The following is a 72,089-nucleotide window of genomic DNA, read 5'->3' on the forward strand; positions in this document are numbered from 1 at the left end:
TTGGGTGTTCTCAGGAGTGAAAAGTGAATTGAGTGAGGATTTATTATTGACAGGGCCTCCTCCTTATTGGAAAGTCCAGATAGATATTTTATGGGAACTCCAGTCACTGTAACCCAGTGAATTAGCATCATTTAAAATATTCCTATCTGGGTGACAGATACACATTAGTTACAGGAGAGCAATATCAATACAGCTCAAAAAACAGATCTGGAGTGCCTAAGGAAGCAGAGTATTCATTAATTAATGGCTCCTGCTATGGTTAGAAAAGTATGGGGAATAAATAGCCGGCATCCTATATTGGTGTGACAGTCCACTGGAAAAGAACAGGTGAAGAAATCTTTATAGGCTTACTAGACATTACCAGTCAAACTAATACCACCACCACCAAAATTCCCATGTATAAAAAGGTATTGCTGATAAACATCTGCTTAAGATCATATTTTCCAGGAGGCAAACTCTGTGTGGAGATTAGTGTCTAGGAAAATTACTAGGAAGAAAGCAGATTTTGAAAAAGGGAAATCTTATGCTGTGGCAAGGTCACAATAATGATTTACTTGGCTGGCCTCGGTGGCTCATGCCTGTAATCCCAGCACTTTGGGAGGCCGAGGCAGGTAGATCACCTGATGTCAGGAGTTCAAGACCAGCCTGGGTAACATGGTGAAACCCTGTCTCACGTGGTGAAACCCTGTCTCTACTAAAAATACAAACATTAGCCAGGCATGGTGGCGGGTGCCTGTAGTTCCAGCTACTTGGGAGGCTGAGGCAGGAGAATTGCTTGAACCTGGAAGGCGGAGGTTGCAGTGAGCTGAGATTGCGCCACTGCACTCCAGCCTGGGTGACAGAGCTAGGCTCTGTCAAGAGAGAAAGAAAGAGAGAAAGAGAGAAAAAGAGAGAGAGAGAGGGAGGGAGGGAGGGAGGAAGGAAGGAAGGAAGGAAAGAAGGAAGGGAGGGAGGGAGGGAGGAAGGAAGGAAGGGAGGGAGGGAAGGAAAGGATGATTTACTTGATCATATATAGGTAGCTGTGAAGGGCATAGCCCTTCACAGTTGTCCTAAATTACAGAGAGACAGATGGGGCTTCATAGCTTTGCAGTGGCCTGTGACTGGGTGTGAGGTACCCTATGAAAAGGATATGTTATTGACTAGTAACTCTTTTGAGCTGAGGCAGTTCCCTTCAGTTCTCAGTGGATGTCTGAACAACATAGCGCAACATTCACGCAATGTCATAGTTTTGGACGGGCCATAACACAGTAGTGCAAGTCAAGGCCCAAATATAAGTATAGGTAAATAGTTATAGAAATTGCAATGGACCTGGCAGAATGCTCTATCAAAAGCTGATTCATCTGTGGAGCCACACTCTGGAGCTTGGGGCTTTGGATAGAAATAGAACAAATCTCCCGACATGTTAAATGCAAATACCCACCAAAGGGGCAGTTCTCCACCTGCCTTTTGGAATTGCAAAGCAGATATTATTACAGAGATGTCTGAAATTACAACCTGGCCTCACATCTAATAGGCTCAGAATGGCTGGGTGCTATCTTATTGTGGACTAGAAAACACTTTGTGCCACTAACCAAGAATAAAGCAATCACAGCAGCAGCCCTCCAAGCCAGCAAGAAACCTTCATGATTATAGCATCATAAAACTGCTCCCAAGGGCACAAAGGAAGCCCAGGTTTAAAAAGTGGACTACACGGCATCTTTACCATCAAGGCCAGGTGAAAATATGCCTTGACCTGACTGCACTGGATTCTTTCTCTGGATAGAGAAAGCTCGTGCCTGCATCAACTGTAATTATTATCCTCACCAATCTAACTGTACACCCATAAGCATAAACCCAAATGATCACCAGTGAAAAAATAGTAATTTTACAGCCAAAGCTATACAGTATTAGGCAAAAATGGGCCATGTGCATTGGACCTCCCAGTTACCTAATAACCACTAAATTTTGAAATAGACTGATAGTAATTCATGTGAAAATTACCATGCCAATGTTTATCTATCTAGCTAAAAAAATCAACACAGCCACACAATGTGGTTCTGTCTAAAAGGAAAAAAAAATATTTATTTAATGTTCCTTCAATAATGGAAGAAGTAAGCATGGTGTTAATTTTACACAAACTCCCTGAGGTACAAGCAGAAGATTCACATATTATATCAGTATTCACCACAGTGAATGTCAGTATTCACCACAGTGCAAGTAACAGAAGTTGTCTCACTCTGCAGATGACCTTGATTCATGCTAATACTATAATTTAAATATCCATGATTTCCTTTAAAAAGAGATATTACTGATTGGGAGACTTATTCATTTATACAATATTTTTTGTTGTTGTTGCAGCAGCGATACCAGTAGTGGGGCTTATTGTATCTCCCATCCTTCCACAATGACTTATCACAGTAGTTCACTCACCACTGGGGGCCAGAATTCCTCAGAATTGGGATCTGCATAATGTAAGGTACTAGGCCCCATAGGCCCCACAGATGTTATATACAAGCTTTCTGGAAATAAGGGAATGGAAATTGAAAAGTATGATTGCTAATATTTTCACCACTATAAAAATTATTGGTAATATTGTTACAAGAATTCAGGCGGCTCTTCTAAAGGAAGTGGATAGAATTTATGAAGTTGTAATACTAAATCACTTGGCCCTCAACTTCTTTCTGGCAGTTTGGAGGATTTACACACTATGTTAGATATATCAGGTCCTGGTCTATAAAAATATCTGTATAAATCAGTCAGGGATTTGGGGGAAAAAATTAAAATACAATGGTTTATCAGCCACTGTACCGTAAAACAGGACAACAGGAATTGAAGGTGGTTCCAAAACCGTTCCAATTAGTGTCTGAGGGTGAGTGCAATGAACTGTTCACTTACTAAAAATAGGATAATGTGCCTTGTAGCAATTAAGTTAGCAATAACATGTTTTCTTACTAGGTAGAAAGAATTACTGCTGGTATTATGTTGTTCTTGATTATTAAGTTTCATCAGAGAACAGGAGATTGCCACTGAGTTAGATTACAATTTCATTGTTTCATTGTATTTATGCATGCGTGATACCCGATCATCATCATAAAACATAAAAACAGTAGAGCAAAATGACCTTGATAGGTCAAAGGAAAATATTTTGACCAAAACCTAGATATGAGTTGTGCTAAAGGTACATGCACTGTGATATGAACAGGGCATAAGAGATGCTGTAACACCCCATGGCTACAGTCCCACGGCTGCAGACTATCCATGCCATCCACCTGATGCTCCCCTCAGAGAATATGGAGAGACTCAGAGTAATCTTGTCACTAAATAACCCTGGTCAAGTGCATTCTGGATTCATTTGCTAATAATATATCTTTTCAGCTACCAAAGTAAAATTTTACTTTTATAAGATTTATGTGTCAATGTGCTCATTTTCACCAAACCTGGCAGAGCAAGATTTGTGTGCCTACATTGAGAAGCTAAAAATCTTGTCCACATTTCTATAGTGGACTTCACAGTATTCTAATGCACATATGACTTTCTGCAAACCCTGTGCTTTTAATCATTATACTTTATTGCCACAGGCAACTTAAATTATACGTATCACAATTACATTATATGACTTGCCACAAAAAAATGTCTCTTCCAGGCCTGGCATGGTGGCTCATGCCTGTAGTTCTAGCACTTTGGGAGGCCGAGGCAGGTGGATCACCTGAGGTCGGGAGTTCGAGACCAGCCTGACCAACATGGAGAAACCCCTTCTCTACTAAAAATACAAAATTAGCCAGGTGTGGTGGTGCATGCCTGTAATCTCAGCTACTTGGGAGGCTGAGGCAGGAGAATCACTTGAACCAGGGTGGAGGAGGTTGGGATGAGCCAAGATCGTGCCATTGTACTCAGCATGGGCAACAAGAGTGAAACTCGTTCTCAAAAAAAAAAAAGTCTCTTTCAATACATGTCTTATAATTTTAAGGGGTGCCACTTTTTACCAAAGCCAATATTAATCTAAATGCATTTCAGGATTGATTGTGGCCTCCTTCTCCCCACCACATTCAATTGACGATTACATCCATCGATTACACCTCCTATATAATTACTGAATCTTTCTTCTCAGACTCGAGCTTTACTACTGATTCAATTACTTCCCACTTTGACTCGTGTGGAAATCATATATAAATAATTATCCTGTCTCTAGAATTGGTCCCTAGAAAATTAGTCCATCACACTATGACCATAGAGACTTTCTAGATCTTCTAGAAACATAGGAACTTTCATTACTATGATCATGTTACTCACCTTTATAGTGGTTTCCCATGGCTTAATTAATCATTGACAAACCCTTTTAATTAATACCTAAAACCCTTTATGAATTATAATCTACTTTTAAAATCATTTCTAATGTATGTTCTTTTCACCCTGCTTCTGAAAATTTACATTTCCTAAAATTAGCCACATTATTTTGTTCATCCATAGCTCTGTCATTATCCTCAACTTGAATAGTTTTCCTGCTTGGTAAGATATACTCTCCTTTCAAAACATTTTATACTTTATGCCTTGCCTTCGTTGACTTCCAATGATCATTCTTTCTTGTTTAGGCATTTAGACCTCAGTCACAAGTATAATGCCAGGGATTTAGTAGTCATTAAATTAATATTTAGTGAGTAAGTAAACAAACAAAAGATGAATGATGAAATTTAATCATCCATATTTTCAACAGGCACCATATGTAGCTCTATGTGGTAGGAAGACCCTAAGATGGCTCTAATGATCCCAACTCTTGATATTTATGAATACAATATGGCAGAAATGATCACATCACTTCCAAGATTATATTATAAAATAATTGTGATTACTGCCTTGTGGGCTGTCTTTCATTTTCTCTTGTTTTATTTGCCCTGAGGGAAAACAGTTGCCTGATACAGGCCTATGGAGAGGCAGTTCAGAAGAAGCTGAGTCTTTAGCTAAGACAATAGGTTCAGCTGATGGGAAGATAAAGCTTCATCAAAGAATTTGAACCAAAGACACCCAGCTTAGCCACAGCTGGATTTCTGACCTACAGAGAGTAAGAGATAATAAATGTATGCGGTTTTAAGATGCTAAATATGAGGTAACTCATCATGAAGTCATAGTTATCTAAATTATATTATAAATGCATGGCTAAATGTACTCTAGATGTTTAAACAAATGCACCAACAAACATTTAAGAATATTGTAACAATGCTTGTGGTTTTTTTTAAACTTATTCATGAGGTGAAATCATGTACAAGTTTGTGGCGTGCACTAGTTTAAATATTAGAAAATAGTGGAGAACTAGCATAGATGAACAGCATAAATATGTGTAAGGTAGAATTGTGAAAAAAAAAACCAGATGATCCATGTAAGATAATGCTAGTATATATTTTTCTTACACGTTTTCCTATAATTATATGGCACTTGGTTCTGAATATGCTACTTTTTAACAGACCGAACTATTTGTGTTGCCATATTTCTTTGATGCTAGGATGGACATTTTGTCACATTAAAGCATTTCTTAAACTGGGTAGATCTTAAAATTGATGGCATTGTTCAAATGCTGGTGAGCAGCAGCCATTTGTCATGGCTGTCACTGCCTGTGAAACCTGATTGTTGGAAATCCAGGTAGCATGACTGGACAACTGTAACTCCTCAAAGTTTCAGTTGACAAAACTATTTAAAGAAATACGACATCCAGCTATTATGTGCATATCAGCTTAGACTTTCTGGAAAGATCAAGAATGCAATGGCATCAAAATTTGCCATTGGAGGCGATGGGTTGAATGAAAATCTCAGAGGCAAGAACAGAGTGCCATTTTAGAAACTACTCCATTACCAATATTCTTAATATACAGATGGTGGTATTGTTCAAAAAACGGTGAATGTGGGCAACTCCCAGCTGAGAAAAGATTAAGAAAACCTCAGTGGGAAGACAGGAATCCTTATCTAATATTATTTATTAATATTTTCTCTTTCTATATTGATAATATATTTAACAAAAATATGTTTAAATCTCTTATAGTAGCTTTTAAATAAGAATAAAGTATTCTAAATCATTTAAAGTATTTCATCACAGTTCAATTAGCAGCACATTTTTTCCTTAGTGTCGTGTAAATTAATGGTGTGCTTCATAGAGAGGAAGCCTCTGACATAATAAAGTCTAATATATTCCTGGGAACTTCACAGATTGATATCTATCTTACCTGGTTCTTGAAGGAATTTGAGTTGGCCTAAAACATATATATATATATTAACAGACGGTACAGCAGATCATCTAAGTTACATATATGCATTTACAAATTACATCGCAAAATTATAAATACAACTTTTACAATGCTGTAGAACAAAAATAAATATTTTTAAAAATCCTTAAAATTTATGAATCTTTTTATGACACCTGTTGTAGACCAGCAGTCTCTAATGGAGAGGAGAAGTATTGGAATTTAAATATTATGTTCCTCCAGGTTTTAGGGTCATGTAAAGAACTGATTTAGGGCTGTTTAATGCAGGTAATCTGGAAAGCTCTCTTTGACCAGCAAAGAAAACACCATTTGGAGTATTCCTGTAAATTTAGCTAATAGAAAATAATCTAGTCCATGTTTACTCCGGAATAAAACATTGTTAAAAGCCTTGGGAACAGTGAGGTTAAACTAGGATATAAATAAATGCTTGTTAAATAAAATGAAATTTTAAAAAGTGAAGTCAGGTAGCTGTAATGAGGCTGGTGAATGGACGAAATGGAATACCAGTGTTTGGTGTTTGGGTTGAATAGGCAAGAAGCTGTGCTTGTATTTCAGGGCTGTAGTCTTTGCTAAACATCTGACTTACACGATTCCCAGAAGACACGTGACGTTAGTTCATAACAAGGAAGCACAAAAAAGTTAGAACTTGATATTTTGATAGATTAATTTTCTGAGATTTCCCACATTGGGAAAGATAAAATGTTATTTTAAATGTTTCTTCTTACACTCCCCAGTGCCTCTGTTTTACTGTAAAAAGCCTACATTCTGCTGGAAACTATTGAAAAGTGTAAAATATAGTTTTGGAATCTGCTTGGGAAAAATATAAGACCCAGAACAAATGAACATATAAATTATTACCATGTCTTTCTTCAGGACAACAGTAATTTTCATTCATTGTTGTTTTGCTACTGTTTTTGACCTTTAAGTGTTCAAGATCCAAATATTAACTGGCAGTGAATTCTGTCAGTTCTGGAATGAACTTTGGAAAAAGAAATAGGCTCACATTTCTTGGGAACTTCAAAGGAGAGGGGATAATTTACTGCCTTCTTTTGAGGCTTAGCTACTAACTCCAGAAATTAGACGATGCTGCAGGCTGCCATGAATGACTCGGCAGGAAAAAAATAATCAAAACAGTATCGTTTAAACCAGTGTAGCTGATTATGATATAAGTATGACAATGAAATGGTCACCTGCTGTTGATTGAAATTTAAAAATATAATAATATTGATTGATTTTTAAATATTGTTATATTTAGCAGAGTAATATATGAATTCAGTCTCAAATCAAAAGCACAAACAGCTTACGTCGAATAGCCACTGTCTCCTGTTCTCTCCTTTTCCATCCATGGTTCCTCTCTTAGATGTCACTTCTTAAAATGTTTTTATTTTGATTTTTTGATGTTTATTTTTCTTACTCTCAATATTTTATTTACAGTTACATTCTTTGATTAACAAACGTGGAATATTTTTTCTCCCCCTTTATAAAATGTATGGATTTCAATGGATTCTGCCACCTCTCCTTTTCCCAGTGCTTGATATTTATGTTACTTTTAGGTCTTTTCTTGATTGGTTTTTCTAACTTGACTGAATATATGTAAACTTCAGTTAGGCTTTCCATCTCCTTTAGTCTTCAATATGTAAGGTGAAGATTTTAGCTTCATTATGTATTTTTTAAAATCTTCCTCTCGCTTTCCATGCCTTACCTCCTTTCAGCTCTGCTTTCGATTTACACTGTAACCACATTTAGCCACAACGTTATTCATAGTTGTATTCCACAGTCACAACAAAATCTTCTGTACTGTGTTAATAGGTTTACTTTAAAAGCCAAAAAATAATAATAAACTAGCTCCAGGTTATCATTACTACATAAATATATATTTTTGTAATACTGAGCTAAGATGTTGTGTCTTAATTTCCTTCTCTAGAAGTCTAACGTAGGATCTCTTGGTTCATGCTACACATTGCCATTAATTAATTCTCTTGTAGTCATTCGCTCACTTTCAATATTGACTTATTTTTATTCACTCATAGCTTAATCATGTTTTCGTCCTTTTTGTTTTAGTTGTTTTCTTTTTTTTTTTCATCGTATTCCAGTTTCATTTGCTGTGTTACATCCTGCGTCTTCCTTGTCTCACACTTGCATCCATGCTTTCCTCTGTCTCAAGCCTCTTTTCTTCCTGGAAAAATTATTCCGATTTTCTCTGTCAACCTTGGATTTCCATTCATTTCTCTCCCGGATTAGGTAATGGCTTTCCTGATATCTGAGTTTCTCTTCCTCCCCCTTTTCCTGGGTTATATCTTTTCCTTCTTTTAAAAAGCCTATAGAAGTGAAACATTTTGAAACACACCTGTCTACATGGTCTTTATTCTGCACACACAGTAACATTTGGTGCAATTTATTGTGCTCTGACATTTTTCCTCAGAACATCCCAGTAATTGTTCAACTGTTTTTTGCATCTATTATTACTGATATCAAGCCCAGTATCAGTATAATGCTATTCTGTTGCTTTTTCATCTCTTGGTATCACTCAGGTAGTTATAACTATATATGGGTAATTTTCATCCATTCTTTTCACTGAACCCTTTTAATCTGAAGGCTCAATTTTTTCCAATTGTAGAAAATTATTGACCATTGTTTCTTTTTACTATTTTCTCCTTTGTATTTTTTTGCTCATGAACTTGTATTAGATGAATGATAGGCCTCTTCAATTATTCTTTTGCATATATTTTCTCTCATATTGTCTCTCTTTATTCTCGTGTTCCATAATCACGGAGGTTTCTTAATTTTTATTTTATTTAGTTCTTTTTGACCACATCATTATTAACATATTTTAACATATTTAATGCTTTGCCTTGAAGAATTCCATTTTGTTCTATAATTATTCCAGTAGCATTTGTAACAATTGTTTAATATTAAAAGTTACTTCAGAAATTGTTCTAGATACAGTAATCATAGAGAATTAGTTTTACCTTTTTTTCCAGTAATTTTATGTTATTACAATTAGCTTGATATTTTTTCTGTTTTTATTTTTAAATTCATTTTGCTTATTTTTTTCCATTTATTTTGCTTGATAATCCTCGGTTCACTGTATTTAGGACAGGTCATGTCTGTAGCTTGGATAGCTTTGCCTGCTAATAGGTAAGACTGTTTTATTAATGGGAATCTTGACTACAGTCTCTGGGGGCAAGACAGGGGTGTGGCAGTGAGGCCCCACTCTCTATTTTAATCTGTGGTGCAATCATCCAGAAGAAAATTAGTTCTCTCCAAATAGTATGTTTACATTCTTTATCTTGGCAGTAAAAAACCAACAGCTAACAGCTTTTCTGGCAGAGAGGGACTAGAAGGGACCACCCAAGGCTCTTATTCTGATTTTATTTTTCACGTTGTTTCATTTTTAACAGCTTTATTGGGTATAATTGACATACCATACACAGCACATATTTAAAGTTAATGTACAGTTTTGGTGAGATTTTACACATGCATATACCTGTGAAATCATCATCACAATCAAGATAATGAACATATTTATCACTCCCAAAATTTCCCCACAGAAGTTCCCCATGGCTCTGTGTAACCCCTTCCTCTCCTCCCTACCTAAGCAACCACTGATTTGTTTTCTATCACTATAAATTAGTTGGACATGTCTAAAATTTTACATACATGAAATTACATATTATGTACTCTCTCTTATCTGGCTTAATTTCACTTTGTATAATTGTTATGAGAGTTCTTTGCATATTCTGGATAAGATACAAGTCCTTTACCAGATAGGTGATTTGAAAAAATATTCTCCTAGTCAGTGGCTTAAGAATGTCTTTGATGATTTTTAGTTATATCTATGTTTTACATTTATGATTATAAATGTAAAAATTATTTTTGCTAACCAATGCTTTTCATCAACACTTGTTTTTGCACTTCAGTTTTTACTCTCGCCCTTGGCGATACCTGCTGTTACTGAGTCCAGGGAATCTTTAATCTCAACCCAAGAGATCAGTTTCTATCTTTTGTGCAACTTTTTCTAAATATGTCAGGATTGTGGTTTGTCCATAATTAAGCTACTTTGAATCTTTTCAAATTCCTGAAATTTCTTTAAATGTTCTGTTTATTAGTACAAGCTCCCATTTTCCCCTGCCTCAACCCTTACATTTGCTTTTATGAAGGTATTTTGTTTTGTTCTACTATAACTTATATTTCCTTTGCATTTTAAGTTAGTTTTAAACTCCTATACCAATAATATCTCAGAGGAATAAAAACAATACATATATGATTACTATGATGTTTTTGTAATTGAAAATACTCATCTGTCCAAATTTGGCATAAATCTCTTCTCCTGGCCTTGACTAATTAATCCCCAGTGAACCATCCACAATAAGAGTTATTTTAGGATATTTCCATTTGCATATCATCAGAGTCTAGCAAAATTAGCAGTCTTGATAAATATTTGGTGAAATGATATCATTTGTTGAAAACAGATATCTATAATAAACATTATTTCCAACCCATCTAAAACTGAAAAACAGAGAGTATGTAAACAGATGGATAATTAAATGAATAAATGAATAACCCTATACACAGCATACAACAAGCCCTTGTCCTTATTTAATTAATATTTTATTGTTCCTTAATTCTTTGCAACTAATTTTGGATATGACTTTTTTTATTTCTATAACAATAGCTTCACAGGAATTCAACACATATTCAAGAAAAGCTCAGATGGCAGAAACTAACCTATACCCAACGGTACAGCAAAGGATGTGTGAATCGTTGCTCTTATGAATTTTACACTCTAGTTACATGGAAAAGAAAACGAAACTTTAAAATAGATAATGGGGGTAATTTAAAATATTTTAAAAGCAAAACAAAAATAGAGAGTGAAGGATTCTGAGTTTGTCAGACTTTACAAAGGGGCTAAGGCAAAAACTACAGAGTAGGAATGAGTTTGAAAAAGTAAAATAAGGCTAGGGAAAGTGTATCACAAAGGGAATGATGAGAGGAGTTGGTGTAAGATGATGTTGGAAATAGCAGGAGCCAGGTTATGTAAAGCCTAGCAAACTTCCTAGGAATTTAGATTATAAATGGAAAGCAGCCGCTGGATATCAAGCAGCAAGTAATGTGACACATGATTCACATTAAAAAATAGATGATAGATAGATAGATAGATAGGCCTGGCGCAGTGGCGCACAACTGTAGTCCCAGCACTTTGGGAGGGTGAGGCAGGTAGATCTCTTGGGCTCAGGAGTTCAAAACCCTGTTTCTACAAAACACACAAAAATTAGCCAGGCATGGTGGCGTGCGGCTGCAGTCCTGTCTACCTGGGAGGCTGAAGTGGGAGGAAGGCTTGAGTCTTGGAAGTCTAGACTACAGTGAGCTGAGATCACACCACTGCACTCCAGCCTGGGTGACAGAGTGAGACTCTGTCTTAAAAAAAAAATCCATATAACTGTATATCTATCTATCTATCTATCTATATAGATAGATAGATAGTTATAGTTAACAGTTATATACATATATGTATATATATAGTTATGGTTATATATGTATATATAGTTTATGTGTGTATAGATTGTGTGTGTGTGTGTGTTTGCTTTCTGATAAATTTATTTTACGGGGCAAAAAAGAAGCTGGGAATCCAATTAGTAGGCTATTGATAGTTCAGAAGAAAAATAACTGAAAATAAGGTGGTAGAGTTGGGGATGGAGAGAAATGGGTGGGAATTAGAATTGAGATGATCTGATGATAGGTTGAATGTGGGGGTAAAGAAAGGAATAAAAGATGATTCTTAGTCTTTCAGCTGGGCAAACTTGAAAAATATGATTTTCTTATGTATAAAAGAATAGAAATGGAGAGCAAGTTTTGGGACTTGGTGGTGGGAAGTGAAGAGTTCTGTTTCTCACATGTGAGTGATGAAAGCTGCAGCTCAGGAGAGGGTTGGGGCATCTTTAGTTGTTGGCTTTTAGTTTGGATGTCAAAATTAGAGGTGGTATTAAATTATTATTAACTTCTTAGTTTCATTTTTTTACTACACAGATGTGGACTCACACAGAGACACAGATATAGGCACACAAGCACATCAACACACAGCCTCCTGGGTCTGTCACTCACAGTCACATGGCTCTATGAGAAAAAGAAAATTAGGCAACCATATTTCTAACTTTAATAGGAGTTAGTTTGATTTGTTATTGCCTAATTTAAATTTAGAAAGGCATATAAAGAATTTTCTTTTCTATATTTCCAGTGGTCTTCAGATGCCTGGGTGGTATTTTCTAAGCGTTTGGCTTATTTCATCCTATTGAAGACCATACTGTAGTTTTCCTTGCTTGTAAATTGACCCAAGCATAAAATATTTTTCTTCCTTTCCAAATAATTGTTTCTATTTCTGTATTTCTCGCCTGACTCCAAGTATTTTTCTCATGAATTTACCAATTCTAAAATGTTGAGGCAGCTTGTCACTTTTCTCTGCTAAAGTAATGGAATCTAGTTCTCATCTCTCATGCACGTTATTTTATATGGTCATTTAGAATTGCAAGTAAATGTTTTTATTGATTTATTTTATTATTTTTAATCTTATTTTTAATGAAATTAGCCATGGAAATACATTCTTCAGAAGAGATAATAGGGGATTCAGGAAGAGTTTTCAAACAGTGAAAAAATATTATCACATTATAAATCATAGTGATTTAAGTCAAGTGAGTTTCTAAAACACTAATATTTTAATATACAAGTTATATTTAATCTTTTGTTCAGATTTTACACATAGGCATAATAGATATGTGTATATATGTGAAATCATATGTGTAAATAGTGCATCATCATAATTGTCATTATTCATGAGTTCTGTATTTGTAAATTTGTCTGCTCGGTAAAATTTATTTGCAACTCCAACCTTGATATTTCTGGTGTTTTCTTGGACATTCATGGACATGAATATGTGCAGAACAGTGAAAAGTGTCTCTTCTTCCATTCCAGCTAAGATGTGTGAAGGCATGGCTTGGCCTTTTTGTTTCAGCTTTCACACCGTAAACAAGTGTTTTTGCAGTTTATTTGGCACCTCATTTTTCACATTCTGAAAAATGTAATTTACTATTTAAAATTACACCAAAACATAAAGCTAAAGTCTCCTTAAGTGTCCCTAACTGCAAGAATTCTGTGATGTGTCTTACAGAGAAAATTTGGGTTGAATAGGCTTCGTTCAGGCACGAGTTATAGTGCTGTTGGCTGAGTTCAATGTTAATGAATTCACAATATATATTAAATAAGATACTTTTACGTAGAAATACACATAAAACAGGTTATATATTTATCAGTTGACCTAAATGTGTGACCAGAGAAATAGAAATCTCTATTTCTTCTAAAAGCAGTGACTTAGCACTCTCTAATTCAGAATTCACAGTGACTTTATAAAACATAAGTATGTAAATAATGTGAATACACACACACACACACACACACACACACACAAACATATACACAGGAGCCTTGTAGGATTGTTGGGTGTGGTATTCAGAATAAGAATAATGCCTCCCCTACAAGATGGCTATGACCTCATGTCTGAAACAAGTGAATGTTAATTTACACAATAAAAGGAACTTTGCCAGTGTGATTAAATTAAGTACTTTGAGATGAGGAGGGTATCCTAGATTAGCAGGATGGGTATAATGTAATCTCATTGATTACACTTCCTGAAAAATCCTCAAACATGCATCTTTTGTTCCTCTTTTATGACCTCTAGAGTTATTACAGCCATTGCCATTTCTAACTTGGACAATTGCCAGTGCCTCCTAGTTTCTCTTTAGTAGACTTCAAATCATCTTCAAATGTGTTGCCAGAATAGGTTGCCTAAAATTCAACTTCACAATTACATTACCTTGTTTCAAACTCTTCAGTATCACCAAACTACCCATTCAATAAAACTCAAGCTGATTAATAGGACATTGAAAGCTTTCTGTGTATGACCTGATCCCAGGCTACCTCTGTCTCTTCTATACTTACTCTTTAATTCATACTTTATGTGCCTCAACACTAAACTGCTTCTGTGTCTACATATGCACTGTGAGTTCCCTCACCTGGTTACTTTTGCTTCTTGGATCCCTTGGCTTGGAATGTCATTTTACTGTTATGGAACATGCCAGTCTATTTTAACTATGTTTTTGTAGTGCATTTAAGATTTCTTCTTTGTAAAATTTTTTAATTCCTTCTCACTTCCCACTAGATTCACCTAGGAGCTTCTCAACTGAGCTGTCATGACCTGTAAAAAATCAGTATTGTCACAGCTTCCATACCATCACATAATTTACTGTTATGTGTCTGTCTCATCAATTAATACAGCTTTATGAAAATGAGGACCTTAAAATATTCATCCCAGCACAACAAGTATTCAATGTCTAAAGGAATGAATGCGTGATCATCTTTTAGGGACCTATTCCCTGTCTATTTGAATCAATATGTTTTATACACACTGCATGTTTTAGGATAGGGATCTCACAAGTCTTTTCTGGCCGCCACTGGCCCCACCTCTTAACAATGAAACCAACCAAAAAACTTCAGAATGCATGTAAATAAACAATACATTCCTTTACTGGACATTCATAAAATGACTTTTACTTGCTGCAAATTTAGAAAGAAGCACTTCCTGTACACGATGAAATAGAATTACACATGGCGTAATATGATAGAACTTTCTTTCCTGAATCCCCATTTTTAAACTCATGTAACGTTGAGTTATTTGTGATGCGACCTTACCACTGACTTATGTCTCAGGAACCTGACTATAAAATATATGGGCCAAAAGTCTCAGGAAAGTAGGTCACTATAACTGTAAACACATGTTTTAGTTTAAAAAGAAAAGCAAAAACAAAACCAATATAGTAAAACTAATTGGATTAACAGAAATATGTTATAAAAATTTTCAAGAATACGAGAAATAACTCATGTTTGAAATAAAGACAAGCCCTATTACCAAATCTGGGCATTCCAGTTCATCCTACACTGACAAAATAATTTGGCTTATAACATATAAGGGTAGCCTACACCCCCCTTTAAAAAGTAAATATATGATGATAACCTTCTCAATTTGCTGATTAAAAATTCTCACAAGATTTACTTGGTTTCTGTACAATATTTATGTTGTCATTACTAAATCTAGAATATAAGTTGATGTTTTCTTCTCATAGGAAAAATCAGATCTTTCTAATTTATTATTTTTATAAAGTATCTCTCAATTTTTTGTGTGCTATTTTTGGTCACTTTATTTTTCAGAAATAGCTTTAAGCCTCCCAGTCCATGAAAATTTCTGAAAACCAGAAATTTGATTGTTGACATTGTAGATACATACTTTCACATAACAATAAAACCATTTCTGACAGCCTGCATCAATTTATATTTATGTTGTTTAATGATCATAATTTTAATTACCATTTATTTAGTATAGTGAATTTTTCTAATTTGTTAAATAATTTTTATTATTATAAATGATATTTCTATTATTATCAGCCCTTACATCTAGTACATTATATTTATATATTAAACATATTGAAGGGAAACTTTCTGGTAAATAATTTCTAAGACAAATTATAATGCTTTTTTTGTTTTTTGTTCTGTTTTTGAGATGGTGTCTTGCTCTGTCACCAGGCTGGAGTACAGTGGCACGATCTCTGCTCACTGCAACCTCTGCCTCCCGGGTTCAAGTGATTCTCCTGCCTCAGCTTCCTGAGTAGCTGGGATTACAGGCACGAACCACCACACCCAGCTAATTTTTTGTATTTTTAGTAGAGACAGGGTTTCATCATGTTGGCCAGTATGGTTTTGATCTCTTGACCTTGTGATCCATCCGCCTCGGCCTCCCAAAGTGCTGGGATTACAGGTGTGAGCCACTGTACCTGACCAAAATGCATTTTTAAATCAAGTATTGGTATGTATTTTTAAAATGAGTTAATACACCAGTATTCTAATGTGGTATATGTTTTAGAGTCAATAGTTATGTGTTAACATTTGTTTCACTCTATCTTTACTTACCTTGTGAGCTTAAACATTCAGAGTAACTTTAGATCTACATGCTCTACAGACATTATCATATTTTAGTTAAGCCTGTTTCAGTAGTTTTTTAAAACCCAGTTAAAATATGTTATTTAATATAATAAAAATGCCACTAAATTTAGACTAATGAGAAGATTCAAGTAGTAATTTTTTAAAAGATGTTTTTCAGTATGTGAAAATTCTGTTAAGAAAATTTATACAGTACAATAAGTGAACTTTAATTATCTTTGCAAGAATGGAAAGTTGTGCATGACAACAGCATACGAAATCTAATTAGGTGAGTATTACAGAAGTTGTTTAAACAAGTCCAAATTTTGTAAATGTATAGCACTAGGAAGATGATGGTAGCCGAAACCGAAGTAGAGGGAGGAAAAAAAAAAAACTAATATTAGGTGATGGGTTTGGTTTTATATAAATTAAGTTTGATGTACCAATAAAAGTATTAATCTAGAGATGTTTACCTGACATTTACAAACTATTAAATAGACAGCATGAGCTCCATTTTAGTGATCCAGAAAAAGTCCCGCATGTTTAGGTCATTTTTCTCAAAGTTATTTATGTATTAATTATAAATTATTTCTCTGCAGAGTTCAGAGAAAAAAGATAAAAACAACAACAAAATAACAAAAATTAAATATAAGATCGTGGAATTCAAACTGAGTGTCTTAGTATGTTTTCTGTTGCTTTAACGAAATATCAGAGAGTGGGTAATTTATGAAGAAAAGAATTATTTCTTACAGTCTTGGAGGCTGGCTGCATCTGCTCTGCTTTTAAGGACCTTTTGCTGCATACATAACAAGGAGAAGGGCGTCACATGGTGAGAGGTAAAGAGCACAGCAAGTCAGGTTTCTCATTCTCTTATTATAAAGTCACTAGGCTCACCATGGGAGACCCCGTCTGATAGCCTTATCTAACCCTAATTACCTCCCAAAGGCCCCACCTCCAAATATCATCAACATATTAATTTGGAGATTAAGTTTCCAACACATGAAATTTGGGCTGCTTATTAAAATCATAGCACCAGGTCCGTCTGATTCTAAAGGCTGTGTTTTTGTCCACTCTGCACAGGACCAAACAAGGTCAAAATTAAAGATAAATTTGTATAAGAGAGAAGAAGGATCAGAGAACTTGTATATACTCACCCAAAGTGTGAAAATTGAGAAAGAGAAATCAGTGAGGCTCATGGTAAAGAGGTCCAGGAATGTGAAAAGAAATCAAAAAGGAAAAATGCAGCAGAAACAAAAATAAGAGAGAATTGCCAGAATTAGAGGATGGTCAGTAGTACGAAATGCAGCAATTCTGAATAAAAATAAACCTATGGAAAAAATTAGGTTTGGGAACTGATTATTATTATTAATGTTAGAGAAGGTGATTATAATAAACTGCTACAATGAAGGTAGAACTGTGAGAGGAACAAGAGGATAGGTGGTGAGGATGTATGGTAGATAATTGGAGCCCCCCCCACCCCATCTGCACCCTTGATTCTCCATACGAACCACTTTCTTAAATTTTGCTTTATTAAAAGAAATTTTTTTCTCTTACCTAACTCATTTTTTTAAATCTTTTTCTGAGACGGATTTTCACTCTTGTTGCCCAGGCTGGAGTGCAATGGCATGATTGCGGCTCACTGCACCTTCTGCCTCCCGGGTTCAAGCGATTCTCTGGCCTCAGGCTCCTGAGTAGCTGGGATTACAGGCGTGCACCACCATACCTAGCTAATTTTTGTATTATTAGTAGAGACGGGGTTTCACCATCTTAGCCAGGCTGATCTTGAACTCCTGACCTCAGGTGATCCACCTGCTTTGGCCTCCCAAAGTGCTGAGATCACAGGCGTGAGCCAACATGTCCCACCTCATTTTACACATAGCCTGTACTTACATGCATTTTGGGGGGATTATTTTCTTTCAATAACCAAATATCAACTAAAATCGATTTTTTTTAAATTTCCTTTTTCTTTCAGATGATTGCCACCATTCAAATATTTGACGCCCATTTTATGGTCATTAGTTACGTATAAAATAAAGAAGAAAAGGAATTTCTTCTTAGTATATTTGTGTTTAAAACTCTAGGGCCAAACTCTGCCCTAGAAAATAGAATGTGGAGAAGGCATTATAATAGCGAATGTTCTTAGCCTTTCCAAAAGAGAAATTAAAAAAAAAAATTCTATCAATGATATTGGTCTAAAATTCTCTTTTTTGGTTGTGTCTCTGCCAGGCTTTGGTATCAGGATGATGCTGGCCTCACAAAATGAGTTAGGGAGGATTCCCTCTTTTTCTATTGATTGGAATAGTTTCAGAAGGAATGGTACCAGTTCCTCCTTGTACCTCTGGTAGAATTCGGCTGTGAATCCATCTGGTCCTGGACTCTTTTTGGTTAGTAAGCTATTGATTATTGCCACAATTTCAGAGCCTGTTATTGGTCTATTCAGAGATTCAACTTCTTCCTGGTTTAGTCTTGGGAAGATGTATGTGTCGAGGAATTTATCCATTTCGTCTAGATTTTGTAGTTTATTTGCATAGAGGTGTTTGTAGTATTCTCTGATGGTAGTTTGTATTTCTGTGGGATCGGTGGTGATATCCCCTTTATCATTTTTTATTGCGTCTATTTGATTCTTCTCTCTTTTCTTCTTTATTAGTCTTGCTAGCAGTCTATCAATTTTGTTGATCCTTTCAAAAAACCAGCTCCTGGATTCATTAATTTTTTGAAGGGTTTTTTGTGTCTCTATTTCCTTCAGTTCTGCTCTGATTTTAGTTATTTATTGCCTTCTGCTAGCTTTTGAATGTGTTTGCTCTTGCTTTTCTAGTTCTTTTAATTGTGATGTTAGGGTGTCAATTTTGGATCTTTCCTGCTTTCTCTTGTGGGCATTTAGTGCTATAAATTTCCCTCTACACACTGCTTTGAATGTGTCCCAGAGATTCTGGTATGTTGTGTCTTTGTTCTCCTTGGTTTCAAAGAACATCTTTATTTCTGCCTTCATTTCGTTATGTACCCAGTAGTCATTCAGGAGCAGGTTGTTCAGTTTCCATGTAGTTGAGCGGTTTTGAGTGAGTTTCTTAATCCTGAGTTCAGTTAGATTGCACTGTGGTCTGAGAGACAGTTCGTTATAATTTCTGATCTTTTACATTTGCTGAGGAGAGCTTTACTTCCAACTATGTGGTCAATTTTGGAATAGGTGTGGTGTGGTGCTGAAAAAAAATGTATATTCTGTTGATTTGGGGTGGAGAGTTCTGTAGATGTCTATTAGGTCTGCTTGGTGCAGAGCTGAGTTCAATTCCTGGGTATCCTTGTTAACTTTCTGTCTCGTTGATCTGTCTAATGTTGACAGTGGGGTGTTAAAGTCTCCCATTATTATTGTGTGGGAGTCTAAGTCTCTTTGTAGGTCACTCAGGACTTGCTTTATGAATCTGGGTGCTCCTGTATTTGGTGCATATATATTTAGGATAGTTAGCTCTTCTTGTTGAATTGATCCCTTTACCATTATGTAATGGCCTTCTTTGTCTCTTTCGATCTTTGTTGGTTTAAAGTCTGTTTTATCATAGACTAGGATTGCAACCCCTGCCTTTTTTTGTTTTCCATTTGCTTGGTAGATCTTCCTCCATCCTTTTATTTTGAGCCTATATGTGTCTCTGCACGTGAGATGGGTTTCCGGAATACAGCAAACTGATAGTGTTGGAAGTTCTGGCCAGGGCAATTAGGCAGCAGAAGGAAATAAAGGATATTCAATTAGGAAAAGAGGAAGTCAAATAGTCCCTGTTTGCAGATGACATGATTGTATATCTGGAAAACCCCATTGTCTCAGCCCAAAATCTCCTTAAGCTGATAAGCAACTTCAGCAAAGTCTCAGGATACAAAATCAATGTACAAAAATCACAAGCATTCTTATCCACCAATAACAGACAAACAGAGAGCCAAATCATGAGTGAACTCCCATTCACAATTGCTTCAAAGAGAATAAAATACCTAGGAATCCAACTTACAAGGGATGTGAAGGACCTCTTCAAGGAGAACTACAAACCACTGCTCAATGAAATAAAAGAGGATACAAATAAATGGAAGAACATTCCATGCTCATGGGTAGGAAGAATCAATATCGTGAAAATGGCCATACTGCCCAAGGTAATTTATAGATTCAACGCCATCCCCATCAAGCTACCAATGACTTTCTTCACAGAATTGGAAAAAACTACTTTAAACTTCATATGGAACCAAAAAAGAGCCCGCATTGCCAAGGCAATCCTAAGCCAAAAGAACAAAGCTGGAGGCATCACGCTACCTGACTTCAAACTATACTACAAGGCTACAGTAACCAAAACAGCATGGTACTGGTACCAAAACAGAGATATAGATCAATGGAACCGAACAGAGCCCTCAGAAATAACGCCACATATCTACAACTATCTGATCTTTGACAAACCTGAGAAAAACAAGCAATGGGGAAAGGATTCCCTATTTAATAAATGGTGCTGGGAAAACTGGCTAGCCATATGTAGAAAGCTGAAACTGGATCCCTTCCTTACACCTTATACAAAAATTAATTTAAGATGGATTAAAGACTTAAATGTTAGACCTAAAACCATAAAAACCATAGAAGAAAACCTAGGCATTACCATTCAGGACATAGGCATGGGCAAGGACTTCACGTCTAAAACACCAAATGCAATGGCAACAAAAGCCAAAATTGACAAATGGGATCTAATTAAACTAAAGAGCTTCTGCACAGCAAAAGAAACTACCATCAGAGTGAACAGGCAACCTACAAAATGGGAGAAAATTTTCACAACCTACTCATCTGACAAAGGGCTAATATCCAGAATCTACAATGAACTCCAACAAATTTACAAGAAAAAAACAAACAACCCCATCAAAAAGTGGGTGAAGAACATGAACAGACACTTCTTAAAAGAAGACATTTATGCAGTGAAAAAACACATGAAAAAATTCTCATCATCACTGGCTATCAGAGAAATGCAAATCAAAACCACAATGAGATATCATCTCATACCAGTTAGAATGGCAATCATTAAAAAGTCAGCAAAAAACAGGTGCTGGAGAGGATGTGGAGAAATAGGAACACTTTTACACTGTTGGTGGGACTGTAAACTAGTTCAACCATTGTGGAAGTCAGTGTGGCGATTCCTCAGGGATCTAGAACTAGAAATACCATTTGACCCAGCCATCCCATTACTGGGTATATACCTAAAGGACTATAAATCATGCTGCTATAAAGACACATGCACACATATGTTTATTGCGGCACTATTCACAATAGCAAAGACTTGGAACCAACCCAAATGTCCAACAATGATAGACTGGATTAAGAAAATGTGGCACATATACACCATGGAATACTATGCAGCCATAAGAAATGATGAGTTCATGTCCTTTGTAGGGACATGGATGAAATTGGAAATCATCATTCTCAGAAAACTATCGCAAGAACAAAAAACCAAACACCGCATATTCTCACTCATAGGTGGGAATTGAACAATGAGAACACGTGGACACAGGAAGGGGAACATCACACTCAGAGGACTGTTGTGGGGTGGGGGGAAGGGGGAGGGATAGCTTTAGGAGATATACCTAATGCTAAATGACGAGTTAATGGGTGCAGCACGCCAGCATGGCACATGTATACATATGTAACTAACCTGCTCATTGCGCACATGTACCCTAAAACTTAAAGTATAATAATAATAAAATAAAATTTAAAAATTCCAAGACTGAAGAACAAGAGTGGCAAAGAGAGGGAGAGAAAGAGAGAGAGAAAGAGAGAGAGAGAGATAGAAAAGATCTTTTAAAATTCAAATAAAATAGTAGTTGGCTAGGGAACCATCTGAAGGCAGATGCATGTAGTTGTTTGTGTTTTCTAACTCATGGGTATATGGGAAAAGTGACTTCAGAAAGCTCAGGAGCTGAAATAGAGATCCTGCTTGGACAGGTTTAAGATACGAGATTGTGTTTATGACAGAATGGAAATTCTGAAGTGCATAGTGGAAAGGTTTGGAGGGAGAAGAACTGAGTGAGACTCAAAGTGCTGAAAGGACTGAGGAAGAAAAGAGCATGCTTGGAATCAGTGATCGAGGGTACAGATTTGAGAAGGAGGATGGATGAAATTCATCCCAAGATTCCAGGAGAATTAGCCTAATGGACAAAGGGTGGATGTAAGGACACTGGCTCTATATGGTACAGATAGGTTACAAGTCTCTAGAAAACGATAAGAAAAAAAAAAAAAATGGCTACATGGAAGGATTCAGAGAATGTTCCACCTTGAGAATGAATGTCCCAGGAAGAAACTCAGGAAGTTTGTACAAGAAATGCACCCCACAGGAGGACATAGCAGAGTGGTAAGTTCCTCAGTGAGCTTTGGAAAATTGCACTCATTAACTAACTTTGGAACAATTTAGGGTACAAGGAGCCCAAGGATGTGGGTAAAGCAAGGGAGGCAATCACTTCCTCTTGATCTCTGAGATGATGCCAGTTTTCATGGCTTCAGAAAACTGATAGTTGTTGAGCTATTGTACTACATACACCTAAGTTCTCAAAAACATAAGAAAAAGGGAATACCACTGATTATATTTCACTGCAAAGTCATTGTCAAGCCCCTAATATGCGAAATGTCGGTAACAGCTGTGTCTATTTTCTTTGATAAGGATCTGGAATTTATAGAAAACAGTGAAAATTTTTCTGATCAAATTTTATTGGGCAATTAGTAAATTTCTAAATTTTGTTTTCTATATTAGCATTTAAGGCATTCCTGCACAGAAAATACTTTGCATTTTGTTAAGATAACCTCAGACAAATAAACTTATTTTATTTTACTGAATTGAAGATAATCTAAGAGCTGTTTCTGAATTTTACTGAGATATTTAGTTTTCAGACATGCATCACAATCATAAAATTAACACCCTAGATGGATAATGCCTACATAGTGCCGTATTTTTTTGTAGTGTGCCTATTGTCCTGCTCTTGAATCTCCCCTTCAGCGTACAGATATTTTATTTTCTTCCTGAAAGAAGGGAATCATGAAACCATATATAGATTAATCAGAGAATTAAAATGTACTCCAGGCAAATAGTTATTTACTTTGTTTGGAGGTTAGTAATCCAAATGTACATTTTAAATTACGTAAATGCTTTCTGTGGTTCTACTTTGGCCTTTTGTAAAAGTAGCATTAACATTGGGCCTAGTCCAAATTTTAAGTTTATAGATTTAAAGTAAGGGAATTAAAGAATGCAAGAGAAAAATTATTTGTTTATCTATGGAGATTTAAATATGACACACCAAACTAATCAGGATATGGCAAAAAGGATAAGTTTGAATCCGTCTAATGTTTAGCTCTCTGATATGAGTCCAATTCTAGCAATCAGAACTTCATTTCAGCAGCAAAAGGAATTATTGAATGTTGGTGGTTGCATTTTTGTTTTCCTTTTTTTGCTTGTTTTTGGTTTTTGTTTGTTTGTTTCATAGCCTGTCATGTTTGGTGTTAGAGTTTGATTTTCTTATGTTGTTTTACTTACCTCTCTTTGCATACCATCTGGTGGATCAGATACTCAAAGTACTTTTCCCTCAATGGATTTTAACCCTGAGCAGTGATCAAAGGGAAAAAACAATTTAAAAATACATATTTATTCACTTTCATGACAAGAAATCAATGAGACTCTTGGGAATTCATCTCTAAAAAGAAATCCTGGAATTATGTGGTTTCTATTATTTCTGAACAAATTTTCCCTTTTTCCCCACGGATCCTCTGAGCTCCAATAAATTCTCTTTTTCTTTAAGTTTGCTGAAGGGAGGCTCAGGCTTTCAATCAAAGAACATAACTTATGAAATAATTGGTTTCAGAAGTTGTTTACAAGTAATAGATCCTAAAGAAACTTAATAAGAAATTTAGTATATTTGGAATTAATATCTAGGAAAGATGAAACAGAAGGCAGGGCAATTCATTGCTCAATTGCTGGAACTGGAACCTAGAAACCTTGTTACATATTGATGAAAGAACTAATTAAGGTATTGCTTATGGCCATCTGGAACAAAGTGCTCCTAGAGGTCATGGTTCTGCGGAGCCAGGCAGTGGCTGTCATTTAAAATCAGACAGTAAGGAAGAATGGTTTATTGGGAAGACATTACATAATATAAAACATTACAAGGCAAAATATAGGCTAATTGCCTGAATTCTCACCTTAAAATCGAAATTGAAAATCCAGATATTTTTATAACTTTGATGAAGTAATCTCCCTCTATTAGCTGAGGGACCAATATTTCCAAAAATTAATTCTAGTGTGATTTTGTAGGCTGTTGAATTAAAATTCAATGAAATTCTTTGGTCTTATCTGAAAGTTTATATAATTGAAGGAGATACAGCTAGCCCCTGACAATGAAATGTCACTCCACGCAGAATTCAGAAGTCTAAGAACACTAAAGCATTTAGATTTTTTTTTTCACTTCCAGTATTTGCTTGGGGAAGTATCACCTCTTTTGCCCAAAGAAGTTCGTCATCTCTAGCCTGACGCAGCTGTCCACCCTTGAAATATCCAATATGTGATTTCCTTCATGCTGAATTACTTGTGCATGTAATTTTCTGCACCTTTCACTGGTTTCACTGTCCTTCTTTGGCTTGCAAACTTAGAATAGTCTATTGAAATAGTCAAATGGCAAAGAACACTTGTGAAAATGGATTTTCAGCATGTTCAACCAAGGAAACATAATTGTACTGCCTTCTGAATTATTTGATGTGGTTACATTTTTTCTTCACTCAGGACCACATGTGCCGCATCTTGTTGACATCTCTACTTGGATGTATAATAGAAATCTTAAATTTATTATGTCCAAACCTGGTTTCCTGAATGTGGCAGACTTTATTTCCCAGGGATTGTTTCATGGTATTATCTACATATACAAAGTAACCATTAATAATACCATCATTTATTAAGAGGCAGGGCATTATGTTCTCTCCCCTTCAATCTGAGTAAAGCTTTGCGACTGTCAAGGTAGATAAAATAGAAGAAGTGACAATGTTTGGCTCCTAAGGCTAGATTATAAAAGTGACATGTCTTCTGCCTAGCTATCTCTGTTGATGCTCCAAACTTCAGAACCCAGCCACCAGGTTGAGAGGCAAGCACAGGCCAAGTGTAGGTACACTGGCTGACAGCTCCATGTAAAGCCTTATTCAATAGTTAATAACTAACATAAAATTGAGCCTTCCAATGATTCCAAGCCACTCCCCTTAAGCCCTTCAGCTGACACCAAGTGAAACAAAGGAGGGACATTCCTATTGTATCCTGCTTGAATTGCTATTTCATGAGCATTTAAAAAACTGTTTTAAATCACTTATTATAAGGTGATTTGTTGCACAGCCATAACTCAAATGCTGTCTCCCCAAAGGCAGTTTCTCTTTCATTGTTTCTTATACCAGTTTATAGCAACTCAATTCTTTCAGTTATTGAAGCTAAAATATTAGAAATTAATATCTTTATTCCTCTTTTTGTGCTCACATCCCCTCATTAGCAAATCCTATTGCCTTTAATTTTAACATAAATCTAGTTGGGAGGCCGAGGCAGGCAGATCACAAAATTAAGGGATCGAGACCATCCTGGCCAACATGGTGAAACCCCGTCTCTACTAAAAATACCAAAAAATTAGCTGGGCATGTTGGCGCCCACCTGTAGTCCCAGCTACTCGGGAGGCTGAGGCAGGAGACTTGCTTGAACCCGGAAGGCGGAGGTTGCAGTGAGCTGGTATCGTGCCACTGCACTCCAGCCTGGCAACGGAGACTCCGTCTGGAAAAAAAAAAAAATCAATCAATCAATCGATCAATCAATCTAGAATTATTTCCATTCTTACCTCCCTTCCTCTACTGCCACCACCTATTCCAAAGCATACTTTCCTACTTCTTCTGTATCATTGCAAAATCTTTTAACTGTTTATCTTTTCAGTTACACCTTTCCTTCTAACCTATCATACATTAAATTATTAGAACCAGAGTCTGAGATAATAATTCTTGTGTGAGTAAGTTATTGGGAGGCTACATTCAGGAGAAAGCTGTAAGGAAGCAAGGGAAATGGGATACAGTGCAGGTGTGAAACTTAGGCAAATATGATTTTGGAAGAAGTCCAGCCACAATCAGACCCCATAGAAAGCTCTGGAGTGTCAATGGTACCACAAAAGTTGTACTAGCAAAGACTGTTTTTTCTCCATTTGTCAGTAATTAGGGAGAGAAGCTCATCCATAACCTCCCAGGGTTTTTATGTTTGGCTGCTCCTGTTGCCAAGGGCAGTTGGATGGAGAAGATGTAAATGCCAACAGTTATAGATAACACTTGTGGTACCTGGAGAGTGACTGCAGCTGGGAGATGACTGCTAGGTCGATGGACCTCAACTGCATCTGCAACATGACCATATTAAAACTTTAACCACTATTCGCATTTCATATTCTCCTTCACCGCTTTTTTTTCACTCACAGAGCTTACTTTTGTTTAAAATATTATATTTGTTTTTGAGTATTTTTCTAATTATTTACTTATTATTTTTTTCTTTTCTTTCTAATTAAATGAAGCTCCACTATGACAGGGCTTTTAAAAGTTGTATGTGTGTGTGGGTGTCTTTTTTTTTTTCACTACTGCATTCTCCAAAATTAGAATAATGCCTTGCATTTAATAAATGCTTCTTAAATGATTTAAAGGTTGACTTAATATACTAAGAATACTTAGTAAATATAAATTAAATATGTATATTTAAGAGTAATATAGAATAGTAATTTATAGTAGAATATATAATAATAATAAGAGATGATAATATATAACTAAGCATAATGCATACTTATTACCATATAATTAAGTATACTGAATATACTAAGAAAGAGTAGATTCTCAAGACATGTTAGTTCTCTATGCTGGGAAAAACTAAGCTGTTTATATGAAACTGAAATCCTCTAAAGCAGGAATTGCAAACTTTTTGTGTACTAAACACTTGAATATTTTTGACGTCAACATCTCTGTTGCACCCACTCAACTCTGCTTTTGTGGTGTAAAAATCACTATAGACAATGGTTAGATGACTGAGTGTGATTGTGTTTCATTGACACTTTATTTACAAAAGTAGGAGGAAGCCATAGTTTTCAAACAATATATCCTAATTTCAACCTCTCCTGCTGAGACCACTGAAAAATAGTGGTGGTCACCTTTGCTGCTGTAAGCAGTAAACCTTCTAGGTCTTATCAACAGAATGTTTTGTTAACGTTAGGAGAAGCTAGCAGTTGACGTTTTTCTCATGCTGTGTTACCCGCTTATTTTTGCTCAGGCTTTCTTCCTTCTAGAATACATGCTTGTCCTATCTCTTCATAGTACTAAAGGCTCTTCAAGATGCAGTTCAAAGGATCTTTTTTTACCATGGCTCCTTCCTTTATATTATTGCCTGATGTAAAGCCATCTCTCCAGCTCTGGGACACCTATGTTATTTTCCAGATTAGTGCAACAGACAAAAATATTAAAAAAAGAAATAACCTGAAATTTAGAGCCTGGGTCATCTGAGTTTGAATATTGGCTCAGCCTCCTATAAGTGAATAGGGTTAGACCTGTTTCCTATCATTTTTCAGCCAGTTTTCTTCTTATATGAAATGATATTATAATCTGTTTTACATGATTACTTGAAGACCTAAAGAATATGGTGATGAAAAGTAAATTGTGTTCTTTAGGTATTGTGTTTCAGTGGATGTGGCAGCAATTTCAATATAATTTGTTTGCATTTATAAATTTTCACTCATATCTAGGTACCAAAACTCATTTTTTTCTCAATGTTTTTAAAAAATATCTTATGGCATTTAATCCTCCTACTTTATTGGATTATTTTATATAATTTTAGCTTCCCTACTTGACTATACACTTTGGACACTAGTGTTATTGCATCTAACAAAATACTTACTGATTAGTGAATAAGTATTTTGTAATAAATAATGTATGATAGTTGAACAGATAAACTCTAAACTCTTGATTTATTCTTGATTGGTACCGTGAATGTGTCTGAAGTCAACATATTCAACTCCTTTGAACTAATTTTAATTTTCCTATTCCCTGAACCAACTTTGTGTTAAGTTCACTCCATTCTGTATAATAATAACTCAAAACATAAGCTTTAATTATATACAAATTATTGAGTGTTTTCCTGTCTTGCATAATAGCAAAGTTCTGTTGAATCATTTTTTTCAAACCTAGAGTTTTTCAACTGATGCCAAAATTCAAGCATGTTCAGAGCACAAAGCTTTGTTACAATTCTGCTGTTTTATACACTTGGTAATCCAAACTCTTAACATCTGTCAAATTAGCAGAAACAAGGTACTTCTGAACCATAGTAAGAAAGCCCTTCAGCCAGGCACGGTGGCTCATGCCTGTAATCCCAGCACTTTGGGAGGCCGAGGCGGGCGGGATCATGAGGTAAGGAGATCCAGACCATTCTGGCTAACATGGCGAAACCCCATCTCTACTAAAAATATAAAAAATTAGTCGGGCGTGGTGGCACGTGCCTGTAGTCCCAGTTGCTCAGGAGGCTGAGGCAGGAGAATCGTCTGAACCTCAGAGTCGGAGGTTGCAGTGAGCAGAGATGGCGCCACTGCACTCCAGCCTAGGCGACAGAGCAAGACTCCGTCTCAAAAAAAAAAAGGCACTTCAAAGTTTTATTTTGAAACGTGGGTAATATGGCTAATTGTACTTGAAAACCAATTAGAGATACAACATTGTGTAGCCAGGAAAGGACTAGGAACACGTGTATTCAGATTGGCCAGGTTCTTCTGCTACAGACCTTGATGCTACTCATGTAGACTAGCAGGCTGGAGGGGGACTCAGGAGCTTGCGTTTCCACTTTTTAGTTTGTGATGTATTTGTATCACCTGAATTAGCTCCCTTCATCAGTTTGCAGTGATTGAATCCAATTTCAGTAGGGCTCAAGCACATAAACAGTATTAGTGTTTAACTGAAGAGGGTAAACCTCTCACCATAGTTTATCTATAGCTCTCAAAGTTAATAGATGGACTCTAGGGAGCCAAGAAGAAAAGAACAGATTGCAGAGGATAAAGGCCAAAATGTGTGGGCACATTCCGGTGGGAACTTAATTTCCTTGAGAGCAAATTGAAATCTTTCTTGCAAACTCCTTTTTTCTGTTAAAATATGATTTTCTTCAGAGAAAAGAAATATATTTAGTTCTGATGACCATAAACACAATACACGGGTATAATTTTAAGTTTTGATAGCCGAGTTAAGGGGTGATACTCGCTTTAGAAGTCTTCTTTTATTTCCTTGCTTAAATCATAATAGTTCTCAGGAAATGAGGTTCTTTAGATAAACAACTCTTTCCTTGGTGATACAATAAAGAGACCTTTTGGGCCGGGCGTGGTGGCTCACGCCTGTAATCCCAGCACTTTGGGAGGCCGAGGCGGGCGGATCACGAGGTCAGGAGATCGAGACCATCCTGACTAACACAGTGAAATCCCATCTCTACTAAAAATACAAAAAAAAAAAAAAAAAAAAATTAGCCGGGCGTGATGGCGGGCGCCTGTAGTCCCAGCTACTCGGGAGGCTGAGGCAGGAGAATGGCGTGAACCCGGGAGGCGGAGCTTGTAGTGAGCCGAGATCGCGCCACTGCACTCCAGCCTGGGTGACAGAGCGAGACTCCGTCTCAAAAAAAAAAAAAAAGAGACCTTTTGCTTGCCTGCTAGTTTTGATAAGACTTTCTATTTAAACAACTATTTCAAACTGGTTATTTTTCTGTGCTGTTGTTTCCCATGTCTACTTCATCTTGAGGCTAATGATGTTGTTAGAGAGAACCATACACCAGGATCATTTTGCTTCTAACTGTTCACTTTTCATGTGTTTATGTCCTTCATCGGGACTTGGGTTCCTCCCCTCTTATTATTAAGAACCATTAATTCTGAATTAAAATCTAAAAGTTAAAATTATCATATGATATTTCATGTTTATGACCTTAACACTGTAACCTTCTCCTTTCATTCAGGCAAGGAAGAGGGTATAGTTTTATATAGTAGAAATATTATGAACTTAATTCTGATAGAGAAGGATATTGTATTACATTGAAAATTACAAAAGGCATTGACCAAAATAAAACATTCTTCCCAGCTTAGCTAAACTTTAGACAAATTTTTTTCTGACTATAGATAGGATCATGACCTCGCTTTTTAAATAACTTTTATTTTTAAAAACTTGCCTATGTAAATTGTTTCTGAACCCCTTTTGAGATATACATCTTTCTCAGCCCTCTGCTAGTCTTGCAACCTAAGAATGTCTTTCTCAAGTACCTGAGAGTCATACCTCTGAAATTTAATCATAGAAAGAGACAGCAGCATTTTCTCCAAGTCTTGATTGGAGGATAGCAGCCTCCTATCCAAATAGGATAATTAGCAAACAAGGATGACCTTATCACATTCACCAACATCCCCTCTATTGCCCTTCAGTACTTTTCCTCTACCTAACCCAGCATTTAAAATTCCTCCCACCTTTTGTTTCAGTGGAGTTGAGTTCTGGTCTCTTTCACGTTGCAGTAGTCTTAAAGAAAAAGTCTTCTTTGCCTGTTTAACTCTATCCGTTGCAAATTTTCTTTGGCAACGCTTAAAACCTATGTAGTCTATGGCAAGTTACTTAATTCCATATACCAGCTAGTTATTTCCTTTGTAAAAAAAAAAAAAAGAGAGAGAGAGAGAGAGAAATCAATATTATTTTCAGGGTTATGTTAGGTATTATAAAGATATTATAAAAATACATTAGGTATTATTATACTTTTTAAATTGATACATAATAATTGTACATATCTATGGGTTACATGTGATATTATGATACATGCATAAAATGTATGTAATGATCAAATCAAGGTAATTGGGATATCCACCACCTCAAACACTTGTTATTTCCTTGTGTTGGGAACATGCCAAGTCTTCTCTTCTAGCGATTTTGAAATATACAATAAATTATGGTTCACTACAGTCACACTACTATGCTATTGAGCACTAGAATATATTCGTTCTTATCTAATTGTATTTTTAAAGTTATTTTTAATTCTGGATACATATGAGTCGTAAATATTTATGAGATACATGTGATATTTTGATGAAGCATAAATTGTGTAATAATCAAATCAGGATAATTGTAATATCCATCACCTCAAGAATTTATTATTTATTTGTGTTAGGAACAGTCCAATTCCACTCTTTTAGTTATTTTGAGATATACAGTAAGTTATTGTTAACCATAGTTACCCTATTGTTCTACTGAACACTTGATCTTATTCCTTTTGTCTAACTGTTTTTGTACTAATTAACCATCTCCTTTTTATCCCTCCACCCCATCACCCTGTCTGGCCTCTGGTAACCATCTTTCTATTCTCTATTTCCATGAATTCATTCTTTTTAGTTCCTTTATATGAGGGAGAACATGTAATATTCATCTTTCTGTACTTACCTTATTTTACTTAATGTAATATCCTCCAGTTCCATTCATTGGGTTGCAAATGACAGAATTTTTTATGGATGAATAATACGACATTGTGTACATATAACACATTTTCTTTATCCATTTATTAATTGATGGGCACTTAGGTTGAATCCATATTTTGGTTACTGTGAAAAGTGGTGCAGTAAACATAAGAGTGCCAGTATCTCTTTGATATACTGATTTTCTTTCCTTTGGATATGTACCCAGCAGTGATATTGCTCATTCATATGGTAGTCCCTTCAGTACGGGTAAAGGTAAACTAATTTATATGGTAAAATTTCAAGACGTGAGATTTGATACTCATTTTCCCTCTCTTGGTGAGTCAGAAGATTATAAAACAGGAAGCTCTGTGAGTCAAAATCTCAAATATAAAATGAGACACCAAAACAAGAATGGGCAAGAGAGGGAGCACCTTGATCAACCACAAGCCAAAACTAGCAGAAGCCTGTACATTAACTAAGAAAACAATTGAAGAAAAGCTTCCCTCAGGGTAGGTTCTAAAACTATGCAGATCCAAAATGAGTTTAAAGAGTTTTGAAAATTGGAAAGCTATCATTGTGACTGCAAAGGTTTGGATTGTTTGTTCATTTATTAATTCCATTGTGTTTTTGGGAAAAAAAGGAATAAAAATTGAAGGGATACTTGATGAACTTTTCTTTCTCGTATAACATTTACCTTAACATTAATTGTTGGCATTGTAATTTTTTTTTTAAGACAGTGTCTCATCCTGTTGTTCAGGCAGGAGTGCAGTGGCATGATCATAGCTCACTGCAGCCTCGACCTCCTGGGCTCAAGGGAACCTCCTGTTTCAGCCTCCTGAGTAGCTAAGGCTACAGGCACACACCACCACACCCAGCTAATTTTTTTGTTTTCTTAATACTTTGTAGAGACAGGGATCTTGCTATGTTTCCGAGGCTGATCTTGAACTCTTGGCTTCAAGTGATCTTCCTGCTTTGGCCTCCCAAAGTGCTGAAATTACAGGTGTGAGCCACCTCACCTGCTGGCATTGTAATTTATGTTGTTTAATTTAATACCACAGCAAATATTTATAGATCAGTGTATTTTATGTCAATTGAAATTCAATGACTGGAGCAGGAAGTCAGATTCATATCATGGAACTCAAGGCTCATAACCTAAGTCTTTATTATTATTTGCACAGCAAATGATGCTTTTTCCTTAATTGTAAGATCTTACAGGAAATGGAAATATTATGCACCACCTTCCCTGTCATATTAAAGGAGCTATTGGAAAATGGTCTCTGTACAGGCAGAGAGGTGACTGTTGGATACCGAACAACTGAAAACACCTTTATTGCATTCAATTTTTGGATTACTTTCCCTTTAGAAATAAGGCATAAGTAGAATAGAACTTGGCACTTCAAAATTTCAATTTTTAAGAAGTTTTTCCTATATAAAAATATTTCCCTAAATAAAAATATATGAGCTACCCATTTATGGATATATATATAAATGTATAATTAAAAAGAAATTATGGTTTAATTGTTTTGGGAAAAAACATAATTTGAAATAGCTTTGATTACTAATTAACAAATTACATGAGAAAGTTCAGCTGAACCTCTGATACACTAAAAATAAATGTAATATTTTTTCATGGTAAAAAATGCTTACTTTTCAACCAGAACGACTCATTGTAATGTGTTCCTGTGTGAAAATATAAATGGATATTTATTCCTCTAACTTTTTTTGCTAATATAATTAGCCTGAGTAATAATATGCCTAAGCCTAACAAGAGCATATTAGATGGTTTTGAGAAGTTTAGTTTCGCTTCATAAATCTCTTTTTAGTATTTATTTTTATTTTATTATTTATTTCTTTTAATACAAAGCTTTGCAATTAGCAATTTTATTAAAAAAATAAAATGTACTAAAATAAATGCTTGTGTGGTGTGATTAGTAAATAATCCAAAAAAAATAGGTTCTTTTTTTTTCCTTCAAGGCAATCAGTCAGAAAGCAAGTTTTGTTCTTCAAAAAATTATGGAATATTTCATAAATTTGCATGGCATCATCGTGCAGGGGCCATGCTAATCTCTGTATCATTCTGATTTTTTAGTGCATGTGCTGCCAGAGACAGCACCATAAATCTTGTTAAAGTATATTTTGCTCATCTGTGGAATCGACTCAGTTCAGACTTGCTGAGGCTGGGAGATCAAAACTCTTTGTTTAATGCGTTCAGGAACATAGCACTGTTGAGAACATTGTATACATTAAGTAAAACAAGACACAGTTTTTCCTACTTGGGAACTTTAATGAGTAAAATACCTACTTGATCTTTCTTCCCTTACTATTTGATACGTCTTTTATTTATATATAAAATGCATTATAGCACATTTCTTAAACCTTTCAAGGAATAAAAAAAATTCCATTATTCATTTTTCCAGTACAATATGAGGTCAGCTATGACTTGCAGCCTCCGCAAGTGTCAGAGGACAGGTACATTTTAAAGCCATTTAAGACCCTTTAGTATTGGAAGACAATGGCAGCATCTGCCTCATTTTGGGAAAAAAATTTAATTAATTAATTTGATTCAATTCCCTTATTTGCTTAAAGCTATAATCTAAAGATTTTGGAAATGAAGAAACATAAGATATAGTAACAAAATAGTGAATAATGCGAGGCCATCAGCTTGTAAGTAGCATTAATTAATGTAGTATAGGCCACTGTTTCCAAGACTCTAATGTTCAGGTAAGTTACCTGATGATCTTGTTAAAATGCAGGTTTTAATTCAGGAGGTTGGAGCAGGGCCTGAGAATGTGTGCTCTACCAGTCTCCCAGGGGATGCCACAGCTGCTGGCCTATGAGCTCCCTGGAGGTATGAAGGGGATGAACCAAAACTGCTGTACATGCTACAGGCAACATGTTAAAAGGAAGGAAGAAAATCAGAAGTGACTCAGTGTCAGGAAAAATTGTGAAAGACCTTGAAATGGGCACATACACAGAAAGATTACTGAGCATTCTGTTTTATGCAATCACGTGGGTTATCTGATTCCCTGGGTATGCCACATTCATTGCCTTTAAGATATTTTACAACTCGATAAATAATAACTCACAATAATGCAAATTATTCCTAGTGAGGGGAATGAACTTTGTCTAACATATTTCCAATTGATTATTGTAACTGCCCAACAGGTTCACCTTACTGGCTGCCTAGACAGAGCCAATTTATCAAGACAGGGGAATTGCAATAGAGAAAGGGTAATTCATACAGAGCTGGCTGTGCAGGAGATTGGAGTTTGATTATTACTCAAATCAGTCTCCCCGAGAATTTGGGGATCAGAGTTTTAAAAGATAATTTAGTGAGTAGGGGCTCGGGAAGTAGAGAATGCTGATTGGTCAGGTTGGAGATGGAATCATAGGAAGTGGAAGCTGACCTCTTACACTGAGTCAGTTCCTGGGTGGGGGCCACAGGACGAGATGAGCCAGTTTTTCCATCCAGGTTGTGCCAGCTGATCCATGGAGTGCAGGATCTGCAAAATATCTCAAGCACTCATCTTTGGTTTTACAATAGTGATATTATCCCCAGAAGCAATTTGGAGAGGTTTGGAATCTTGCAGCCTCCAGGTGCATGACTCCTAAACCACAATTTCTCATCTTGTGACTAATTTGTTAGTCCTACAAAGGCAGTCTAGTCCCCAGGAAGGAAGGGGGTTTGTTTAGGGAAAGGAGTGTTTTTGTCTGAAATAAAGCTGAACCAAAAGAACTAAGTTCCTCCCAGAGTTAGTTTGGCCTATGTCCAGGAATGAAGAAAGATGGCTTGGAGGTTAGAAGCAAGATGGAATCAGTGAGGTCAGATCTCTTTCACTGTAATAATTGTCTCAGTTATAATTTTTGCAAAGGCAGTTTCATTATTGTCTTATAAATATTGAATTTTTACTTCTATTAGCAACTAGTTTAACATTTCTTATTGCATATGTGCATCTCCTCTCTGGATTCTTCTGTAAATTACTTGTTACAGCCTCATGGCTGCCTTATTGTTTAATAAGTAAATAAAATATTTGGCCTGTAGTCATTTTATGTTTGAATGAATCATAACATTACCCTTTACAAAATTACCTTTGAACTAAGGAAATACTTTGTTTAAGAAATAGAGCTTTGACATATAGGTAAGAAAGATTTAGGCCAAAAGGATGTTAAGAAAAATATATTGTAGTAAGAGAGAGATGAGAGAGGAAATAGGACAAGACATTGATGCATTTATATAAGCAGCAGGTAAAAGTGTTTGGTGGTGAGGGTCAGTCTGGGTGAAGAGCCAGGCAATCAAAGAAGCATTTCAACACACATGCAGTATTTAGAGGAAATTAGTCTAGATATTGAGAGAAGAGAGTACATGAGATAAAAAGAAAAATGAGAATTCCTAATATTGAAGTAATTTGTGATATGGTGATGGACATTTAGGCCAAAAATGAACAAGATTTAATAAACTACTATATTAAAAGGAATAAGAGAGAAAGAAGACAAAGAGACCATATGTTTTTCTTTTTAATTTTTATATTAAAATCTTTTCAAATGGCTGGGTATGGAGGATCACACCCATAATCCCAGCACTTTGGGAGGTCGAGACCAGCCTGGCCAACATAGTGAAACCCTGTCTCTACTAAAAATACAAAAATTAGCCAGGCGGGTGGGGTGGCATGTGCCTGTAGTCACAGCTACTCAGGAGGCTGAGGCAGGAGAATCGCTTGAACCTGGGAGATGGAGGTTGCAGTGAGCAGAGATGATGCCATTGTACTATAGCCTGGGCGACAGAGTGAGACTCCATCTCAAAAAAAAAAAAAAGTTTTCAAACTTAAAGAAAAGGAACAGAATTAGTATAGAGGGTTCTCGTGTAACCATACTGACCATTTTAATAAACATTTGAAGTATTTAGTTTATTATTCTCTCACCTGTTTTATTAACTTTTTGAGAGTAGGTATGAGTATCATAATTGCAACAGGTTTGAAGTGGACTTTTAAAAGAGAATGTCATTGCTCCTAAGAAGAAAAATAATACATAGTTAAAAAATTTAAGAAAAGCAGAGACTTGGAAGATAAGCTATTTTGGTGAATATATGTCTCAGTCAACAAAACACAATACAGCATTTAACTTGAAATTAACCCTACACACCACAATATTTCAGCTAAATTTTTGGCTAAAAACCTGTGAGATACTTCTCTTTGCTTCTAAGTACTGTAACAAGTAAATATTTTTCTAAGTACGTCAATGAAAGATCCCTAACTTCAAGAGACAAATAGCTTTGTCCACACCATTTCTCTCATTTTTTTGATGAGAGACAGAAATTTGTTAAGATGTTCAAATGGGTAAAATTTTCTTGTGTGCAAAAGTGAAAGATTAAAATACCCACACCACATTGTATACATAGCTCTTTATTGACATCAACTATTCTTTAGAGTCGATGTTACTAGGGATCCCGAATCCCTTTCTTTCTCCTTTATCTTTCAAATACAGCAAAGTGTCTTGCACAATAGTGGCACCTGAGCTGATGAACTTGGCTAAGCCTAGTCCATGGGTGGCCATTCAAGATCAGGTGTTAAACTATAGCTCGTGGGTTGTATCTGGCCTGTTGCCTGTTTTTGTAGGGTGGGTCTAGAAAATTAGGAATAGTTTTTACATTTTTGAAACATATAAAATATTAACTTAGTAAATAATATTTTGTGACATACAAATATATATCTGTAAATAAGGGTTTTTTGTTTGTTTGTTTGTTTTATGTTTTGAAATGGAGTCTTGCTCTGTCACTGAGGCTGGAGTGCAGTGGCACCATCTCGACTCACTGCAGCCTCTGCCTCCCGGGTTCAAGCGATTCTCCTGCCTCAGCCTCCCGAGTAGCTGGAATTACAGGGACCTGCCACCATGCCTGGCTAATTTTTGTATTTTTAGTAGAGATGAGGTTTCACCATGTTGGCCAGGCTGGTCTGGAACTCCTGACCTCAGGTGATCTGCCTGCCTTGGCCTCTCAAACTGCTGGGTGTAAGGGATAATTGGAAGGACATCCGAGAAAGGAATGAGGCCAGTAAACCTAAGTTCAGGCAAACTGATTTATTGTCAGTCCTGCCGGGCTACCTCCTGACAAAAGCAGAGGAGGCAGCCCCGCTTACAGACTACAACAGGGCTTCATAGGGTGAGGAAATGGGTCAGGGTGGGGGAGCTGAGTTGGGTGTGCAGGAGGGCTGAGTCAGGATGGGGAAGCTGAGCTGGGTGTGCAGGAGGGCTGAGTGGGGGGCTGAGTCGGGGGTGCAGGCATCTTGACTGCACCCTGGAGATGTTTTTGCCAGCTTTGTTATGCGAGGTGAGCAGACATGTTAACTGCATCCTGTAACTGCCTAGACAAACAGTTACTGGAGGGGTCAGTGAAGGGGAGTTTGTCTTTAGCCCCGGGAGAGCTATGCGGAGGTCACAAAGGACTGCACTGTAAGACCTATGGGAAGGGAGGGGAAACAGTCTGGTTGGGGTGACCCTAACACTGGGTTTACAGACGTGAGCCACTGCACCCAGCCTGTAAATAAGGTTTTATTGGAACACGCCATTCCATTCACTTACATACCATCTTTGGCTTCATTGAACTAGAATGGTAGAGTAGAGTAGTTTTGACAAAAAAGGTTTGTCTCACAAATCCTAAAATATTTGCATCTGGCCTTTTGCAGAAAAACGTGTTGACATCTGCTCAAGGAATGCAAGGTGACTTGTTCTCTCTTTTTTTGTTTTGTTTTGTTTTGCTTTGCTTTGTTTTGTTTTTGTTTGAGACAGAGCCTTGCTCTGCCCCCAGGCTGGTGTGTGGAGTACAGTGGTGTGATCTTGGCACACCACAAGCTCCACCTCCCTGGTTCAAGCAATTCTCCTGCCTCAACCTCCTGAGTAGCTGGGACTACAGGCGCACGCCGCCACACCCAGCAAGCTTCTTTCTATTTTTAGTAGAGACAGGGTTTCACCGTGTTGCCCAGGCTGGTTCCAAACTCCTAGCTCAGGCAATCTGCCCTCCTCACCCTCCCAAAATGCTAGGATTACAGGCGTGAGCCACTGCGCTCGGCCGACCTGTCCTCTTTTTTAGTTTTGAAACAATGGACAGTGATCATGGTGCTCAAATGTAAGTGTTTGTTGTAGTTTGTAATGCTGGAAGGCCACTTCCCGCTCATCTTTTGGTTAAGTATTACTGGTTGCACAAGTTAGAAAATGTGGAAATGAACTGCTCTCCATGACATTTCTTCCTCTCCCTTGGGAATTGAATGGCCTAGGTCTTTTTCTACAATTCCCTTCCAGTAATTTTTTTTCAAGCCTAACTTTTTCCTAGAGGAACAAAAAAATGTTCATCTGGAAAATGGCCAAAGCATCTTAGCTGAAAGACTGGGTTCTCCAAGGGTCACATGGCCCACTTCACCCTTCAAGTTTTCATTCACTGGGAACAGATGAGTGCAAACCTCATAGTAGTTCTCAACCTTCCTAGGGGCATTTGGAAATGTTCAGAGGTGCTTTAAAATTTTTTCTTAAAAACATGGGAACCAGCTATCAGAATTTTAATAGGTAAATACCAGACGTATGAAACATCATGCAATGCATATTACAGTGAACAATTATCCTTTCAAAAAATTCAAGGGTACACACATTGAGAAATACTGTTTTAGAGGATAAAAGACAAAACAAAAAACAAAACCCAAAGCAAAACAAAAACTTTTATTGCCTCCCATCTTTCAAGACAATCAGAAAGGACTTGGTGCCCATCTGACTCATCAACAACAGGCCACAAGTAAAATAATAACACCCAGATGATGACAAGTGTCCAAACATCCCAGCCACATGGAATTTTCCTGCTGCCTTTCGGGAACAAGTTTTATATTCTTTACTATTTTTTCCCCAGAGGTAAATTTAATTTAAAACTATATTCATGGCCGGGCACGGTGGATCATACCTGTAATCCCAGCATTTTGGGAGGCCGAGGGGGGTGGCTCACCTGAGGTCAGAAGTTTGAGACCAGCCTGGCCAACATGGTGAAACTTCATTTCTACTAAAAATACAAAAATGAGTCAGGCGTGGTGGCAGGCGCCTGTAGTCCCAGCTACTTGGGAGGCTGAGTAGGAGAATCGCTTGAACCGGGAAGTGGAGGTTGCAGTGAGCTGGGATTGTACCACTGCACTCCAGCCTGGGTGACAGAGCCAGACTCCATCTCAAAAAAAAAAAAAAAAAAAAAAAAAAAAAAAACTATATTCTATCGTGATATTTTAAAAAGTATTACAGCAAAAATGTTTTCTTTCTTATTTATTTATTTTTTGTTTGTTTGTTTGTTTTGTTTGAGATTGACTCCTGCCCTCCCACCCAGGCTCAAGTGCGGTGGTGCAATCTCAGCTCACTGCAACCTCCACCTCCTGGGTTCAAGTGATTTGCCTGCCTCAGCCTCCCCACTAGCTAGAATTACAGATGTGTACCACCATGCCCAGCTAATGTTTATATTTTTAGTAGAGACAGAGTTTCACCATGTTGAGGGTGGTCTCAAACTCCTGACCCCAAGTGATCCGCCTGCCTCAGCCTCTTTTAAGTGCTGGAATTACAGACATGAACCACCATGCCCAGAGGAAAAAAATGCTTTCTTTTAATTTGACCCATATTAAAATAATCTCCAAATGGCATCAAAATGAAAACCATGACCTTTAAGGTTTTACTCCTATTTCTATATATTTTCTGAGGTGGACCATTTTACTTCAGCCAATGGTTAGGAGGTACACAGCTTTGTAGATTTTGGCCCTCACAGTGGTAAACTGAGGGCTTAGTTAAATTGGTGCACATGATTTTTTATGCTCAATATTAGAATTTACCAATAATTTCCCACTCTCAACATAGTAGCCCAGTATTAGACCTACTGACCTCCTGGATTAAAGCCAGGTATTTTAATAGTTTATAGAATTAAAAGAATTTCCAGATTTTAAATATGAGTTGATAAAACAAACCCACAATGGATGAAGGTAGTCATAATTTTAATAAGTTGGTATGTTACGGTTTCACTCTGTAAAATATTACCTGAGAGCTACAGATACTATGTAGGTCTTGAATCTCTAATTAATTCACCAACTACTACCAGTTTTTTTCTGTATATTCATGTGACATATATTATGACTCAATTTTAAATATACTTTTCACTTTCCTAAACTCGTAAAGGCAAATGTTATTATGCCTATGGTTATTTTTACCTAAAATAAAACAGCAGTTCTTTGGGCAGATTATGGGAAAGTCAGACTGAGTAGAAAACAAACTCTTGATTCATTTAGTTATCTTAAGCCAGAGTGGAAAGGTTGTGATTAGATTCTTAGAATGCTTGGCCCACCCTGGGGCAGAGTTGTCTATCTCCCAAGAACACTTGTCAGGCTTCCACCATCCAATCCATTTCAATGTTTGCCTCTATAATATAGTCTTATTAATGTTTGGAAGGCATCCAAGAAATTCAGGCAAACTTTATGCAAACATAAATTTCTGTTAGAGCATACTTTTACCCTGATGACTAGGGAGTGGCTCGGTGTCATCCACCTTCCTATCATGGGAAGGTTTCATGTCTTTAGGCATAGCAGGTAAACGCCAAAATCCCAATCATTTTGGTTTGGGAATCTCACAGGATCTCGAAGCACCATACTCACTTTAGTGCATGCTTCCTTCACAATCACTATCTTGTTTATGCACCCGTTTGTCTGCCTCCTGGGATTATACCATCTGCTTTGAGGGGACATACACATTTTTCATTGTGAATACTTTCCTATGCTATAATATGTATTTTTATGGGTTATTACAATTCCGATTTTAGTTTGTTAGGTATTTGTTATACACAGAAAATTGTCCTGTACAAACCTTGACATGAGGCCCTAATCATTAGAATACCAGTGGCAAGACCAATATCCGTATAAATAAGGATCATGACTGTTTATAGTGCTGGACCCCTGATACATGCCAAAAATGTGTTTTTACACAGTGAGACTAGGTCCTTTAATTCTCTTTTATAAAGACTCACTTGAGACCAAGAAAGGAAGACTGAAAACAAAATATTACCTTTGAATTAAAAGTTGAGGAGCCATCTGCAAATCACTCAGCAACTCTAATGCCTAAGGGCAAACCACCTATGAGAGGAGCTTCCAGGATTCTCATAAGACTCTTATCTGTTGGTACAGATTTTTCTTTCCTAGAATATTTCTCTAGTAAAGCAGCCAAAGTTCTAACAAGAAGTAAAATTTTCTTGGTGTTGGTCTTTTTCTCAATCTACCCATAGCACTTCCATTAAAGGGGGTCTGGTATGTCCATCCCGCCTTATGGCAATGAAATAACTTGCTTCAAGAAAGTCTAAGTAAGCATCTAAGAGCTGACATTTAAATGTAGAATTCTATTTTAAAGCTCAGAGACCAATATCATCAATACTGCTCAGGGACCTGCCGCAGGCTGCATGTAGCTATATTGGCAAGAAGAGAAACCTATAGAGTCGCATTTGATCTTGGGAATAAACACCAAGAAAAATGTATGCATGAAACCCGTCTATGAGGCTCTCCTGGCACTGAGATTTTGGGGTTCCATGCAACTGTTTATGCACTTTGATTAATAGTTATCTTATGAAAACTCTATAATCTAATACCTAGATACATGATATGTAATCTTCAGAAACAAACCATGCTATTTTTTCCCTCCTTTCTATATTTGCCTCCAAAAAACAACTATACTCCCAAAGAATACTTTACATGGAAATCTCTGATTTTCCCCTGTTGAACAATTCATTTGTTTTCAAGTATTAAATCAATAAGTGAGCTAATAGCCTCAGTTGCATTTCTTTTCTAAATCTTCCTGATCATTATACCATCTAGGCAATGAATTATGTTAACATTAAATTATGTTAGACTATACTATATTAAGTTCTAACATTTAGATTTTGCCATAATTAATAAAAGTATTAATTAATTAAGTATTCCTGCAGCAGAGGAAATAAAAGACGAATTGCTATCTCTAAGAAGTAAAATTTCTATTGAAGACTGAAATATACTATCCTAAAAATCATTATGGTCAGTGATGACATACCAACAAAGTGGGTTTTAATAAAGAGTTACAAATATTAAACAAACAAAAGCACATTGAGTTTATAGAACTTGTACCACTTCATCTAGTTTTCTATAATACTCAGGGAATGTTCATGACTATGTGTCTCTTTCACAGGCTATGATAATGAGTTAAAAGAAGAAGTTTTGGAACATGCTATTACTTAGTTCCTTCACTCTGCAATTATAGTTGTAACTTTGCTTGAATCTTGTTGCAAAGAAAAGAGAATAACAAATGACTTTTTGGAGCAGGGAGCTCCTGAAATTTCAACTCTGCACGTCCCCTTATCAGTCTATTTATGCGCTTGCTATTGAAGAAGGACCTTATCCTTTCCCCAAGATAAACACTACTCAGCTCTAAAGACACACATAAAGGAGTTAAAATTACTTCCAGTAATGTCTTTCTCCACTGTATTCAAGTTGTACTGTTAGTACAATTCAGCGACCTCCTGACTTTCAGTGAGCTGTGTCAGGCTACTATGATGGCCACCAGCACAGGATTCTTGCCCCTTTTGTCAGTTACCAAATACAAGAAGAAAGAAAGGTGTGGTGGTGTGTAATCTGGTGTTCCCACCAGCAGCGACCATCTGCAGCCAATGGAAATGTGAGGAAAAGGAGGAGGCCTAGCTTTCAAACCCCAAATCCCACAAGTGCTATAAACCTTCAAGAGAGGAATTCAACTCTTCTTGTCAAAGAAATAGGACAGAGTAAAAAAAGTAAGGGAAGAAAAAAAAATTCCTAAGCTTTTTTTCCCTGCTAATTTTCTATTCTATAGTCCTCAGTTTCCCTGAGGATTTGAGCTTATAGTAGCTTTGAACTATATTATGAAGGAAAGCTTAGGACTTATTTCCCTCATTGAACAAAGTGACTTTGGGTCATAATGCAATCAATTAATTTTTAAATTTGCCCTTTTATAACCATATTACTGAGAGGTGAAGCCAGCTGGACTTCCTGGGTTGAGTGGGGACTTGGAGAACTTTTCTGTCTAGCCAGAGGATTATAAACGCACCAATCAGCACTCTATGTCTAGCTAAAGGATTGTAAACACACCAATCAGCACTCTGTAAAAACGAACCAATCCATGCTCTGTGTCTAGCTAAAGGATTGTAAACTTACCAATCGGCACTCTGTAAAAACGCAGCAATCAGCGCTCTGTGTTTAGCCAAAGGAATGTAAACACACCAATCAGCACTCTGTAAAAATGCACCAATCAGCACTCTGTGTTGAACTAAAGGATTGTAAGCACACCACTCAGCACTCTGTAAAATGGACCAATCAGTGCTCTGTAAAATGGACCAATCAGCGCTCTGTAAAATGAACCAATCAGCAGGACGTGGGGAGGGCCAAATAAGGGAATAAAAGCTGGCCACCCCAGCCAGAAGCAGCACCCAGCTGAGGTCCCCTTCGATGCTGTGGAAGCTTTGTTCTTTTGCTCTTCACAATAAGTCTTGCTGCTGCTCACTCTTTGGGTCTGCACCATGTTTAAGAGCTCTAAGACTCGCCGTGAAGGTCCAAGATTTCATTCTTGAAGTCAGTGAGACCACAAACCCACCAGAAGGAAGAAACTCCGGACACATCGAAAGGAACAAACTCCATACCTACCATCTTTAAGAGCTGTAACACTCACTGCCAAGGTCCACGGCTCCATTCTTGAAGTTAGCAAGACCAAGAACCCACCGGAAGGAACCAACCACATTTTCATTGCCATATTGTATTACCCTCCAGTTAATATATATATACACACACACAATAAGCAATCAAAATATCAAGAGATTTAGAGATCAGCATTATCACTTGCTCCTACTTTCTATTACATAATATTCAAATATCACTATAGAAATTTTAGCCCTCTGCTTGAGTCATGAATTACCTTTTCATACACCAAAATATATCTGGTAATTTTGAAGAAGCAAATGAAAATGGTTTTTTCTAGAACTAAGCTGCTGCTTCAAAGTGAGAAGATTATTTGCAGTATTATATATCCTATGCTGGAAAAGATCTGATTGATAATGATATCGAATTTCAGCTTCATGATATCATTTCAGGGAGTCTTAATTTACAGGTACTACTTTATTCTTGGAATTGGCATTGAAAAATAAGTTTGCCTATTTCAATTGGGCTCTTTCTGAAATTGCTTAGAAACAGTTACTGAAATGGAGTTAGGACTCCAAAATTTTAATAGGGAAAAAAAGCCTGAGAAAGATGCAAAAAGAAGTATGATTGGGTAGGGGTTACTGTCAGACTGCAATGCATACTTGAACAAATCTTTCCAAATGAAGAAGGAGGCCCAGAGAAGGACTGCTCACTAGAGGAGTCCCAAGTAGGGTAGAAATGACTGGTTTGTTTTTTTATCCACTGCCTTGCTCTTTTATGGGCTACAGTTTGTCACAAGAAGAGCATAGCCTTAGCTTACAGTCCAAATTGGACACTGAGTTAACAGTTAACTGCATTTCTTGCAAGAGAGCATTAAGTTTTCTTCTGAAAGGAGGTTTGAGCTGAGCATTTAGATGTCTGAGAGTAAACCTGCAACAAGGAGATTTGTGAAAAGAATTACAGTCCCATCTTTGCATTTGGTCTTGGGACTGCAAATAATACTCATAATTTTCTTTCCCACTATTCATTCTAAATTATTCTCTCCTTAGCTACCACTTCTTCCAGTCCCTGTAGTTTGCCTGATAGTTTGACCTAAACCCTTATTTCAGAGGCATCTGAATAACTGATAACCTTTCTCCAGAATTAGTTATTGCAGGTGTTCATTTACAGTCACAGTTGGCAAAGATATACCAAGAGATAAAAGAGATTTTTGCCTGAATTTAACATATGCACCTCTGTGCCACTTCTGAGTAAATACAGAGAGTTACCTTTGCCTAATCAGGGTCAACTACCTCTGTTGAGATGAATACTCCCCTTATTGCATATTGGTCCCTGGACATAAGGAGCCCAAAGTTTCTAGCCAGCAGCCATAGCTTTTAAGTCAAAGAAACCTGATCTGTCCCAAGGTAAGAGTGCACACTCTGAGGATCAGAGTTACAGGGACAGGAAGTACAAGTCCCTTAGTGAGTCAATAGAAGTGATAAGTTGGCCAAGTTTGCCCCGCCCTCAGTTTCCCCAACACACGTATTCTTTCTATAGGAGACAAAGTACCCTTTGATGCAATGCTCTTTAGTTTTATGTGTACACTATGCCCTGGAGGATGGCAACCAATATTTACATGCTATTTCCTCCAAGATGACACTTCAGTGTGTCTTTGAAACATACCATTCTAATACTCTATTATTCTAATACTTCTAGACAGAGCTGCTGGTGGTAGGGGTATGTGATATGATCAATAGATCCCATGGTCATAGGACCATCCAGTATCTTCTACACTGTTGAATTGATTTCCCGTTTAAATGTTGTGCTTGAGAATCAGATTTGTAAGTTCCTTCAAGGAGTGCTAGCTGAAGCTCTGTGGGTAGCAAAGGCAAAATTATAGCTGAAATTGTGGTCTATTCCTGTAAGAACAAATTGAGATACTTCCCATCATGGCCAGTTCATCTCTTCAAGTAGTAACATCTAACTGGGGCTGTTAGTCTATGTTGCTGACAGGTTGCACTATCAAAAGCAGAAGTAGCTAGATCAGTAAGGGCAAGTGGTCCATGTTGTTGGAATAATGCATAACTTGGTTATCTGAAACCATGATGCCACAAAATTCTTAATAATTTTCTCTTGGAACTTGTGTTTTGTAACTGAAGTCCGATGAGACAGTACAACGTACAAGTAAGCATAGGAGATATGCACAGTATCTGAGTCCACCACAATTCTCAATAGTGCATTTATATGTAGTGTTCATGATGAGTCACGAAAACAAAATTTTGTGGATTGGTAATGTGTGGGAGCTTAAGGAGGCCGAAAGCAGTGAGGACAAGGAAAGCATGTTATGTCTGCTACTCAGTAAGCACAGGTGTTGATGCCCCTGAATCATCGTGTTCAAGCCAGAATTTGCTTTGCTGACAGAATAGCAATAACATCATGGATTGTGTTGTTCAAAAAATATGTTGAAGTATTAACTTCCAGTACCTGAGAATGTTAACTTATTTAGAGGTAAGGTTAAAATCCTGACCTCCAGAACTATGAGACAATGTGTTGCTGCTGCTTAAGCCACATAGTTTGTGGTACTTTATTACATCAGCCCTAGGAAACTAATTCAGATGATGTAAGAAACATGAAAGCACAGGGAACACTATTAAATGTTTTCTTTCCTGTATTACCTCCCTGTATTACTTCTGCATAGTTGTCAACCTCTAATGCTGGAAATGGCTACACAGGAAGGAAAAGAAAAACAAAGTAACCCATAGTTTCTTTTCCTTTAGTTCTTTCTTGTTTCTCAGTAAAAGGCAGAATGTAGATATAATGTGCAAATATCAAAAAGGGAAAAAAAGAGTTAAGTCAGATTGGGTAGCATGTCCAGTGTTCTAGCAAGAACAAAATAAATATGCAAGTATGAAATATAAGTTGTTTATTAATTGCACTCTGGTTTTTATTATCCCTCTGTGGGGTATTGATGCAACTGAGATATAAACATCAGATTCCATTATTTTCTTATTTATTATTTTATGCATACATTATAGATGCCTCAGTCATCACACCAGTTAATGCAACCTCCTACATTGACAAATTTTTCCAGGAAGACAAGTCAATTTTTTTTTTTCCATTTGGATCTTCACCTTATGCTAGAGGGTGGGTCTGCCCTCCTGAAGACGCAAGATGAGACCCTAATGCTCTAGTAGTCAGCAAGTGATCTCATCTAACTACTTCCTCTCCTGGACCATTCCCAGCATCGATATGGTGGTTGGGTTCTGAGACAGATTTAGGAAGGCAAAAAGGATTATTTGGGTTATAATCCCAAAGAAAAGAAAAGCGTCAAAGCTTGATTGAGCAGGGCAGCCATCAAATTAGAAACAGACCTGACAAAATCTTTTCCCTGAGAAAAGAATATATTGGCTAAGAAGCTGAAGCAGACCCTGAGGCAGCTAATCATTGTGTTAAAAGCTGGGCAGAGAGTCTTTCCCAAAAAAGTATTTAAGCAAAAAAAGCTGTGTTTTCCACATTACCTACTCTTTCTATCAACATTTCAAAAGGAAATTTGTAAGTATTAAATATTATATTGCAGTAATAACCGGAAGTTTACCTTTTTGAGAAAAGTTCCCATCCACCTTAGCAGTTCTTACTTAAAAAAATGGTTAGTAGTCTCAATTCTTCTTGCTAGCAGAGAAGAGACAAACTAAATAGGTCAAGAAATCTTTAAGTCTTTGAAGGAGAATGGTGTCTTGGAATAAAAAAAAACTGATTTTAATGAGACTATCACATATATTCTCATTAAAAATCTATCTTAGATCTAAATCAGTGTTTTCATCAAATGCTAGAAGTGTGGTAGCTGTTATCAGAATTACACTGAGATTCCAGATTTTTTGCATAATGAGTATAGAGTATATAAACTCAATGTATTTTTGCTAAATTAACTAGGATTGGGAAAAGACATTGTGGAACAAGTAAAACATTGTCAGAACTCAGTGCAATACAAAATTAATTTCTCCTTTTTTTCATAACTCTTTAAGCTAATTAAGTCCTTGTCCACCAAGGACAGGAAGCCCTCTAGTCCAACTTCCTTTCATCTATTAGAATTACCTCTGCACAGTGCTGGAGGTTGGGCCTGGTCAGAGGTGATTGGATCATGGAAGTGAATTTTCCCTTTGGTGTTGTTCTCATGATAGTGAGTTATCATGAGATCTGGTTGTTTAAAAATGTGTAGCACCTCCCACTCCTCTCTCTTTCTCTTGCTCCTGCCATGTAAGACATGCCTGCTTCCCCTTCACCTTCTGCCATGATTGTAAGTTTCCTGAGGCCTTCCAAGCCATGCTTCCTGTAGAGCCTGTGGAACTGTGAGTCAATGAAACCTCTTTTCTTTATACATTACCCAGTGTCAGGTATTTCTTTATAGCAGTGCAAGAACAGACTAATACCCTGAAGGACAGGATTTATACATGATTGCAAAACTGAAATAATTATTAGTTACTTCACTGGCTATCAGTATAGAAGTGTGCTAGAACTCTGAGGAAATTTTACATTTCTCATTACCATAGAAATCAGAAATACATGGCCGAATTACAATATTTATTATGGTGTACCATGAGATGTGATGCAATAAGTGCTATTAAACAAAATAGAATATCATACATGCAATTTGTTGATCTGTTAAGGACATGTTAAGTTTAAAATATAATAGTGTATTTAATAGCCCTAAGCAATATTATTGAGATTTTTAACTTACATGGTCCTTTAAACAATATACTGTCTGTATCAGCTTCATTTTACCTTTGGTGTACCATTGGTCTTTCCCTAAAGAGAGTACAGTGACTAAAACCCAGATTGTGATTTATCTTTCTGCAAGAACCTGTCCCATGCATTTTGCAGCTTTTCTTGTAAAGTAGATCGATCATCTATCTGGCGGTACTCGGTTTTCAGCCTTACATGGATGTGTTGGAGGCCAAATTGCATGTGCCTTCTTTACACTGGGCAGGTGCTCTCCAATGGACTTAGTTGTCAGCATTGTTTCTTACAAACAGCTTGTAAGAACTCCTTGTAATGTTGAGTTTATACTTTCTGAACATTATTATTATTATTATTATTATTATTATTATTTTGATACGGAGTTTACTCTTGTTGCCCAGGCTGGAGTGCAGTGGCACGATCTCGGCACACCGCAACCTCTGCCTCCCAGGTTCAAGTGATTCTCCTGCCTCAGCCTCCTGAGTAGCTGGGACTACAAGCATGCACCACTAAGTCTAGCTAATTTTGTATTATTAGTAGAGAGGGGGTTTCTCCATGTTGGTCAGGCTGGTCTCGAACTCCCAACCTCAGGTGATCCACCCACCTCGGCCTCCCAAAGTGCTAGGATTATAGGCGTGAGCCACGGTGCCCGGCCTGAACATTATTTTAATAGCTATAGAACTATAAGCAATGGATGTGCCATGATTTATTTCATAAATCCTTTTAGATTGACTTTAGTATTGATTGGATGTATGTTTTTTCTGTTGTAGAGTTGCATCAAATAACTCTGGACAAAATATTCACCCATTTCTTAAACATCCACCCATTTCGTAAACATTTCTTGTGATGAACTCTTAAACTAGATGTAGAATTGCTGGATCAGAATAGACTTAGAGATTTTAGAAACACTTTAGTCTTTCGGATCATCATCAGGCCCATGAAAGCATCCTGTATTTTTCGTTTGCACTATGTTAAGCCAAACACTGACCACTGCATATGTAAAAACAAATTTTAAAACAGAATTGGTCAAAAATTGTGTAGTAGTTAATTTTCATTGTAGAAAAAAATAAAATAAAGAAAAATTTAAAGGAAAAATAAATGTACATATATGTTTGAGAATTTTATAAATAAGGAAAAAAAATTAAAAAATTGTCCTGTGGAATATGTGGACCTATTACTAAAAATAGCTTCTCAAAACACTGTTAGCACCTCCTAGTTCTCTCTCTTTCTTATTACTCACCATCTGCAACCTTGTCCTTACAGAGTTTTTTACAGTAATGTCATGCCTATGTTTACAGATCTCAGCCTCACATCCTCAATAGAACATTTCCAACCCTCTTCACAGTGTACACACAGGCACTCTCTCTCTGTTACACACACACACACACACACACACACACACACACCCTTTCCCTTATTCTGGGGTGAGGGGAACAAGAAGAAGCTATGAGGCCCCAATCTAAAATGATAAAGAATACTGCTCCATTATGCAGTATATATATTATGTATTAGTTTGCTCGGTTGTTCCACATTTTTGCCTTTAAATCATATATTTCTCTAACATTTTAGTTGCTAAGTTTAAAGCCATGGTTCATTCTATGTATAATGGGTTAAAAGTCCTTATTAGTAGGTCTTTAATACGCATCTATATGTATGTGTGTTATTTCAGGGGAATTTGAAAGGCAGGCTTGCTTCCTCAATAAGTCTTCCCCAAATCTCCATGTGTCTTAATTTAATTTCTTTAAATCACATTTTGGAGTGCAGTTTTTATTGGTTTTAAATTGTAAATACCTCTGGATTGGTAACAACTTTGTCACAACACTTGGAATGAGAAATTTATAACAGCCCTGTCCTGCTTGTGAAAAATATGTAGAAACTCCCCAAATTAAGAGGACTCAGGTTAATCATATTTAATATATATGCTAAATTTATATAAGTATAGCTATGTGTATATAACATATTGGTAAGCATAATTATTTGAACACTTTTAAAGCTCAGATGTTAAGATATGAATACTTCATTTGCTTAAGTTTACAGGATTACTCTGAGGAATAATCCTATAAAATAAGTAACACTGTTATCACCATTGGGTAGATGAAGCTTAGGAGAGATAATTGGAGCAAAGCCATTCGACCAATAAAGGTTAGAACTGAAATTGAAATCTAAGCTTAGTGGACTACTGTGACTAAAATTTTAAGTACAAGAGAAAGCACATAAAATAATTCCAGAATCCTGGATATTACTTTAGGTGGACAGGCCTCACTAGGAAATTATAAGGGAAAGCAGAAAAGTCAAGAACCAGTCCAATTTAGCCACTATAAAGTAACTTTTATAGAAGTACTAAATGGTAGAAAGGTAAAAGTAATAATAATAATAATTTACTGTTTTGCTTAGGCTGAACTTATTAACTGGCTGCTGTCTCAAATTCTATAAGTTTGCAGTTTATTTTTCATATTTGAAATCAATTATTAAATCACATGTTTTTGTTTGTTTGTTTGCTTGTTTTTGAGATGGAGTTTCACTCTTGTTGCCCAGGCTGGAGTGCAGTGGCACGATCTCGGCTCACTGCAACCTCCACCTTCTGGTTTCAAACGATTCTCCTGCCTCAGCCTCCCGAGCAGCTGGGACTACAGGCACATGCCACCACGCCCAGCTAATTTTTTGTATTTTTAGTAGAGACGGGGTTTCACCATGTTGGCCAGGATGGTCTTGATCTCTTGACCTTGTGATCCGCCCACCTCAGCCTCCCAAAGTGCTGGGATTACAGGCATGAGCCACCGCGCCCGGCCCACATGTTATTTTTTACTCCTACCTTCCAACCAGAACAAAATGCCCACTGTTTGTTAAACTTTCCACATAGATATTCATTTCTTAATTCTATCATTATTTATTAGGTGACTGCTGTTTTCCAGCCACTGTGATAGATGGATGAAATAGTTACATAAATCAAAAGTAAACATTAAGAGTGATAAGGACAGGGATAGAGATATGCGCAGCTTACTGCAGAATATTTAAGATGGAGTTCCTTACGCAGAAGTGGCAAAAACATTAAGCCAAGGAATTGAAACACGGCTTCACTCTTTCATAGTGTTTTTGTGAGTACCACTTCTAAAAAGAAGTTCTTATTTAATGTAGGTAAAGGCTTTAAAATCCAAAACTCTCAAAAAAGTATAAACTAAGTAAAAAAGATTAATTTCAAGAAACAAACAGATACGCATTGAATTTATTGCTAAATAAGTTCTGCTTTTTTTACAAAGTTAGATACTCAAAATGAAGTCCTCTGTAGTTTTTCAGCTTTAGAACTATTACTAAATAGGCATTTTCCACTGTCAATCAAATTATATAGTTTTTATTTTAAAAGAGTCACTGGAAATGTAATTCTCTGGTGAAGGCTTATTACTCATGGAATCCTGAGGTTAAGGAGCAGACAAGTGACAGACATTGGTTAGCACTGCCATTGTGCTTTCTGCATGGGCCCTTAAATTATAGATAGTTAATTAGATTGAGAAGACTTAGCATGTTAGAAAAACAATATGAGAGAATGACAACTTGAGAAAGACCAGACCACAAATTAAGGTGTAGGCAGTTTGTTGCAATGTGTAACTGAGGGCATTGGTTCAGCGAAAAATGACAACTTTTCTAAAACAAGAATTAGTAGTCTATATAAGGATGCATTTGATACAGCAAAACACAGCACAATGAAGTAACAAAAAATTTCTGTCTTATGCGAATTGACTATATATATATATATATATATTTTTTTTTTTTTAATAAAGAACCTGGCATTTAAATTTTGACTTTTGCATTCGATTGACTCTGTCTATTATCAGCTTGCAGATTTTATGTTTCTACATATCTAAATAAAGCACCTGATTCTGTTTCTCAGTGTTTCTCTAACAAATCAAGAAAAAACCTGTATCTTTTGAAATAGGAACACTCTTAATAGATAAAGTGTCCTAAAACAAAACCGCCTTGGGTTTTTATGATACAAAGTAGAATTAAATGAGAAATTTAAATTTGCATGCTCATTGGCTTGATGCCACGGTCCTGTAAAATTGCCAGCTTTACTAGTCTTAAAACTAAAGAGATAAGTAAGACTAATATTCTGAGTACCATTAATCTTTTCCATTGAATTGTTTACCTGGGAGACGGATGAGTACATAGATCCTGTACCAGCAACTTTATCTAAATTGTTTCTGTGTCACCTTGATATTTCAATACCTAACAATATTAGCTGGAAGAGATAATCTATAGAAGACCTCAAATTGCCAGGGTTTATTTTAACCCGCTACACTCCCCTTGTAGTTGTTGATAATTTGTTGAATTAAGAATCAGAAGCATATTCTTTTAGGCATTTTTCTATCCAACTTTAACTACAAAATAAGATGTGACATTGACATTATTTTGTTTACTGTACTGCCTATATTAGAATTGACGTTAGAATTTAAACCATAGCTTATGATGTATTTATTTCCTAATTAATATTTTTCCACAGTGAAGAAAAAGTTAAATATTATTCACCAAATACTTGATCTAACAGACAAGTTGGCCAGATGTGGTACCTCACACCTGTAATCTCAGCAGTTTGGGAGGCTGAGGTGGGCAGATCACTTGAGGCCAGGAGTTCGAGACCAGCCTGGCCAATATAGTGAAACCCCATCTCTACTAAAAATATAAAAGTCAGACATGGTGGTGCATGCCTGTAATCCCAGCTACTCGGGAGGCTGAGGCAGGAGAATTGCTTGAACCCAGGAGGCAGAAGTTGCAGTGAGTGGAGATCATGCCACTGTACTCCAGCCAGGTGAGAGTGAGACTCTGTCTCAAAAATGATAATAATAATAATAATTAGTAATAATATAGAAGTTGACAAACATTTTTGAAAGGGCCAGATAATAAAAATGGCAAGATAGAAGATGGATCATGTACAGCTTTGTGGGTGAGAATTTTGTTTAATTCTTTATGTAATTCAAGCTCATCCAACCTGTGGCCTGTGGACTACATGCAGCCCTGGACAGCTTTGAATGCGGCCCAACACAAATTTGTAAACTTTTGTAAAACATTATGAGACTTTTTGCAATTTTTTTCTTTTTTAGCTCATCAGTTAGTGTTAGTGAATTTTATGGGTGGCCCCATAAAATGTAGCCCAGGGAAGCCAAAAGATTGGACATGCCTGATAATTGAAACTCATAATGTATTTGAAGTAGAGGAGTTAATATGATCTGATTTAGGCTTTAATAGTTTGTGTCAGCTGCCGTGAAGAGACAGCAATACAGAAAACAGTGAGAAAACTAATGTAATTGTCTACAAGGGTAATAATGGAGCTTGAGATAGGATGTTGGTAGTGACAGTGGCAAAAAGGGGACAAATTAGGATACATTTTAGAGATAGACTCAACAGGATTTTCTGATGAATGAAAGAAAATGGGATGGAAATATGAGAATCACAGATAACTACAAGATTTGGTTTGACCCACTGAGTGTTTGCTCATGCCTGTGTTGAGATGAGACCTGAAAAGAAACAGTTTTTTTGGGGGGGAACTGGTTAACAAGGGTTCGGTTTTGATCAAGCTGTAAGTGAAACATCAGTTAGATATTCACATGGAGAGGTCAAGTATGCAATGGAATATACATTGCCTGCAGTTCCAGAGAAAATGTATGGGCTGTAAAAACGGATTTGAGATATGAATCTCAAATGTGTGTATTGATTACATTAGAAGCCATAGAATAGGATGAGGTTATCTGCAAAGAATATTTCCATGGCAAAGAAAAGGACATCCATATCAGAGTCATAAGATACTCCAACATTTCAAAGCTTGAACAGAAGAGTAAGAGCCAGTATATGTGATTAAGAAGAGACGGCTTTTGAAGTAGGAGAAAACACAAGAATTTGGAGTCTCAGACTTCTGTCGCAAGAAAGAGAAAATGATCCGTTATCTCAGATGTTACTGAGATGTCAAATAAGAGAAGAACCTAGAAGTCATAGGCAAATTTGACTGCATCATCTGTGTTGATCTTTACAAGGACATTTTCCTGAAGCCGTGGGAATGGAAGCCTTATTGAAATAAATTGAGGAAAAAATGTGAGATGATAGTTTAGAAACAATGACTTACATACTTCTATTTTCAGAGGTTTTGTTATGATATGAGAACAGGAGAATAGAGTGGTTAACTAGAGAGGTTTGCAAGGTGCAGGGAAGTTTCCTTTTTTGAGACAGGGTCTTGTTCTGTTGTCCAGGCTGGAGCACAGCAGCCAAATCTATTACTCTCTGTAACCTCAAACTCCTTGGCTCAGGTGATCCTCTCACTTCTGCTTCCTGAGTAACTACAATCACACTTGGCTAAGTTTTTAATGTTTTGTAGAGACGGGGTCTCACTATGTTGCCCAGGCTGGTTTCAAACTCCTGGGCTCCAACGAGTCTTCCATTTAGGTTCCTCAAAGCATTGGGATTACAGGCATGAGCCACCACACTCAGTCTGGGAAGTTTCCTTTTTTAAAAGAGGAAATACTGACTGGGATGGGGTGGGTATGGCAGGGCACTGGGGAAATGTTGGTCAACGGATACAAAATTTCAGTTAAATAGGAGGAATAAGTTCAAGAGAGTAATTGTACAACATAATACAGTTAATAACAATGCACTGTATGATTGAAAATCACTGAAAGTAGATTTTGTTCTCACCACAAAAAGTGTGTAAGGTTATGCATATGTTAATTAGCTCAATTTAGCTATTCCACAGTGTATACATATTTTGAAACATTATGTTGTCATTGATAAATATATGCTATTTGTATTTGTCAACTTAAAATATAAAATAATTAATTATGAATATTAAAAAGGCAATACAGGATTATGATTATGCCTTTGGCAATGTCGTCCACGTAGTGTGGGAGTAATTAATGATGCAATAACACTGAGGAGAGGAATGAGCACAGAAGCCGGTGGCTGAAACAGTAGGAGATCCAGAGCATACTGAGAGACTTTGGTCATTGACCAGCACAAGGTCATATCATTCATAGTAAGACAAGGGAAGGCAGTGAGCGTATGTAAAGCTGAAGATGAACAACTGACTTGTTAGTGGAAAAATGGAGGAAATCCCCTCTGCATGCAAATTTGATATAAAGTCATGAGCTTTAAGGCTAGGAAGCAAGGAGAAATGGAGATAGAATATGGAAAATAATTTAAACAGCAAAATGTGAGTACACAGTAGGACTGCACTAAAATTTCTAGGCATTGTTGAGTGTCCCTTTGAAATTTGGAGTGAGGTTAAAGTGAGGCCAAGAAGCATGGACACATTCAATTGCTAGTAATGATATGCATTAAATGGAAATTCATGTTAAATTAGGTTATGATTTTTTGGTTGATGCCAAGGGAGTAAGATTTAAGTGAAGATATTTACAAAATTTGGCAAATGTTTTATCAACTAAAGTTATAATTATTAGAAAAACAATAGAGAAACAACACTAGATCATGTAATTTTAAGATTTACTTCTTAAGACCAAAGGGAAAAATTTAATGTTATTGCCATGTTTTGACATTTTCTTAATTTTGCCTTTAAATCCAATGATTTCTCTGTCTCATAAATATGTAAAACCTGATTTAAAGCTATCCTTTGCTTCAAGCAGTTAAAAATGAATCTGGAGTACTGTTTAAGGCCCAGAGTAATGGAGCCAAACAGACACGGGTTTGAATTGTGGTATCGGCTATTTATGTTCTCTTGGACAAATTTATATCTTTTATGATCTACTAGACTACATAATAATGGAATCATATCATTCATATAATATCCTAAATCAACATCTGGCATATAATAGATCTCCATAAATATCGACAATTTGCTAGTGTCACTGTCATTGTTGCTACCACCCATGGACACGGCATTCTTTCGAGGACGCTTAGATGGACCCTAGGAGGAGCCCAAGCTACTGTTCCCCATTCAACACCCCCATTCAGTAAGAGGTAGCCAGAAGGAGTCACCACCCAAAACCCCCAACAGCATTTAGGGTGACACCTCCACAGGGAGTTATTAACAAATTACTTTAGGTAGATAGAGAGGAAAAGGGGTCCTTGGGAAGTTTTTGTTTCTTTTAAAGCTGCTCCAGAAACCTTTGTCTACCAGGAAAGCCCCCACGCTTAGAGCCAGGCAGCAAGCTTTGGTATGCAAATGCTGGCCATTAGAAACTGGGTCCACCCAAACATGGCGATTCCCGCCCTCTTCTTCTTACCCTTGCCCCCACATGTGCCTGCCCCACATATCCTCAGGTGTGTAGAACACCATGGCACCCTGCTTTTACATATTAAAAGGCTAGGGTGGGAGGGCCGGGTTTTTCTTTGGGCTACGAGAGTGACATGACTGGTCAAACCAATTCCCTTAGCCCTATGCAAATCAGACACCACCTCTCCAGCCTTCCCTTTGTTTGAATCCCCACTCCCCTCATCTCTATCTCTGTATGGGGGAGCTGTTTTCTTCTTCCTTCCTCCTTTCTTGCCTATTAAACTCTCCCCTCCTTAAAAACAAAATAATAATAATAATTTGGTAAATCAAGTTATCAGATTATGTTTAGTCCAATTCAGCATGCTGCCCTTGTCTGAAACCTCATAGAAAAATCGAGACTATCAGTTGTGTACTTACATGAGATTCCCCTTTTCATATCTGTAAAACTATCCATATCAAGATAAAATCTAACTTCGTGAATTTCCTACAGGTTCCCCGTTCTCTTTTTATTCCTCAGTCCAGAATTTCTCCCAATGAAATCACTGAAAAAGTTGATCAGTTATTTCAGAAATTACACATCTCTTAGTCTATATTTAATTCTTACAGTGCTTGAATTATCTATAAGATGTACGTCTGACACCTTTTTATTCTTGAAACTGTTGGCCTCCTTGTTTTTACAGGATTCTGTTCCATTTCTTCCACTTTCTTCCCCATCGTATTCACTAGCTGTTCCTCCCATCACCCACTCACATACTGATGTTTTGGATTCCTAGTATCCACTCTCTTTTTGTCTTTCTCTCCACAGTGCTCCTCAACCTTTTGTGTAAATATTAGCTTCTATAGAATTTTTTTAGTGTCTAGATTGGTCTCTGTTCAGAAAGCTTTTTATTCAATAGCTTTTAGATGGGGCTTCAAAAAGTATAGGCCCTAAAGCACAGAAAATGATTCTGGCATATAACTCAAGATGAGAACCACTGTCTACACATTCCCCATGGGGTGTCTCACCCAATCCCAGCTTGTAATCTGTTCGGAAAGTCACACCTTTAATAACTCATAATAATAAAAGTCCGAATTTATATATCTGACTGAATTCAATAGCCTCTATATAATCTTCTTAACAGGGAAGATTTTTAAAAATAGTCAAAACATAGTAAGTACTCAATGAACATTTGGTGCATAAGAAAAGGAACAAATGATCCCCCTGCAAAAATAAAAAATAGATCAGATTTTTTTTTAAAATTTTTGAGGATGGTAGTAAACTGGCCTCATGACATTATCATTGACAACTTAATTTGAAATTATTATCAAATAGGAAAAGGGAAATATATAAGTGGAAGACAAGATAGAAAGTGTTCTTCAATATCGCAATGTCAGCTTACTGTTATCTACTTCTGAAAACCTTGAAATGCAAGTTTCTTACTTAGAATCTGCCTTTTTAAAATTGTCTGCAAGATTATTAAATAAACCAGTAAAATATGATTTCATGCTATTGTGTTTACCAAATTGCAGATAACCAGTTTCTTCGCGAAACCAAAGGAATGTCAAAGTGCTGCTGTATGTCACAAACTCTGGCGCCAATTCTCAAGATGTTTAACTTTAAAATGTACCCTTAGTAAACAAAAGAAGATGAAAACCTTGGCAGAAAGTTAAACTGCCCACAGATGCAGACTATCATTTTCTAAAAGCCTCTAGTAGCATAGATTCTTCTTTCACTTCAGGATGACACAGTCTGTCTTTGTTATTTTGTGAATCTATAGCTTGCACATCTGCATTGAATCTTATTTAAAAGGAAAAATATTATAAATTATTTTCCCTATTCATCATAATCGTAGTCAAGATGACTATTTTTTTTAAAGTTTTACTTACTAAAATGCAGCTTTATTATTTGAATTAGGCATTTAGTTGGATTACATTTACTTTGCAAAGACAACTTTTTGTTTGTTGGAATTATCACAAACTATGCTTTAAATATTAGAAAGTACACATATTATGAAATTTTAAAGAAAAATCTTGAGGAGTGTTGTCATGAGCATTAACTGATATATATAAAATGTACCTAACGGAGTAGCTGATACATAGAACATAGCTAATGGAAACATTAATATTACTTGGTTATAGAATGGTGTTATATATTAGCTTAGTTTTGAGTTGGAGTCCCTACTGACTACAATTTAAATGTACAAACCATTTAGATGATCTTTTGTAGGCCATAGGAGATGGAGAAAATTTTGAGATTGTTCAGTAAATTAGTGGTTCAATAAATATTTGAAAACATGTTATGTTCAGCCCAAGTAATTTGTCTTTCTTTTGGGTATAACTACAAATTAATAATTAGTTCCATGTGGATTATAAGTTTTACTTGGTAAATAAACTTGACATATACATTGGTATCCTGTAAAGTGAAAATATAAATATACAATTAAGAGAAATAAGTTTAAGGCAAATGACCAAGTAACATATGTACATCTTTCTGTTAATCAGCAGATCACCTTCAAAGCAGGTGGGAAGGTAGGAGCATACCAGAAATTTGGAGATGACTTTTGAACTACACCCACCCCTATGTTTACCCCACCCTACTCCTTCCTTCTATCCAAAATCTTATTTAAGGATCTTTGAAAAATTAGAATTGTTATTAAGGGGAGTAATTCTACATACGAATACAGAGAATGCAGATCACTGTAACGTTAAAAATAACATATTAACCATGGAATATTCTTGTCACTTAACATAGTTTAAACAAGATTCTGTGTATTTAAACAGAAAGATAATACTACTAAACATTACACAGCTTCTTGATATTTTCATTATTCATACACATATGTTAAATTATTAATTAAGTAAAATATTTTTATATGTATATGTATACATAAATTACATGTTTGCTGGGGAAAAGACAACATTTCTGCTTGTTTTTACCACAAAATAGATTAAATAGGGTATGTACTGAATTCATATTATCAATACTAAAAATTATTAGTATGCTGGTTTCTGATCAGGTAAATATATTATCATTTTTAGTAATAATAATCATTCCCGGACACAACTCAGTGAGCATTTGAGTTAGAAATTGTAATAAACCTTTCACTTAAAGTTTTTGCATTTTTCATATAACTTGAATTATTTTTGTTAATTACTTTTAGTTATATTTTTATACTTTACTAGTTCTTGGGATTACATATTTGATTATTCACAAAACACATAATTTGCTATATGTTTGTAGATACCACCGTAGAATACTTGAAACAATCATCCATTAACTCAAAAACATTAAATAATTTACACATTTATAGTCTTAATTTCATCAAGATCATACTCTAAAGCATTCTTTTTACCTACTGATACATCATATCACTGATATTATCTTCATGGTAATAGACCATATAAAGTAATGAGGTAGTGAGACATATTTAGGGCATTTATTTCAAATAGTATTTGTTTTGAAAACATTTGCTTTTGTAAACATCTTAGAAGAAATAATAAAACAGTACTGTAACTTTGCTCAATGTTGAGTCCTTACTTTTTTTATCAGATAATATTGTTTTGTGTGCTTAATGTTTTACTTTTTCAGAATTTATAGTGATTGTGAATGGAAACATAATATAGGCTGTATGCATCTGTTATTAGTATGCATGCATGAAAATAAAAATACTTAAAAATGATAGCAATTTAGAAAACGAACAATGTATGATATTTAATATGCTGAGTTTGTCAGTTATATTTGTGTATAATGCTTATTCAAAAATTACCAGTGGTATACATATGTTTAAGGGTACATTTATTTCAAAGCAAATAATATAATTTTTAATTTTTCGATCAATTAACCTGTAATTTATGTTATTTTAAACAAGATTCTGTATCAAAGTGAAATGGGGGAGTTCCCTCACCCCTTCGTGGGACTTGGAACAGGAGTGCGGCTCCTTTGCTTGGCTTCTGTGTGCTCAAACCCCTTATGGGATAGGGAGCACACAGATGAGCAGGTGCAGTAGCTAGGGTGAGCACTCTTGGGCTCCAGCCCCATGGTAGCATCTAGAGGTGTGTTAAAATTAATGCTTTTTTAGCTCTGCCATCTGCAGACAGTTTAGTGTCAAATCAGCTTGGTGGAGAATCAGAGTGACAGCCTTTTACAACCTGCCCTCTTGGTACCCAAGTCCTTGTCTGGCATCCAGGAAGAATCAGGTCACTTGGACTTGAGTGATGTTGACTGAGGAGATTTTACTGAGTGATGGAGGTGGTTCTCAGCAAGATGGATGGGGAGCTGGAAAGGGGATAGAGTGCAAAGATGATCTTCCCCAGGAGTTCGGTGGTCCTGTGGCTGATCTCCTCTCTGACTATCTCCAGCCAAACTCCTCTCAACATTCAGATGCTATTTCTCTTCTTTCCTTCTCTGCCACTTCAGTCTGCGACTCTGCCACTCTTCTGCTCCTCTGTACCTCTGCTCATGGAGCTTGGGGTTTATATGGGCACAGGACAGAGGCATGGCGGGTCAGAGTAGTCTTGGAAAAGGTAACATTAGGGCATGAAAATAGGAATGGCTGTTCCCATTGAAGATGGCAGGTTTCTAGGATTGAGGTGGGTGGGGCATTTGCTGGGGACCCATCCTCTTCTACCCAGTATTTCTCTGCCTCCTATCCATATCAGAAAAAGCATTGTAACCCCTTAATAAGACTTAGATATCTGAAAATCATAAAGAATTATAAAACATAATATAAATAGAAGTTAAAATGAATATATACCTATTAAAAAATAATTAGCTGGGCGTGGTTGCTCATGCTTGTAATCTCAGCATTTTGGGAGACTGAGGCAGGGGTACTGCTTGAGCCCAGGAGTTCAAGACCAGCCTGGAAAACATGGAGAAACCCTATCTTTACCAAACATACAAAAATTAGTTGGGTGTGGGAGTACATGCCTGTAATCCCAGCTACTCAGGAAGCTGAGGTGGGAGGAGCACTTGAGCCCAGGAGGTTGAGGCTTCTGGAAGGTTGAGGATGCTGTAAAGTTGAGGCTGCTGTGAGCCAAGATCACATCGCTGTACTCCAGCCTGGATGACACAGTGAGGCCTGCCTGAAAAAAAAGAAAAAAAATCTGAAGTAAAGTAAGGTTGTTTGTGTTATTACAGAATATTATAGTATCACTTATTGTTTAAGGGTAGAAAAGTATTGATTTAAAAAAAAACTAGGTTCATACTCTGCTCCATCACCTCCTAGCTATGTAATCTTTCACATACATTTCAACCTCCCTGTGCTTGGGTTTTCTTGTTGACAAAATGGGGAATGTAGTATTTTCTGTCATATAAAAGATCTATGAAGACTAAATGTGATTATCTGTATATCTTCTTCCTGTTTCTCCCTCCCTCCCTCTCTCCCTTCCTTCCTTTCCCCCCTCCCTCCCACCTTCTCTCTCTCTCTCTCTTTCTCTCTTTCTTTGTTCTGGGTTATAGTTGTCTACCTGTCTCTAAGCATGGTTTGGCAAACAGTACTAGACTTTTTCAGTATCTGTTGTAAAAAACTTTTCCCATTGTAAAAAAAGCTATCCGCTCTCCATGTTTATTCAGGATAGAGATGGCATTTCCAAAAACTCTTGTAGCTAGTTATGAGCATATGACTTGTTTCTGGATAATGAAATGTAAGTAAAAATGTTATTCGTGAACTTTTGGAAAACTATAAAATGTAGTCGATGTTCAAATTTTGTTTTATTATTTGGTGCTTATTTCATCTTGTTGCCTGATATGTAAATGTGATAGTAGATCTCATTCTAATATTTAGAAACAGTAATTAAAATCATACTTCAGGATTCGTAGGATAATCCAGAAAAAGTCTGTATTTATGAAGAATTATAGGACATAGTCACACTATCTTTGGATTTTCTACTTCTGAATTTTAACAAAGTAGAGAAAAATTTCTTTGTCACATAAGACTCTGTTATATTGATTTTTTGTTGTTTACTTATAAACACACTAACATTCCAGATATTAAATTGACACATGAGTATTTTCTGTAAAAGAACTATAAAGTAAGCAAAAGAATCTTAAATGAGAACTAACACTTTTTCTCCTTTCACATAATGTAGAGTTAAGTGGTGACCTGAATGAACCAGAATGATATTAAACAAATTTTGAATTTAGGATTTGGTGTATTGTCTCATTTTCTGGCATTGCATATGTCATTTACTAAGAATTATTTCTGTCATATTTGAAAACTGGAAAAGGTACAATCAAGAATGACTGGATTGGAGGTTATTGAAGTTGCTGTTAGGCAGGGACACCAATAGAACTCAGCCCTAAGGAATGCTGTTTTCTGAAGATGGCTCATTGATATTCAAATATAATTAAAGAAAACTGGGTGACTTGTGAAAATATTTATATTTTGAGGTCCTTAGTAAACACTTTTGAAGTTTCTAAAAAGACAAAAGTCAACAGCTTCAATATCTAGTTTTCTGTTTTGCATGTGTAACCTGTTGACTACCAACATTTTACAGCTGTTGTTGTATACACTGAAAATAAAGTTGACAGGCTAAAGTGAAGCATTTCATAATGAATTCTTTGCCCAGTGATACAGGGCTGATGGTATATTAAGTTTTATTGTTGCTGTGACAAATTATCACACATTTAGTAGTGTAGAGAACACAGTTTATTGCCTTCGAGTTCTGCACGTAAGTCTGGCAGGTCTCACTGGACTAAAGTCAAGATGTCAAGGTGTTGGCAGAGCTGCATTCCTTTCTAGAGGGCCTAGGAGAAAATTTTTCAGAGTCTTTTCTGTCTTCAACCAGACACTTCTATTCTGTGGCTCATGGCTCCCTTCCTCCATCTTCTTTTTTTTTTAACTCTATATTTTATTTTTTTTATTATTATACTTTAAGTTCTGGGGTACATGTGCAGAACGTGCAGGTTTGTTACATACGTATACATGTGCCATGTTGGTTTGCTGCACCCATCAACTCATCATTTACATTAGCTATTTCTCCTAATGCTATCCCTCCCCAGTCCTCTACCCCCTGACAGGCCCCAGTGTGTGATGTTCCCCTCCCTGTGTCCATGTGTTCTCATTGTTCAGCTCCCACTTATGTGTGAGAACATGTGGTGTTTGGTTTTCTCTTCTTGTGTTACTTTGTTGAGAATGATGGTTTCCAGTTTCATCCATGTCCCTGCAAAGGTCATGAACTCATCCTTTTTTATGGCTGCATAGTATTCCATGGTGCATTTGTGCCAAATTTTCTTTATCCAGTCTATCATTGATGGACATTTGGGTTGGTCCCAAGACTTTACTATTGTGAACAGTGCTGCAATAAACATATGTGTGCATGTGTCTTTATAGAAGAATGACTTACAATTCTTTGGGTATATACCCAGTAATGAGATTGCTGGGTCAAATGGTATTTCAAGTTCTAGATCCTTGAGGAATCACCACACTGTCTTCCACAATGGCTGAACTAATTTACACTCCCCCACCAACAGTATAAAAGCATGCCTATTTCTCCACATCCTCTCCATCATCTGTTGTTTCCTGACTTTTTAATGATTGCCATTCTAACTGATGTGAGATGGTATCTCATTGTGGTTTTGATTTGAGTCCTCTCACATGGCATTGCACTGATCTACAGTTCTGCCTCTTCTTCCACTTTTAATGAGCTTTGTAATTTCATTGGGGCCACCTAAATCATCCCAGATAATCTCAATTCAAGCTCCTCAACTTAATCATATCTGCGGAATCTTGTTCCCATGTAAGGTAACACATACATGGATTTGCAGTATTAGAACCCAGACATCCTTAGAGGAGTCATTATTCTGCCTAACGCATATGGTTACCAAAGAGACTTATAAAACATTGCATTATGATCACTAGGTTTCTTTCCATGTATGTATATTCTATGACTCACTAAGTACATATACTGCTGACTCAGGAACCATTACGTTTTAGATAATTGTATGTTTTTACTGCTCATCTTGAGTGTTATTTTTGCTATCAGTAAAATATAGCTGTTCTTATAAGTTTGTCTAAAAGTTGATTTAATTAGAGAGGGAGGTCTTAAACATTGAGTGGCAATTCTAGAAGTAACTAAAAGAATTTTCAGAGAAAATAGGTACTCCTGTCTAACAAAAAGGATCATCTGCAAATTTTGGAGGTCGAAGAATTAGAATCTCAATCTACCACATCAGCTTTACATTTTATTTTCATTTTTATATTATAGCATGAAATACACACATATTTGCATAAATATAGCAAGTAAGTATGCATTTGCAAAAATTTATAGGTATAAACTAGGGTATATATACCTATGAGTATATCTGTATATGTTTATCTTATCAATTTTATTTTAGAATCACATTTGTTATTAAATATTTGAAAATTTGGCAAATTTATACTTTTTAATTAGCATTTTAACTTCTATAGCTTACATGCTAGAGGCATATTTGATATTGTTGTTACAATATCAATATAAATATTTAATATATTTTATTAAATATTTAATTATATTTAAATATAAATATTTAATTATATAAATATTTAATGAAATATTTATATAATTTTATATTTATATAATATATAATTACAATATATAATTTTATATTTATATAATATTTATATAATATATAATTAAATATTTAATTATATAAATATTTAATTACATTTTAGAACATATTGCTCATTCATGACAAAGTAGCTGGAGTTATAGAATATAAATAATATCAATGAAGCGGAAACACTTCATTTTATTATTCATATCATAGTCACTAATGCAATACAGTTTGAGAGCAGCTAACGAGGTATTTTTTAAATTACTTCCAGAATTTAATCAAGGAATCAATTTGAAGTCACTGTACTATTAACAAGGATTCTAATTTTAAAGAAAAAATAAGGACCATGTTGCCTCATAAGGTTGTGGGGTTCAGATGTTCACGTTTGTACACATTTCATTCAGATCATATGTTTATTGTCCTTGGGTTCACTATGTGATTTCTCACACTCATCTCTTTACCAAATGTTATAAACAATTTTAAATTGTTTTCATTGTAATCTCAAATTCTGATTGTGTATGTAATTTATTTTGATGGGAAGAGTAAAAAGGAATGGAAAATTTACACAATGTTTACATTTGTTTCAATATATTTCAAAATATACTTCTCAGCAGAAATGAAAAAAAAAATCCGTTTCTTGAAATTGTACTTACAGCTGTGCATGACCTTTTTTTTGTTTTTGCCCCTTTTAGTGATCACTCATGTTTATGCAAATCTCCAATTTAATCAAACAAAACCCACCAGTGTTTCCACTGAAACTATTTTTTTTACTTTTCTTTAGCCCACAGAGTTATTTCTTTAAACAATGCATGTACAGTTTTAAGTGTTGTGTTTAAATATGTACACACTTAGGTTTTAATTTTTCTTTTGCATAGAAAATATCAGAAGGACTCTTCAATAATTAATAATTGTTTTTAAATTGTACCACTTCTGTTTTTTGGGTTTGACATAATTTGCCTTTAGTATAAGCTTGGTTAAATTATCTTAATGTCATTTTTAGTTCGTTTGGTTAAGCATAATCAAGTTAGTATATAATGTCCTAATAAATTATAAAAATATTTAATTTTAATACAGCATCAATTTTAACTCTTTCCAAACAAGATATAGCTATTTATATGAAGGTTGTGTAATATCAGTGTTCCTCTCAGGTGGGTTTATATGCATGCAGTTTATTTTTCATGTTTTTAAAACATAGTCATTAAATGTAAATCACATAATATTACCTACTGATTAATTTTCTTGTATTGATTATTTAAAATAGATATTCAGAAGAGATTGACCTCCCTTCAGTGTTTGAATTAGTAGTCTTTGAAAGATGGTTATTAAAGTATGAGTAATGTATAGGGAGAAAGGAAGAAACATGTCTTTCAGGAAAAAGAGAAAAAAGAAGAGAGAGACTTTCTTTTTGCCAAGATCACTTTTAGTCACTTTACTTTTTAAAAAACCTCCACTTTTCTTTATGGAAAGCAGTAAGCATGTTATTTTTGTCACTAGTTACATTCTTTACTCCTTGCATAGTTTCCACGCCTAGTATGTTTAAAGAGATGGCTATAAAGCTCTTATGATGTGGTTTCTCAGAGACACATTGCTCCAAAGAATGGTCTGTGCATGTTTCAGCACACAGTGAGCAGATGTGGGAAGTCATTCGGTCTGTGAAAGGGGAGATATGGTGGTGGCATATTTCCTGTATTTCAGGCGTAGATTCTAATGGCTTAACTAATATCGGGTAGCAGGCATAGAGCAATAATAAAGATCTAAGGACATTGAGATAAAGACCTAATAAAGAAGCCAATTTCTTAAATCCAAATATTATACTTACCAAATCTCATATCTTCTCGAGGTTGATCAACACCAATATTCTTTCCCTTTTCTTTTATGGTTATATAGTTATTTTTTAAATTACTTAATGTGACTTCTCTTTTTAAAAAACTTCATGATTTTTAATTAACATTTTATTTGGAGGTAATTGTAGAATCATATGAAGTCATAAGTGTTAGGGAAATATAATTAAAAAGAGTCTTCTCCCAAGTCCATAAAACCTCTCCACAAAGTAAAAGAAATGAAATTATTTTAATATTTAATAAGCATTAAATTAGAATGTAATATGCATTATAAGCAGTCAGCTAAGAGATGCAAAGACAGAGAGAAATCTGATCTTTTCTTATAGCCAAGCAGATACAACTCATTACATATGTATTTTCAAATAAGCAATAACTAGTCCTCAAGAAAGAGGACGGACTTGGCACTATTTGTCACATGTAATTCATCCTAAATTCACTTGGTAATTGGGGTGACCACCATCTATGTTAGCTAATTGGCTTTATCTAGAGGGAAAACAAACTTCTTTATCTCTTGATGATAGGAGGTAGTTATGCAAATTGAAGCAAGGGTCTCGCCTTGCTAATTTGGAGGTTAGGCTCCTGCCTTCCCATAGAAACTAGGAGATAGGGATGATGTCTCTCTTGAGGTTTGTATTTCAGAGAGAAGTCTCTCAAGTTCTTGAGAAAGCCAATCCTGGATCATAAGAGTGACAAAAAGGCCATCTAGAAGTCAAAAGGATTTACATACATTTCAAAGAGAGGAGAAAGTACTTACAATTACACATTTTCTAAAGTAAGTGCCTTGAGAAAAAAAGAGTACTTCTTATCTTCCCTTATTATCCACAGAGAGAATTATGCCTCTTATTTTAATTTACATTTGTAATTACATAAGAAATAATAACGATGAGATCCTGTGTACCCTTTACCCAACTTCCCCCATAGTAATGTTTTACAAAACTGCAGTATGTTATCAAAACTTGAATATTAATGTTGATAAAGTAAAACAAACAAAAAAAAGAAAATGTGGATTTGTTGATATTTGTTTCAGTTGCGCTTTGTAAGAGAAATAGGAAAAATGCAACTACTGCCTCTTCTTGGAAGAAAAACTTCCATCCTTATGATTTTTAAGCCTCTGTTTGGTAGCCAACCAATAGACAATTATCAGTGTCTATGGTTTATTAAAGACAATATATTCCCATACCTTTGAATATATAATCAAATAAAACATGAATTATTTGAGTTTTATCAATGATTTTGATTAGGTATACCTCTTCTCTCCTTTGTGAAAAGTATATGGGATGGATTATACTGGTATGTTTCATCGAAACATATGTAGGTTAAATCAGTACTTGACAGGTTTACACTACATGAATCAGTAAAATTAAAAGAGAAAGATTAGAAGTTACCAATATTGAAGATTTGCCAGCTATTTATTTTGTAAAGTAAAAATGAAACAAAATTTTTAAGATAAACATTCACTCTTTTTTTTTTTTTTGAGATGAAATCTTGCTCTGTTGCCTAGGCTGGAGTGTAGTGGCACTACCTTGGATCACTGCAACCTCTGCCTCCCGAGTAGCTGGGACTACAGGTGTATATCACCAGGCTGGCTAATTTTTTTTTTTTTAATTTTTTTGTAGAATAAATTTTTGCCATGTTGGCCAGGCTGGTCTCGAACTCCTGACCTCAAGTGATCTGCCCATCTTGACCTTCCAAAGTGCTGGGATTACAGGTGTAAGCCACCGTGCTCTGCCAACATTCACTGTTTATTATCATAATAATGTATTTCCAAGTAATGAACACTTATTTTATCACCAAAATGCACACAGGTTACGTATTTAGAATAAATAACTGATATTCATCACGTAGGATAGTTAGAAACTTTATACAGCCAACATTTTTCTTATAAGTGAGGCATTTACAATTTTTAATGAAGAAAAATACATAAAACTTTATGATAGTATAAGAAAAAATGGCATAAAATTTTATTTTGTGGTCAATCATTGATATAGTAGGTGTCTTGACCCAAGTTTTTAAATATGGTAACCTGTTTCTTGCAGTACAACATAAAGTAGAGCACAACATCCAACGTGTTTATATATTTCATTTTTATGGGCCTTATAAAACAATTCAATTTTATATAGATATTTTTTAAAAATTGCAAGTACTACTAATTTACTTGATTATTCAGAATATTCTAGAAAACTAAGAAGATCTAAAATTCAGTGCCCTTTAGGCTGCCTATGCCACCAGTTGGTGACATTTCACCAGGTGTGTAGCTAGTGAAGGCTCTAGACAGGAGGATTCATTGTGTAGCCAACATATTGGCTGAGGAACACAGGGTTGTGATTGTTCCACAAGGATCACCTAAAAATTTAGCTGAATTATTCACAGTAGCCGCAATATGGAATCAATCCAACTGTCCATCAATGGATAAACAGATTTTAAAATGTTATATCTATGTTATATATAATATATATAAAATGTTATATATAATATATAAATATTATATATAAAATGTTATGTAATATATATATACACTGTGTACATATATTATATATACACTATATATAAAATATATATAATGTACTCTGTGGAATATTATTCAGCCATAGAAGAGAAGAAAATCCTGACATTTGTGACAACAACATGGACAAATATGAAGAACTTATGCTAAGTAAAATAAACTGAACACAGAAAGGCAAATATTGTCTGATTTCACTTACCTATGGAATCTAAAAATGTCAAAAGTATAGGAACAAAAGTAGAACAGTGGTTGCCACGGACTAACACTGGGGGAAATGGAAAGATGTTGGCCAAAGGTTTCAAATTTTCAGTTTTAAGATGAGTAAGTTCTAGGGATCTAATGTACAACGTGGTGACTATAGTTAATACTGTATAGTTTACTTGAAATTTGCTAAGAAAGCAAATTTTCAGTGTCCTCACCCCCCATCCCCCCGCACCCCCAACACACAAAGGGTAACGTAACCATGCATGGCAATGGATGTTAATTAATTTGACTGTTGTAGTCAGTACACAACATATATGTATAGCAAATCATCACACTGGGCACCTTGAATGAATACAATTTTTAATTGCTAAATTTATATTTTATAATTAAAAAGTAATTAACTGAAGTTGAAGCCCTGGGCTGTAAATGTTGCACCAAAAGTAAGTATTGGTTCAGTGATGTGCAATAGTGAAGTACTGAGTAAATGAAAGACTAGACCTAATCCAAGGTCACTCTAAATGTGAGCTCCTTTTCATCTAGAGAGAAATGGACAAGCAGCAAATGATCTTTGGAGAAGATGTGGAATCCTAGCCATTGAAGGCAATGTATTGTATTAAATTTTTGCTGTCGTAGAACATCTGGCATCCTCATGGATGGGGGAGTCAATGTTCTAAGGAGAGAGGTAATTGCACTTCTAGGACAAGATAGTAATAACAGCTAGATAAAAATGTGGTGTTAGTAGATTTTTTGAAAAGTGATATATGGAGGAGTTTGCAAGATGAGGAAGGCAGTAAACTTGGAAAAAGGGTGACAAAAACAAATAAATGCCAGGCAAATGAATGTTTCAGGTGTGTTTTTAAAAATATTAATAGTTTTTTAGATTACTAAATCACCATGTTTGTTATAGAAGTTTAAGGAAATATTGAAAAATATACAGAAGAAAAATATCAAATCATTCATAACTCTCTAACCTAAACATATTTGCTGTATAAACATTTTTCCTTACTTTAGGAAAATAATTACAAATGAACTTGGAGATTTTTGCATTTGTTTCACATAAAAGGCATATACTGTACAAAGACCCACACAGATAAGAAAATGAGCTTGATACAGCTTGGATAGGAAAGAGGTGGTGACATACAAAGTCAGAAATTTAAAAAAATAAAAAAAGACTGGCATATAAGAAAACCTGAAATATTTTAAACATGGTAGCTCACTAATGATCACTGTTAGACTTGTCCTTGAGTCACATCAAACATTCAGTTGCACAGAATTCTTCTTGAAGATTTGCTCATAGTTTAACCACACTGCTGTGAAAATGTACCTCTAGGAAGCCGATAATAGAATGGTAAAACATCATTAATTTGAGGGATACAGCCTTACAGATAAAATTGTCTTTATTATTGTAGTTATCCTTGTGGTGCATTTGGAAATTTTCGCAGGTAATTCCCTTTGTTTCCATTGCAACAGAACGCGGGAAAATAATCTGGTCATTTATACGTCATTTAAAATGTATTATATTTTTTTGTGCATGTGTGAGACAGTCTTGCTTTGTTGCCCAGGCTGGAGTTCAGTGGCATGACCTTGGCTCACTGCAAACTCCACCTCCCGGGTTCAAGCTATTCTTCTGCCTCAGCCTCCCAAGTAGCTGGGACTACAGGCACGTGCCACCACGTCCGGCTAATTTTTATATTTTCAGT

The 72,089-nt window shown here is 36.0% G+C and overlaps 1 non-coding gene across 1 annotated transcript; it reads right to left on the reverse strand.

The window, feature by feature from the left end:
* Nucleotides 1-33,734: 33,734 nt before the first annotated feature.
* On the reverse strand, nucleotides 33,735-33,840 carry LOC112205335 (U6 spliceosomal RNA). The gene has a single exon (XR_002939230.1). It is a non-coding gene; the product is annotated as a U6 spliceosomal RNA (small nuclear RNA).
* Nucleotides 33,841-72,089: the final 38,249 nt, after the last annotated feature.

Source organism: Pan troglodytes, chromosome 14, assembly GCF_028858775.2.
Source record: "Pan troglodytes isolate AG18354 chromosome 14, NHGRI_mPanTro3-v2.0_pri, whole genome shotgun sequence".
Taxonomy (NCBI): Eukaryota; Metazoa; Chordata; class Mammalia; order Primates; family Hominidae; genus Pan; species Pan troglodytes.